This window comes from Diceros bicornis, unplaced genomic scaffold, assembly GCF_020826845.1.
Source record: "Diceros bicornis minor isolate mBicDic1 unplaced genomic scaffold, mDicBic1.mat.cur scaffold_202_ctg1, whole genome shotgun sequence".
NCBI lineage: Eukaryota > Metazoa > Chordata > Mammalia > Perissodactyla > Rhinocerotidae > Diceros > Diceros bicornis.
Window position 1 is genome coordinate 167,458 of NW_026691092.1, and position 72,089 is coordinate 239,546.

The 72,089-nt window shown below is 41.8% G+C and overlaps 1 long non-coding RNA gene across 1 annotated transcript; it reads left to right on the forward strand.

Moving 5' to 3' along the window:
- Positions 1-4,638: 4,638 nt before the first annotated feature.
- On the forward strand, positions 4,639-12,105 carry LOC131402662 (uncharacterized). Its single transcript, XR_009218877.1, has 3 exons — positions 4,639-4,692; positions 10,492-10,566; positions 11,980-12,105. It is a non-coding gene; the product is annotated as an uncharacterized LOC131402662 (long non-coding RNA).
- Positions 12,106-72,089: the final 59,984 nt, after the last annotated feature.

Here is a 72,089-nt window from a genome sequence, read left to right on the forward strand (position 1 = left end):
TTTCCGCGCCTCCATCCAGGCGGGCAGCGCCCCTGTCGCCTCCCCCTCCCGTGCCTGCTGCCGCTCGAGGGGCGCCCTCCTGGAGTCTCACCCTCCAGCGTGGCAGCTTCTCCAAGAGGCCGAGGGCACGGGGAGGGGTGGCGGCGGCGGCGGCGGCGGCGGCGGCGGCGGGCGGAACGCGCGGAGGGAGGGGCCGCCCGCTCCTTCCGCTCCAGCTCCAGGCGGGATGGCAGCGGCTCGACCCGGCGGCGCGGCCGCGAGCCGGTGCGGGGCTCGGCCCGGAGCTGGGCAGCACGAAGCGGGGGCGCCCTGCGCCCCGAAAAGCTGCAGCCCCCCACGAGGACGCGGTAGGCGCGGCCGGGCGCTCGCCAACCTACCGGCACACGGGCGCGCCCCCGGCCTCCGCCGTCTCCTGCCGGCTCCGCGAGCACACAGCTGCTGTTCAGAGCCCTCGCCCCGGCCCCGGGCAGCCCATCGGCGCCCCAGCCGGGCCCTCGCCGCTGGCGCCATCGCCGCTTCACACCTTCAGGCCACCTGGCGAGGCCAACTTGTGTGACCCTTGACCCCACGCCCCGGCGAATGCGCCTGCCACCAGGTTTCGTATTGGCTGAAGGCAGAGGCGCTGAGGGCCCCCAGTGGCGCATCCAACGGGGGTGGCTGGTTTGGGCGGAGCCGGGGACCTGTGATCCTAAGGGTGGTGGATGGGGCCCCCGATCCTGGCCCTGCCACCTGGTGCGCGACCTTCCTCCGAGCTCCAGCTCTGCCTGAGCGCAGTCCTCTCCCCGCGCAGTGCACGTTTCCGGAGCATCTGCCAGGCTCTGGCGGGCGCAGGGCACTTTCCTGTCCTGAGGCCCTTTGCTTCTTGGCATCAGCCTGGGAAACGCTGGAGGGGTGGCGCCCTCCGCGCATCTCCAGGTAAGTCCTTCCCCTGCCCTGTGTACTCCCTTTGCCACTGTCCATTGTCATCTCTTCCCTGGCCTTGTCGTGGGCGTTCCCCTCCCCCATCAGCTACTAGGCCACTCAGTCCCTGCTCCAGCCACAGTGAGCTAGAAGGTAGCTCTTCCTATTGAAATTCGCTGCCAAAACCCCTGCAGGCATTCCCCGCTGTCTTCTACAGTGCATCCTCCTCCCCAGCTCACCTCTCTCCTCAGCGCTTCATCCACTTGAGCAGAGGGCTCCACTTGTGCCATCTGATCCCACCGCTGTTTCAGGCTTCCCTACTTTGCACACACTGCCTCCAATGCCCTTCAGATGTCTGGCAAACTCTTAGTCATCTTCTAAGATCCAACTCGAGCACCTCCTTTGAATTTCTGTGAAGGCAAGGACTTCAGTTCCTTCAGGTTGTCCTCACCAATGTTGTCCTCCTACAGGTTGGCAGGCGGCCAGGAACAAGGGGTGCCCTCCTGAATGAATGACCAGGAGTCTGGGGCCCTGGGTTCTAGTCCTGGTTCTGCTACTGAGTAGTTGTCTCCCTTTTCTGGATCTCCTGTCTGAAATGAGGGGACGGGTTAAAACAAAAGTCAATACATGAAACGCATTTTTGTAAATGAATGAGGTGTTTTGACTTTATGGCTTGTAGGATGTCTTGCAGCCGGTTATGATCCCTGATGGGCATGGCCAAATACTAGCCCCAAATGCTGAGGGCCAACGCCCTCTGTCTTCCCTCCCTTGCTTCCTTCTTTCTGTTTCTCTTGATATTGCTTGATCCCTGGAAGTAATCCAGTTTTAATCTACTCCCAACACCAGTTCAGATTACTTTGTTGTCCTGGAATGTGCCTTGTATCCAGTCTGAAAGATTGAATAGAAGAAATTATCTAGAATATAGAGGTAATAAGAGAAGGAAACCATAAAAAGGAGAAAAAATCCAGGGAGTATTAACCTAAGAAAGTCCAACATATTTCTAATTGGTGTTCTAGAAGGAGAGGAAAGAGAAAAGTGGAAAATAAACAATACTGGAATAAATAATGCTTGGGGTATTTCTGGTCATAAAGACACCAATCCACAGATTCTAGGAGCAACAATTAGATGGACAGCTTACCTCTCAGTATCAACAAAAGAAACAATGCAAGACAAAGAACAGTGATATTTTCAATGTGCTGAAAGAAAATGTGTCAACCTAGAATTCTATATTTAGTGAAAGCAAATGTCTAGAATTAGAGTAAAAAGGTATACGTCCTAAAAGAGACAAAATCAGCAAAAATGTTCCCACCAGTAGATCCTCCTTAAAGGAAAATCTAAAAGATGTGGAAAGGCAGAAGTGATAACAAGGAAAATATTGGAGGTTGTGAGAAGGAATGAATAATCAAATAAGTGGTAAATGTGTAGTAAATCTAAGTGATCTTTAATCTTTTAAAAACAATATTGTTTTGTGAGGTTAAAAGGGACAAGATAGAATTAAAACAAACAAAATAATAACATATAAGTGAGGAAGAGTAGTAATTGACGTCCTTGTAAGATGAGAGAAGAGAATAAGTGTATTGATTAATTTTCAACATTGGTAAGTTATATATGTGTTACTATAACCTTAAGAGAATAGAATAGACAGCATACAGTCCAATGTAGTAAAGTTAAAAAGAGTAGAATGTGAGAAAAAATACCTACTCAAACATACACAAAATAACCACCAAAAGACAATAATGGAGAGAAGAAAAAACATAGAATGAAAGAAATAAATTAGTAGAATGAAATAAGATGGTAGTTATAGACCCAGATATATCTGTAATTAAATTGAATGTTAATGGAATAAATATTTGGTATGAAAGTTAAAAAATCAGGCTGCATAAAAACATGAATTCCAATTTTATACTATTCAAAAGATCATATCTAAAATATCAGAAATCAGAGAACTGAAAGTAAAAAGGTGAAAAACAATATGATACTATCTGGCATGACTATGTTAATAAGACACAAAATAGATTTAAAGCTAAAATCATCACTAGATGTAAAGAAGGTCATGCTATACAGATAAAATATTCAAAAATTAGAAATATACAAAAATTCTTACTTTATGAACCTTAGCCTCAAAAAGTCCTTAATTGACAGAACCAATACTTGGTAAAATACTTTGAATTAGAGTCATGACATCTAAATGAAAATGCGTTGTTTATATGTAATATTTATACCTTGAAATCCAATTATCTTCAGGGGTCATGATGTAAGATCATTAATCTTATTGCTAGAAAATAGGATGAAAATGCCTACTATTTAATTTTTGTTTTGCTGAGGAAGATTAGCCCAGAGCTAACATCTGTGCCAATCTTTCTCTGTTTTGTATGTGGGTCACCACCACCACATGGCCACCGATGAGTGGTTTAGGTCTGCACCTGGGAACTGAACCCAGGCTGCCAAAGCAGAGCGCACCGAACTTAACCACTAGGCCATGGGGCCGGCCCCATATTTAATTTTCATATCTCTGTTACTTATGCATATCAACCACAAAATTAACTGATAAAGATTAATTAGAATTATGATAATAAAGTTTGTCAGAGTGTTTTAGTTTGTAGTTTGCTTTACATTGCTGTGATGACTGGCTGAGTCTCACTCTGCTACTCTTAGGCTGAGCTAACTTTTTCTATACTGAGTTCCCTTATAATTTGCTGTGAGTATTTGTTTTCCCTTATTCGCTGGTGGTCGTCTTAATTATCGTGTGCATAGAAAAGCATTTATTTATCTAATAATTGGAGTCAATGGATTAAGTGTTGTGATAATAGATTGAAATTCAGATTTGGGATTAAAAAAAAGTAGTTTTGGAAATCTTTGTGATTTGGGGTGAGACCTCTCAGGATTGTTAAAACTTGATCTGGAAAAGGAAAGAACTAGAAGAAAAGATTGCTTAAATCAAGTCCAGGTTAAATAACCATAGTAATCATGATGCTAATGCTAATAATAATAATCATTACTATTTCTACTCTGATGTCTATGCCTATTCCCAATTTTACTATATATTCAGTTCATACCTATTTTTTAAAATTATTATTGATTTGTAAACATTTTGAATGTATTCTGGATACCATATCTTTGCTAGTTATATACATTGAAAAGCTCTGATTCCTTTGGGTAGACTGTCTTTTATGGAGTTACATGTTAAATGAATCATTAATTTCAATATAATCAGTTTTATTATTATTATGTTTTAGAGTTTTGTTGTGCCTTGTTAAAAGAAACTAGATGAACTTTCTTTTTTCATTTATTGTTTATTTTATGAAATTTCTATTTTTCAATATTTATATTCTTTAATACACTTTTACATTTTTCTATAAAATGTACATTCGATACTAGATATATTCCAAAGTTCTTATAATTTTAGCTTCTTAGTAAATGAATCTTTTAAATTATGTGTTCTTTACTTTTTTCTCCGTAATTTATTGGAACTCCCATTATTTTAAAATATTGATTTTGTTGTCTGGCAATCTTGTTGAATTCTTATATTAATTCTAATTATCATCTACACATTATCCCATGTTTGTTATATAGATGATCATACCATCTACACACAATCATGCTCTTCTTTACAATTCTTTCCAAACTTTACATGTCTTATTAATATTAAAAAAAATTTTATTACTGCTCTGGATAAGACCTCATTACAGTGTTCAAAACAAATGGTCCTAATCAATATCCTTGTCTTTTCTAATTTTACAGAAACGTTTCTAACAAATCACTGTAAAGTATGAGGTTTTCTGAGAGTTTTCGGTAAGTCCTAGACTTTTCTGTTATATCATACTGCCTTGAAAGATTGTATCTTTACATTTCTTTAAAGAAAAGAGACAATCATTTATGGGAGGGAAATCATGATGCTCTTTGGAAATATGGTGAAATATATGGATTTCTCCACAGGAATAAAATGGACTTTTGAACATTAACACAAGCACCTGGTGTACACTTTTAGGGGATCATGAGTCTATTAAATATCCTCTATTGACTCAAAGTTAAGACTCTGATCTAAAAAGAATTTTATTCATCAAAACATTCAACAAACATTTATTGAATATCCATTATATGGCAATGACTGTGAAATATATTGTGTGTACAGAAAAAAGTAAATTGAAACTCATGAACCCTAGATACTCATAGTATAAAACATAAGCTCATGCAGGTGTTAAAATAAAATATGATACAAGACACCTCTGAGGAAAGTATATGAATTCTTATCTCAGTGATTTCTTTCTTTGCTAATGAAAGTGCATGGTGTAATTTCAAATAACATTTTGTCATTAGGTAGAAGTTTCTGATATCTTGAGTAAACACTAGGCTGGGCAAATGAGAATAAATTCATGTAATAATAAATTGTTATATTCTATCTAGCCTCTTTGCTCCCTTTAGTTTTTTTCTTTTCTAAATTTCCCATTTCATCACACTACACTGGTGTGTACACTGGCATGTACTGGTACATGCTTTATTTTGGTTCAGCCAACATGTTGGTACTCAGAGTTCTTTTATCAGTAGTTTTGCAAAAATGTCTGCAGGCCATTTTGCTCAAAAGGAATACAGATCCCTTAGGCTTTCTAGAGGAAGCTTTGTCTGCCGTTGCTTCCAAAAACATCGTAGACAACTTGAAAATAAATAAATGGATAAAATACTTTGGTTGAACTGGTTGTAGTGACGGACAAGGCGCCTTCTCCGGGGAAGTATGGCCACAGGCCTGCTGCACGGAGGATGGATTGGAAGTCTGGGACTTGATCTCCCCTGCGGTGTTTGCTGCCTTTCGGCATGAAGAGCAGATGATTATTTTCGCTGGACCTCTCAGCGGTGTCTGAGGCCCCCTGCACATTTCACTGGTTTATAGACACTTAGAGGAGGCATTCTGCCTGTGGCAGGATTAACCTCACTTATTCCTGGATCTTTAAAAGGAGGATGTCAAACCTGTCAAAGCTTCCTTGGGTATATTTCTATTCCATCAATCTTTTGAAACGAAATTGCTTACACGTGTTTCTAGGGAGGTCTCAGGAGGGAGTTTTCATTTCAAATGATTAATACATGCAATGTGTGCCTCACTAACAACTAATGCTAAAAATAATACATAGGAACACCCCTTCAAACTAAGTTTGCAGCAAGTTTTGGGGCAAAGTATAGTAATTAAATTCGCACATGTATCCTTGCCTATCAGCTCATATTTAATTTTCGTATGTGTGAGAAGTTAAAAGATTTGGGGAAAGAACAGCAACTGTTACCACAATATAATAAAAATTACTCAGTGCATCTTTTACTGCTGAAACTTAGGGCAACCATCAATTGAGTAATCTTCAGTATATGGTCTTGGATATAATTGTGTTATATGTCAATCAATTTCTTACCCAGAATTGGTAAAATTAACTATCAGAGAATTAAATTAAAATGGAATCCCTTCCAAAATGTAATTCTGAGTTATTTCTCTACTAAATGTTTAATATTCATATAAACTATTGGATCATTAGTTCATGCCCAGTCTTGAACTTGGTCTAAGACTTAAAGCCTTGATCTTTTGTTTCATGAATATTTAATTGGACTGAACTCTTTTCCTGTTACTGTGGAGAGAGAGTGAAACATATTCTTTATTGCTCAAGTTATCCGTCATGCTTGGCATTTTAATTTACTTTCTTAAACTTTTTAACCAAGGACCATTTCAATTCCAATGAGCATACTGTATCACACTTTTTCAGATGACTACATTTTCTCTTTGAAGTTTTTTTTTAATTCTTCTGAAGCTTGAGAATATTTTCCATCTAGTTCTAGCTTACTAAACATTGAGGTCAGACAGAAATCATTCTTCTATGATTTGGAGATTTTGGTTGGTAGGTGACTATACTTCAAGGAACATATTGTACTTCTAAATATATCTGGAAATTATCAAACGTGAGTCATCTTCATTTCTCTAACTGATTAATGGTATATGTGAATTATCATTCAGAATTAAGTGTATTACTATAAATTACTATATCTAGGAGAGTATTTAATACAAATTACCTGTCATAACCACACCACTACCGCCACCAAATATTGTCTATCTTCATTAAGTGGTGAGGTGGAGTGATAAGCATCATGTTGGGGCTGCTGCTTATATAAGAGGGTAGGAGGAGATGAATTTTTGCTGTATACTTCTCTACATTCTATATGTACTACATATATACATTGACATGAATTACAAAGAACCACATTGAAGTTATTGATTTCAAATGAACCGTATGACTAATAAATTTAATTATAATGCTATATGCTAAATATAATGCTTATGACTTCCCAAGCATTTTCTTTTTCTCATTTTATTCCCATAAAATAGATGATGAGTTAATGATGTTCATATATATTTACTAAATAATATAATCGAATGAAAGAACAGGTTTTCTGAAACCCAATCTGGCCATCTTTCAGCTACACTGCTGTTAGATAAATTTCAGTGTTTCACACCTATGTTAAAATTATTGCCTATGTTTGGAACCTCAGTTATTTAAATCAGATATTTCTATACCATCTTGAACACAGACTTTTTTCCAAGTAGTACAGAGGTTCCAAAATTGTGGTCAGCATCCTGAACCCAGCCTAGAGTTGTCTTTTCTTTGTCTCATGCACTGTTTAATATTTAAAAATAAGAAATTAGCATAAAAGTCTGTATTGAAAAGTGAGAATATTGGGCAACAAAGATTCTATGTCTTCTTGTGGAAATGATCGAATAGTGCTAAAGAGCTGAGGCCTCCTTGCTATAAGATATTCTATTTTCAGTAATCCAATCCTTTGTGTCTTCCTAACACTGAGACAGAGTGTCAGCTGCAGAACTAAGAACAAAATGTGATGACATTACCAGAATCCTTACGTGAGGCTCACTTTCCCCCTTTGTGTTATAAGACTGACTACTATAGGTAATTGATTTTTGACTACTGGTTGCATCACTTAATCCTACTTTTGGGTTGTTTATATTGAGTTCTTACTTAAACTTCTCATCACCTGTACATCCCTTAAATGATGGTGCTCCTATCTGAAAAACAGATAGGACTACACTATGAAAGGCCTTCTTCTCATCCTATGGAATCTTTCTAGGAGGCTTCTAATCTCAACTTTACAGTGAAAAGTCATACATTTATATTTCTAGACCGTATTTCTCTTTGTTTTCTTTGATGTTTAGACTTCTAGATCTCATTTATTATTGCACATCTCCATTTGGGTATAGTGTAGATATCTCTTATTAAACTGAATTTTTCATATTGTTACCCAGATTTGGTCTTCCTTCTATATTCCTTAACTCAGAACATGGTAATATCATACTCTCATTACCAAAAAATAGAAACATTGAAGTTTTCTGTCTCTCTTACTCTTTTTCTCAATTCCTAAGACCTAAAAAGCAGCCAGGCTATGTTCATTCAACCTCTCAAATCCACCATTTTGACTGAAAAAACACTTGCCACCTATGTATATACTAGAAACATACAATAAATACGATTAAAGTAAGAAAATTCTCCCAACTTCCAAAAGTTCATAATTAGACCTATGAATAGAAAATTATAATTCAATGTGATGTGAAAAATGGTGGGATTATACAGAGGGTGTCACAAGACTCCGAAGAATGCCATTTAAGCCATACTGAGAGAGACTGATGTGGGAAGTGGTGGTGTTGCTTCTACTGAGTGATGTTTCGATTGCATTAGCCAATGATGAATTTAGGGAATGGGAATTTCATGTAAAGAGAATAAACTGAAGATATAAAAGGGAAAGGTCGATATGGGAAAATTTATAAGCAGCATAGCTTGCTTGAGGATAAAGTATAAGGTAGGAAGCGTGGTAGGTAAGTTGGAGAAACAGATAGAAATTGCATTATGAAAGGTCTTAAATGACATATAAAGAGCTTAGACCTTATCTTCTCAGGAAAGAATTTGAAAAAATTTAGGCAAAGGTGTAATAAAATCAGAGACGCAATTTAGTAAGAATATAATTGAGTATTTTTATTTGGTATAAATGTCTGCATGGAAGGAGCCTGGTTAGGGAGATAATGCAATGGTTACGAGAAGAAATTTTGAGGGAGTGAAATAAAGTGGTTATAATAAGGACATAGAAGATTTGATATAATAAATATTTAGAAATTAAAATCTGGTGATCAAACCAAACATAGAGGGAGAGGGAAAGAGACAAATAAGAATAATTTTTTCAATTTTCTTGCTTTGGTGATTGAGTAGCTGGTAGTATGATTAACAATAGCAACAAGTATGTATTGAACTAAGAAGATGTTCATGTTAACTGAAACAGGCAGGTTGTTGTGTAATGTCTAGAGAATGATTCTACTTTTTATCCAACATAAAAATAAAATTCCCGTAAGTATTTATAATTATTAATATTTTCTTAAAAAATTTGTAAGTGGAAAATCATAAGTAGAAATGTTGATTGGGGTTATTCATATAGGACCAGTTGAATATGATTTGTTTGAGAGCTCTATAGGGGACTGTAGAGCTGTATAGATGTTCCATTCTGCCATAAATACATGAGTTACTTTTCCATTGAACTATATAAACATTTCTTCATTCCTACTAATAAAATCAGCTATAATAATACTTATGATAAAACAGCCAATATGCGTACCATGTGCAGCTACTGTGTTAGACTTTTTTGTATTTTTTGTGAAATTCACAGCAACCATAGAACATTTCACAGGTAGCGAAACTAAGGCTTGGAGAGGCTAAGTGTAAAATGTAAATTTACACTTAGCGATATGCCTACATTTAAAGCCAGTTCAGTCTGAACTCTTAAATACTACTTTATATATGGCGCATATGTGTAACGCGGTTGACTGCGATTAGGAATGCAGTCTTTCTCAAGGAGGCAGATACCTGAGCAATTTCACTTTCCTTCTACCTTATTTGTAGTTGCTCAGGAAAAAACCCACCGATACAATATAAAAATACTACGATTTTTATGGGGAGGGGGTTAGGTGGCTGTTTTAATAAGCAAGGCAACTTACAAGGCTAATCTTGGCCGCAAGACAAGTAGATCTCCACATCCGCCTGCCAAGTTCTTAATTTAAGAGTTTATTTAGAGTCCTTAATGAGATTCAGTCATGAATACCATCCACATGGTCTCAACAACACATTACTCGCCCAAGGCTGTGTCCTTGAAGTGGCTCCTAGTGTGAATGGTGGGCCAAATATGCATTCCAAGGACAGGGGAGTGGATGAGGAGCCTCCAATTGCTCCGGTCTGGTTAGAGTTTCAGCTGGAGATCACGTACTCTTGATGACCTTCTCCAACTCTCCACCCCTGGTGACCATCTCTGACAAATCTTGCAGGCCCCTCCTCTTCTACAATGGCCCTCAGTGGTCAGCAAAGGGTTTCATTAGCATGGAGGTGCCTGGTTTGGTGGCTCTCTGGTGCACTGGAGGCAGATACCACAGCAACAATATAGGCATACAAGAGAAGGGCATAGAAGATATACTCAAGGATTAGGGTAAGACTTTTCCAATCATGAAATTAAAGTGTTTTTATTTTTGTACTTCATTCTTTACTCTTGTCTTCTGATGCCTCCCTGAAATCCCAGAGTTTCACCCTGATTTTCATGGTTGTAACATCAGAAAATATCACTTCTGGGGGAAAAAAGTGCCTGATACATTAGGTAAGCATAATGTCTCACAACTATGAATTGAGATACCTAGTAGATGTTTATGAGTTGAATTTATATTAAGAACTGATGTAATATCAGAGACTAGGAAAGAAAATGCTTAAAATGTGATTTTATCATCAAAGATGATTTTCTATCTATAAGTCACAGTACAGAATCTATCTAAAGAGCATGCTAACTTCTTGCTGAAGTGATAAAGTTGTCCTTTTAAAATTTGACATAAAAATTTTAAAATTATGAATATTATTAAAATATGAATATTATTAAAACTATGTTATATAATCTTATTACTCTTCTCAAGAAAACTCTATCCTGAGCCTTCTATGTGCTATTATGTAGACTATATGACAAAGACTCTCTGTGGACTAGATCTAATGAATGATCACTTATAATCATTAACACATATGTACAAAAGCATGGCATACGGGTGACGCCAGCCTGGACTCCATTCTACACAAAGGCAACAAAAATACATTTAAATCATTCACATGAAGATTCAAATTGCTAACATATCACTTCAAATTTGAAGTTAATAAAGAATGTCGGGGGCTGGCGCAGTGGTGCAAGCAGTTAAGTGGGCACGCTCTGCTTAGGCGGCCCGAGGTTCACGGCCCGGATCCTGGGCACACACCGACGCACTGCTTGTCACACCATGCTGTGGCAGCGTCCCATATAAAGTAGAGGAAGATGGGCATGGATCTCATGTCAGGGCCAATCTTCCTCTGCAAAAAAAAAAAAAAAAAAAAAAAAGAGGAGGATGGGCATCGGATGTTAGCTCGGGGCTGATCTTCCTCACAAAAAAAAAAGAATGTCATAGAAGAAGATAATGACAAGTACAATGTTATAGCCATGCCTATTTGGTCTTTTGCCTTGCATAAAATAAGCTCAAAGTGGTAAATGTATTTTCAATTGTATGATGTAATTTTAGCACGAACAGAATATTCTGTATAATATGAAAGCTGCAAAGTCTAGTGTTTAAGCCTTAGGAAAATCGAGAGTTCAAAAATGTCTTCAATGAAAATGGAATGATCAGCTATGACTATTAAATACATCACTGATTTTACTGATTGACTATTTTTGCTGGCATAGGGAAATCTGACTGAGAATGGTAAGAATCTTAATTTTACTGCCTTATTAATGTTGAATATTTTGTCAGACGAATTTGAAGTTAGTGATTAAGTTCACATGACATTGCCAAAGAAGAGGTTTTGTTTGTGGACAGATTAATGCAAACAGGGCCAGTGGTCCACTCACCCTTCACTCAACAATGGAGATTGAGTGGGACGTTTAACCTGTTCCAACTGAGTTCACCCCTTCGTGTTGTCCAAAACTGTATGGTTTCCCCTTATGGCTGAGGCTGTTATATAAAAAAAGAAACTATTTATTGTTATTATTATTTTGTTTCAGCTCAACCTCTAAGAGATGACTTTCCTAGACTCCAGCGGAATGAGAATGAACCTCAAGAATCTGAGTACTTTAACTGCAAATTACAAATCACGTAATAATTATGACAACAAAAGAGAAATAACACATTCCAAGAGTCATGCTTTTTAGATAATAATCAATTTTAATATTAAAAAAATCCTTTGAGGGGGGCTGGCCTGGTGGCATAGTGGTTAAGTTCACGCACTCTGCTCCAGTGGCCCAGGGTTAGCAGATTTGGATCCTGGGTGTGGACCTACACACCACTCATCAAGCCACGATGTGGCAGCATCCCAAATACAAAATAGAGGAAGATTGGCACGGCTGTTAGCTCAGGGCCGATCTTCCTCAACAACAACAACAAAAAACTCTTTTTATTGTAATGATTGATTACTTTGAGTTGTTTTTTGACTTTGTGTTCAATTTTTTAATTGTTACCTCTTTTAATAAATAACTTGTGTTTGTTTCGGTATTTATCTCATTTACTTATGCTGTGCAAATACTTACACAGTTTTGTTTTCCAAAGGGGTTAGTAAGACCTCAGTGTTTGATATCCTTCTTGGATTTATTGCATATATTTTAACTCTATGTTATGTTCCAGAACTCATCTTCTGACTGCTCAAATACCACCATTAACTGCTCATTGAAAGTTGGCTCTAAGATCACTTGTTCTAATATTACTTATGACTAAACAGAAAAAAATGCTGAAAGAGACTTCAAACAATTCTTGTCTGTCCTCCACTTTTGATGATTAACTGTGCCCAAAACAACACACAGAGGTCATTAGCAAACTGGGCCTGAAAAATGGTAATAGATATATATTTTTCTACTTGTCCATATTAATTAATGTAGACATTTCCTCCAAGTAATATTCCTTTAAAGAATCTTTTTGTGACTCAAAAGTAGCTTTACATAATATTATTAAATTGCTGATTATCTATTTGGTAACAGGCAATCTACGTTCACAATTTCTTAACAACAGTACTTCTCTGAATTTAAAATTCTCCATATAGTTGTAAATGACTAGCTTGTATCAAACCAACTTTCACCAAGAATAACTATAAAAATCACATTTAAGAAAAGAAAAAGAAAACACCTTACTTATTGGAGGCATTGGAGAGTATCTAGGGCATCCAGCAATTGTTAGGACAATATCCTAATAAAAGGAATACACAGTATGAGCCCAACTTTCCACAAAATTTCCCCTTGAGGTATTTTCCATCGCTAAGTGGCTGAAGGCAGAGAGACTAAGCAGAAAGCAAAAACTCAGGACTCTTGACAGTCTTACAGGGCTAAAGAGACAAGATAATATGAAGCACAGGTATAACCAACCAGTCAGAATTGGAGGGACCAAGATCCTCAAGAAATAGGAAACACAGAGAAGTGTGTCTGATTTTCTAAGTTGATATTCACTGTAAGGCGTTTGTCCGTTTCTAAGCTGTTGTGGACTGAGAGACCAAGACGACAAGAAGACAGCTGACGCTCAGAAGGTAAAAACTGAAGCAGATGTTTTGTCAGGTTCAATGTGCTGGGAAAAAAAAATTGGGAATTTAGGGTCTGTCAAGAAGAAAGGGGCCCGGTAATTGCTCTAGTATTTCATTTGAGACCTTTGAAAAGTTATGCTCTATGAAAAAAAAGAACAAGTCAGAACTAGACCATACCTCAAAGAGACTAAAACTCACCTTCCTATCATCTTAAAACCCTGATTGGATCAAAATGATTTGTTTATGCTCTGACTGTCATTTAGGGGAAAAAAAAGTAAAATCTCTCTGAAAGAAGATAAAATTATCAGAGAAGAGTTTTTGTAATTTTTTATTCAAAATGACTGGAATCCAATAAAAAAATTTCAAGGCATATTAGGGTCAAGGAAGAAACGACCACAAACCAAAGAATAAAGAAATAATAGATACAGACCCACAGCCAAGTATTTCACCAGCCTACTCAGTCTAAAATATCTCTGATTATTATGTTCATGAAAACATTTGATATGATAGAAAATTTTGTCAGAGAAGTGAAATCTTTAAAAATAATTGAATGGAAAATACAGTAATTGACATTAAGAACTCAATATATAAGTTTAAATATAGATTAGACACAACGAAAGAAAGGATAAGTGAACTTGAAGAAAAGAAAGTAGAAAATATCTTTACTGAGACATGGAGAGAAATAAAAGGAAGGAAAATACAGAAATGATTGTAAGAGGTCATGGTGAAAAGCATTAATATACACTTAATTTGAATCCCAGAAGAAGAGAGGCAGAGTAGACAAAAGCAATATTTAAAATGGTTCTAGTTGACAGTCTTCCGAAACTGACGAGAGATATAGAATCTACAGGATCAAGAAGATCTAGGAACCAAAAATAGCTAGGTATATCCTAATGAAACTGCTAAATAACAAAGATAAATTATACTAAAGACAGTCAAAGACAAAAAAGATTCATTATCATCAAATGGTTAACATTGGAACTGAGAACCAACCTTCGAGAATAGTAAGTTTGCAAGTCAGAAAACAATAGTATGACAACTTTATTGTGCTCACAGGAGACAACTGCCAACATAGAATTCTGTAACCAGTAGAATATTCTTTAAAAACGAAGGGGAAATAAAAATATTTCAGGCAAACAAAAATAAGATTTCATAGCCAGCAGATGTGCACTATGTGAAATACTAAAGGAGTTTTACAGAGTTTTTCAGAGATAAGGAAAGTAATCCCAGATAAAAATATAAGAATTGAAGAAGAAATGAAGAACAATGAAAAAGATAAACAGATGGGTAAATGTAAATGAATATTGATGGTAAAAACCATAATAATATCATCTGTCAATTTAAAATATATGTAGAATTAAAAACACAATAATAATGACAATAATAATGTGAAAGACAGGAGGGGGGTAAAATAAAATGCTGAAGACCCTTGTGTATTCTATTTCATTTATTTATGCTCTGATTGTTATCATCTTCTTCCTTTTCCGTATGTGAGTTCAATTAGCTTTTTTTTTTCTAATGTGTTGAGGTGAGCTCTGTGGTCATTGATTTGAGACCTTTCTTCTTTCTAATAAAAGCATTTGGTGCTATAAATTTCCCTTTAAATTTGTTTTGGGTGTATCCCAGAGATTTGTATATATTGTGTTTTCATTTTCATGTAGTGCAAAATACATTCTAATTTCTGCTTTGATTTCTTTTTTTACCCATTAGTTATTTAAAAGTCTCCTATTTTGTTTCTAAATTTTTTTGGAAACTGTGGGATTTATCAAAGTTAAGCATTTGGACATCCTAGTTTCTGAATAAGAATGCTGTAGACTTGTTTGGCTTAGATGTATGCATTCAACGCATGATACATGATAGATAGATAGATAGATAGATAGATAGGGAGTTGATTCTCATTATTTGCAATAGTTATGGTCTATAAAGTTGCCTCAAACAATGAATTAGTGAATACTGAATCATTGCTCCAAGGGGAAATACAGGGTTAAGATTTTGTGAGCCTTTGGTCACAACCTTTTTGTCAAACAATCAATGCAAACATGGTTTTATGTGTGTTTCTGTTTAAAGTCACCTTACTTAATATATATTTTTGATTCATTAACATTAAACTCACAGCCAACAATACTATAAGTCCCTTACAAAGCTTATCTAACATTCACATCTTTTCCATAAGACACATCACAGCTTTCTTGGGCTTAGAAACACTAGACAGAACTACCATACTATGTTTGGGAGCATTTTAAATAGTGAAATAACCAACAAAAAGCACAAAAATGTGAAAAACATACTAAACAGACTTTGAAAAGGACACTTGTTTACAGCCTGAGAGCTGAAATAAGAAGGGATGTCATAGTCTTATTGCACCTTAGCATGTCCACGGTGACTGGGAAAGTGCTGCAGGTATTAATTGGGGATTATGAATAAATTTTAGCGAGTAGGCAAATTTGCAAATACTGAATCTGAATAATAAGGATCAGCTGTATATACCTTGGCAGTGTCATTAAATTGAGCCTTGAGAAACACGTATGGTTCAAACTTGGAGGCGGAGAATATAGGTCCCCTGTGAATTCTGAACAGTCTATTCCATCATCAGATACATTGACTGGGCTCTTCCAGGATAGCAGGCACTTTTTCTTGGATGATTTTCTTTGGTTTAGGTTCCAGAATTCTGTATATCTTTGGGGAACTCACCCAGCTAGCTCCTTTCTAGATGTTCTGGCCAACCTCTAACAATTTTTTACTCCTAAAAACAAAAAATGCATTCCTCTCTTATTCTTTCATAATATGCTTTCATGTCCATTACTCATAAATCATAGCAAAATAGAAATGATTTTTCTTTTCCAGGAGGAAAAGGACGACTTAATCCTCCAACTCTCAGAGGAACTGAGTGACAATACTTCTATTTTCAATGCAAAGAAAAAAAAAATGAAAAAAAACCACAGCTGAGTTTCTGTATTTAAACAGGATGAATATTCATATCTTGGAACACAGTTTCCTTAAGTGAAAATTCTGAAAGCATATCTGAGAACAATGCGTATATACATAAAACATATAACATTTTCAATTAAGATTTTTGAGTAAGTGGGATATAACTTATATCCCACTTATATCAGATAATAAAATGGCAAAATCCATGAAAATCTGCCTGAATGACTGTACTATACTGGTAATATCATATACAAAAGTTTAGATTCATATCTGGAAAAATAGTTTGTTTCAAGAGCCTTAAACATGGATTTCGTGTTACAAAATCTTTAATTTGAATTTGCATTGATTTTTTTTTTTTATAATTCCAAATATTACTTCCATTATTTTACTGATGAGGATTGTTTTTGGAAATATCATTTGATCATTTGTAAATCATTTGTATTCCCATATAGTTGCCCAAAATGATTTGACTGGCAAAACATCCTTCAAGTCACATGGTTAGATAACCAAAATTTTCCAGTTTTCTTAAAAGAAAATAGGAACTAATTAGATTAAAATACCAATAAATAGTATATCTCCTGTTGTATAGGTTTAAATGAAAAAGCTGAGTACAGTTTAAGAAAAATGTTAATGATATGAATAATTACTTTTCCTTGGATCTTATACTGTTTATTTTTTTTAATTATTCAACCTTAGGACGACTCTAGTTTACTTTCAGATTTGACCTATGGAAGTATTACAATGTGCAGGACTAGCTCAACATATATTCTTTCCCTTTTAAATTGAGTGACATTAAATTCATAATGTATAGACAAATTCCAGGCTTAGCAGACATTGATTGATCTGTCAATACTTATTTTTCTTTTTTGGAGCATCCAACAAAATTAAGTCAGTAAAGCTTGCTGACAGGATGCTAAAATGCATATTGAAGAGGAGGAGCCGTATCCTCTTAAAGCAGGTTTCAGCATGGGCATTAGTAGATTATAAAGTATAAACTGCACATCCCTGCATATCATATATTATTCTTCAAGATATCTTTGAGAATTTATAACTATAATTTTTTTGATCTCTTGACGTGCAAAAATACTATCTGTGTTCCCAATTGTTTTCTCCATATATCCAATGTTTTGTTAATAAAGAAAATGCGTGAATATAAAAGGAAATCAAGCATTTCACCAAGAAGTAAAATCCTGCATTTTACATTTAAGAAATATACATTGTCCTTTATTATTTAGTATATCATAAGGAAGAATCATTTTACTCTCACAGTTTACAAATAACACTCATAAGAGAGTGACTGATAAATCAGAAACATTCCCGGCAATGACTGTTGCAATTCTTCAGCAAACAACAGACAGGCATATAGATTTGTCAAATGAAATGCTAAACCACCGTTTTCAACTGTGAGGTAGTGCTCTTAGAAAGCCATTGTGACCAAGTGGCTTTTTTTATTTGTTTTTAAATGAGTTTTAGGCCATTTAATTAGTTTAATTCTCCCTCTCTAATGTATGAGAGAAAGCTCTCTTAGATTTGCTTTTATAACTTTTATATTTTACATATTGTAAAATAAATCCACATTTACTGCAGAACACTTTTGAAAATATGAATAAGAAAATGAAGCAAACTAAAGTCTTCTAAAACGCCACTACCCGAAAATAAATAATCCTTCTTAAAATTAGGAGTATACAATTCCATTTTATATATATATACACACACATAAAAAATATATATATACACACACACACGCAGAGAAAGAGGCAGAGAGAGAGAGACAGAGAGAAACAGGGAGAGAAGGACACATTTATTACCCACAGTTTTCTTTTTTGTAACTACATCGAGGGACTATGTTATAGTTTATTAATAAAATCCCACAATTTTATAAATTTGTAAAATTTATTTAAAAATTTATAAGATTTAGAAAATCCCAACAATTTATTGTTGAATAGCTGTTTTCAATATTTTGCTATTGTCAATAGTGCACCAATGTAAATTCCCGTGGCTAACACTTTGGTTACTACAGTCTGTGATTACTTCTCTAGGATTAATTTCTGGTAGTAAAGTGTAGATCATAAAGCAAAACATCTTTTAACCTTTTTTGATATGTTGATACATATTGTCAAATACATCAACTGATACATATTTCCAAGTTGCTGTCACAGCAAATTGCACTGTCACCAGCAGTAAATGAGACTTTCCTTTTCCACAAAACTTCTAGATGTTTGATATTAGCATTAAAATATTTTCAAAAATATTTTAATTAGCTTTGATTTAAGCGAACAAGAGGTTAAACATTTGTTTATTATATTAAATTTTTTTAAATGGTCTAATAATATTCTTATACATCATTATACATTTTCTACTGGAGTTTTCATCTATTTCCTATAGATTTGTACTCTTATTAAAAAGATATTGGCTTTTTATCCATTATGTTTCTGCAATTTTTCCTAGTCAAAAATTCGCCTTTCATATTATGTAAACTATTTTATAATCTAGGAAAAAATACATACATATACACACCCAATAATCATTTCTCTCTCTCACATTTTTTTTTTTTTTTTGGTGAGGAAGATCAGCCCAGAGCTAACATCCATGCCTATCTTCCTTTACTTTATATGGGACGCTGTGACAGCGTGGCTTGACAGGCGCTGTGTTGGTCCAGGCCGGGGATCCGAACCTGCGAACCCCAGGTTGCCAAAATGGAGCATGCGCACTTAATTGCTCCACCACGAGGCGAGCCCCTATATTCGAATTTTTAAATTTAGCTTCATAGGTTTATATACCAGGCTGCATATTCCTTTTCATATCCTCTTTCTTGGCACTGTACTTTCTTTTATATTTAACCACTTAAATACTAAGGAGAAGATAAAAACATTATTTGTGCTCCTATGTTCGTTGTAGCATTATTCACAATAGACAAAACATGGAAGCAACGTTAATGTTTATTGAAGGAAATTCTGCCATTTGCAGCAACATGGACGAACCTGGAGGTCATTATATTAAGTGAAATAAACCAGTCCAGAAGGACAAATACGCATGATACCACTTACAGGAGAAATCTGAAATAGCCGAACTCATAGAACCAGCGAGTAGAAGGGTGGTTACCAGGGAATGGGGGGAAGAGGATATGGGAAGATATTAATAGGAGAGCACAAAGTTTCAAGTATACAAGATGAATAAGACCTAGAGATCTAGTGTACAGGATAGTATCTATAGTTAATAATATATGGTATACTTAAAAACTTGCTGAAGGGGTAGATCTAATGTCAAGTGTTCTTATCACAAAAAATAATAGTAATGAATTATTAAAGAGGGCAGTAGGAAACTTTTGGAGCTGATGGATATGTTTACCACATAGATTGTGGCGATGATTTCACAGGTGTATACTTACCTGCAAACTCATCGATTCGTATGTATTAAATATATATAGCTTTTTGTATGTCAATCACGTTTCAATAAAGTGGTTGTAAGAAAGAGAGTTTTTCAACCTCATTTTATTACTGGATAAGGTCACTGCTGTGTCAGATAATTAAGATTAGTAGAGAACAAGTCTAAAAAGTTAGACTAATTGGCTCTGTGTTTCCACTACGTCTCATATCACAGACACATTATTTACTTTAAAAAATTCAAGTCAGTCCTACAATTTCCCCCACCTCGTGAGTATCCCTCCGCGTCTCTCTCTGACTTTCTTTGCTCTCAGGAGATGTTTCTCGCTTGAGGGCTCCAAAGACACGCCCTGATAAGCTGTGTTGCCCTGGTATCTTCTTGGCACTTCTGACCCTGATTGACCCTGTCTAGCTCAGGGAAGTGGCAGCACACTGCTTTAGTCTCACTCTTCTCATTGCTTCCTTTGTGAAAAAAGAAAAAACAGATTATGGCCCTCTTGATAAAAGCTGAGCTAGTGTCTGTGTGGGCAAAATACAAACACTAGAGGGAAATGTCTCTTCACACATTTTCAGGTTTTTCTTCTTCCTCCAGTGTCATGTGCTTAAATGCATCAATTTTTCTCTCCAGCACGTAGCAGCATCCTGCTCTTTGCGTTCATTGCATCCTCATAGATATTTATATATGAATTTCCAGGAAATTTTATTTGGGGCATGAAGAAAGGAATCTGATAAAAAATGGGCTGCTGCTTCATAACATTAATAAACTCAAATGAGTGCAAATTGCATGCTAAATAACACACATTTTAGTTATTTTATCTACTTTTGAAATTGTTAGTTCCCTGATCTGACAGTTCTTATTGAACAACTTTGCTTATTGCAAAATACACTAGGAGAATTGTGTGGTTTAAAAATGACTCATCTTTTAAATACTTGATTTACATGTCTTCACAATTCTTTTTATTGATCAATTGCCAAATTTAAGAGAAGTTTCAAAGTGAAATAAGCTTAGGGAGTCTGAGTTGGTCAAGGGAGAGGCACAACAGACAGCCAGCATCACGGGAGTTGCGGGAATATTCGGTCTGTCTTCCTGTCTTTCCTGGTTCTTCCTTTTCCCCATCTGGGACATTCTCTCACCATCCTTCTAATCCTGACCCCCGAATCCACCTTGCTCCGGGTCTCAGCGCACTCCAGGCGGCAGGATTCTATGGATTCTGCTGTTCAGCTGATGCTCATCTTTGTTTTCTTTGCCTTGGGGTGACTCGATTGCCCTTTCAGACTCGAGCTCATTGGCGACTAAGTGCTTTCCTGAAATTCAGGTCCTGATTAACCAGCTTCCTAATGCCTGAGTGGCCGCTCGTGGCTACCTGGCAACGACAGTGTCAGGGTTTCTGGTTTGGCGTCCTCATCCTCATAGACTGAGTTATGTCACTTTCACTGTGTGATATTCCAAAGATTCCAAAGCTTCACTTACACACGCACATACACACACACACACACACACATGCACAATGACTCCTATTTAACTCAAACTCTTATTCGGTACTTTCCCTTCACTGATATCTGTGAATTAATATCTGTTTCTTTATTTGTCTTAAAGGATAGAGCCAAACTCTCTCTTTCAGAATTATTCTGTTTGTAACTTAAATTCCTTTGATATTCTTTAATTAAGTTAATTTGAAAAGTGTGAGAAATGGAAGAAATGTAAACTCATCCCATTCATATGTAAATTAAATTTCAGGAAAAAATTATCACTATACCTAAGACCTGGCAATAATAATTGAAAAGAGAATCACCCTTAGTTTGCCTGAAAAAAGAGGGGAAAAAAATCACCGCAAGCCTCAGGTTATTCCTGTCATCTAAATTAAAGACTGTATGATGTTTTAAAACCTGAAAATATTAATAATATTCAATTCTTATCAAAATAAACGTAGAATAGTCCTTAATTCAATTGACATTTTTCTTCTAGAACTTGGTTCTTCAATGATTTGGGACACTTCCATCTGCATATTCAATTCATTTCTAAGATGTCTTCGTTTTATCAAAAAGAGTATATAATTAATTGTATTGACTTAATAGCATATCTCATTAGTTATACATTTTGACTTTTCCTCTCTTAAAGGCAATATTAGCTACATTTTGACTACATATTTCTTCTCTTTTAATGTGTATAATGCAAAGGCTTTTTACTAATAAATAATTAACATTATGGAATCCTAGCTTATAATAATTGTCTTCATCTACAATGTGAGCTACTGTGCATTCTTCAACAGGGCACATGGGGCAAGGGGGGACATGTCAGTAGTTGCTCCATTGCCAAAAATGTTCTTAACATACAATGGGTGAATCATTCTCTCTCCCTGTCTCTCACGATATCTTACCCTGATTTACTTTGTTTTTGGCTTTTTTTTTACATAGTACTTAAAACCCTTTATCCTAGTATGTGCTTTATTTATTTGTATTTATTTCTATTTACTACTTTTCCGGCTATAATTTTCTGGGAGCCAAGGCAAAATTAAGGAAATTGTTTAAACAGTTTAAGTCACCGTTTAACCCAAATTATATTAATTTTATCATCAATAAAATTATAGAAATATCAACAATTTTATAACATCAGAACAGCTAAGAATGAGAGAATAGATGGGAGAGTAAACTTTGAGTAAATTGATACAAAAGGCCACTCAACATCAGCAAAACAAATTAGACTAGGAAAATTTAATAGATGAATCAATTTAGAAAAATATTAACGGAAGGCAGATAGACAGAGATTAGCTTGTATTATAAAATATGTATTTTAGAAAAAAAGATTATGATGAGCACAATGTATTAGACATATCCCACTTGACTGCCCCACAATATTCATGATGATCTCAAATGATCTCTCTCTCTCTTTTTTCCCCCTGCATAGCAAATGTTTGCAACCCAGAGGAAACCATTCTTTTGCTGAGGCCCATTATAGAGATGAACAGATGAGTGTCTGATTCCAATATAAGAATTATATTCAAGGAAGTTTTATTTATTTCCTGGTGTTCAGAGTTGCAGCAAATGAGCATGCCTGGGTCTGAGTGCTCAAAAACAGTAAAAATCTTGATAGAATTCTGTATCACAGAATATTAACAATGTAGAAAACTACATTATTTATGGTGGAAGTTTAAGGTACTGATATGTGTCTTATTTGTTAGACATCAACATTCTGTTTGCTGTCTCTAAATAATTTGGAAATCTTAAAAATAGTCAACACAAAGACTGTATCCAAGGAACTTGTTTATCTAGTGTTCACAGTTGGATGTCAGGAATAATTCTGGACATACCTGCTTCAAGTGGACAGAAACAAGCAAATATCTGATAGAAATATGTAACCTACTACTTTGTCAAGTAGGTAAATCTTTCTGTTTATCTATATATGTATAGACCTACCTATGTATACAATTATATACTGTTTATCATAAAATAAGTATATACATATGATATTATATATAATCTTTTCTTGTATATAGTCATATTGTTTAAGGAGGAAGATATATATTTTTTAATATTTTTTGCTTCATCCAAATAACTTGGAAATATATTAATGTATAATTAAAAATCAATATAAATACCTACTATTAAAATGCTACGATTATGATTACTACTTAATTTACTATTAAAATTATGATTTGAATTAAAAGTTTGCTTCATTATAATGGAGACACATGCATATCATATTTCATACTTTGCTTTTGTTGCTGAGAAGTTCAGAGTTAGACTTGATGTTTAATCATTACTCTTAGAGGTTGATCTATTCGCTTGTTCTGCATCATTGATTCTAAACAGTCAGGGAAAGAGAAGCCTCCCATAGGAAGGTGTATTAGAGTCTCTGAGTTCATAAAATTTTTCATCATATTATTCCATCGGGTTATAAAAATGTTGAGAAAACTACACATTTTATTTTATTATCTGCAAATTTAATAGCCTTACTATGTACATGGGTTTTATTGACTTATCTCAAATTCTTTTCAGAAGAACATTTTATATTATATACTCTTTACTCCAATAAGTATACATTTTCCCCTTGAAAAGCTCTATGTAATTGAAAAATAACATAATTTAAAAAATAGAGCATGGTTAGCCTCAACAAATATTTATCGAACGCTATAACATATGATATGCTGTAGATAGAAACATGAATGACCTGATTTTTTTCTCCTGGTAAATCTTGGTGGGGAGATGACTATTTGAAGGGGTCATTTCAGTATAGTGTTGTACGTGAAAAATAGTGTCTGCAGAGATGTTAAAGCTGATGGATTCGGGAGCTAAACTAACGGAATTTGGATTCTCAGCTTTGCAACTGAGTAGCTGTGTGGTCTTTGCCAAGTTGATTAACTTTTCTGTGTTTTTATTTCATTATACACAAAGGGATAATAATATTAACTACTCATATGGTTATTGTCTGGATTACATAATTAATGTATGTGCCATGCTTAGCCCAGAGCTAGAATTAAATTGTTAACCAAATATAATTTATCATTGTGACTAGTGGAGCCTAGATTGGTGAGGAAGGTTAGGGATGACTTCCTGGAAAGTTCTCTTGCAGAGATTCTGGCTCTTGAAGGCTGAATAAAAACTCTCTAAAGGATGAAAGGGGTTGTAGAGAAGCCCAGGAATAAAGAAGGGTGAGCAGTTGACAAAGACAGATGGATGTGACGTCATAATCTTGAAATGCCATCGGTTTGATATGACTGAATCGTAAAGTGCAAGTGGGGAGTGGTAGAAGAGCGCTAAAGAGAGAAGCAGGAACTTGATCATGAAAAGAATCATACGTCCCTCAAAGGAGATTTGACTTTACCTTGCAAGCAATGGATATAAATTAAAAGTATTTTTAAAAAATGAGTGAATTGGTGAGATTGGATTTTGCATAGGTCTTTCTGATGCAATAGGTTGAGAGATATAAGAAGGGAGGCAGAAAACAGCTTATGAGGTTCTTGAACATAGCCTTGGATAATATAGATTACATTGTTCTACAGTCATAAGGATTAATTTACAGGACCACTGTTTTTGAAATAATCTACTTATTTTCCATTTTAAATTTCAGTGAAAACAAAACACACTAACCACAGGGGAACTAATTCTCATGGGAATAACATAAATGGGAGAGAAAAGTCAACCTTGTTGCTAATAATATTTCCCAGAAAAAAAGTTGACTGCATATTGTATAACCATTACAATGATTTCTATATGTTTCTTGTAGAAAGTTTGTAAACATCTTACGTGATTATTATACATAAAGAGGCAAAATTAGTAACATAATTTCTTCCCTTTTCTACCTTATAATAAGAGTAGTAGTAATAGTAGCGGCAGTTGTAGTCGTCTTATAACTTATTGAATTAAAATAATAAAAAGCATTTAGGTTCATGCTTGTTCATTTGAGTAAGCTCCTGCATCAAGAATTATTTTCCTTTCTACTGTTTACATCATCCTTTGCATATTGATTGCTATAATATTATTAATGTTTGAATTTTTCAATATAAGCCCACTGTTGTTTAATAGGAAATACCGGTGTTCTTTCTCTCACGCATAATCTATGATCCTTATTAAAGTCACTATGCGTATGTACATTGGGGAATCTAGAATGAGACACGCAAGAAGTGCCGGCACTTCTGCAGAGCGTGCACTAAGTTCCCCACACTGTGGTGTGATCCACACGACTCCTTGCTGAGGCAGAAAGAGGGTGCTCTCTGTTTTGCATTTCAGGGAATTGTGACTCAGGCTGTGTATTGACTTGCCCAAGCAACAGCCTGAAATTTATATCCAGGCTTTTTGACTTTCTATCCAATGTTTATTTTCTTTTGTAGTATTTCTCTATGTCCTGAAAATAGTAGAAAAAACAATTTGAACTGTAGCCCAAATTCGTACATAGCTTAATTTTAACCCCGTTGCTGCGAATGATAAAATGGTATTTTGGGCATTTAAGAATTTACTCTGAGCCAAGAGAGTTAGTGAACCTGTGCCCTGAGTCAGAGAAAAGCAGGTATGAACAGTTACCAAAAAAGCAAAACCCCAGGTATGACCTATGCTTGATTTCTTAGGCACATTATCTAATCTCTCCAATTCTCCCTGAAAACAATTTATCTAGTGAGTTATAATAACAGTTATCTCACAAGGAAGTTAAGAAGATTAAATCATGAATATGCACAAAAGTCCAAGCGTGGTGGCTGGGAATTTAAGTTCTCAATATGTATTAGGCTTTTTCTCTTTATTAGTCAACTTTATAGATGTTTGATTGAGTTCTGGAAAGAAAAGCTCCTTTAGAAATGCTTGGCTTTTGAAGAGGTTGTTCTTCAATGTCAAGTATGGCCTAGGGCCAGGAGGGGGCAGCAGAGCACCAGTCCCAAATCCAAAAATCTGGGCGCCACCTCCCTCAGGTTTTGCAGTGAAGGTGAGACAAGCCCTTGGACTTTCCCGGAGATCCAGACTGGTGAGGAAAGAAGAGAAGAGCTAAAGCTGCGGGGCGTGTGCTCGCACAACTGCAAGCTAAGGTTTGACAAAGCCAAGATCCAAACCGAAGACTGGAAAACCAACTGAAACAGACACCAGCGTCGGCTAAGCCACATCCAGTTGCACAGCAAGGTCACAAAAATAGTTAATACGGGCAGGAATGCAATTGAAATTAATGTGATCAGATTCTCAGTTCTGGGGCAGAAGATTCTCGTGATATTGGAAGAGGTTATCCGTGCTTCTAAAATTGGGCTCCACTTTGCCCTGTTGGGGCATGGCCATTGCATTGTCCACCGTGTCAGGGTCCCTCAAGCCAGCCTGCCTTGTACAGGTTTGGAGTGGAGATTGCTTTTACTAAAGCATTATCAGTAAAATTGTGAGAGAGGTTGAGAAATCTTCAGGATAAGCATAGACTCCCAGGTTGGTATTTAAGACTTTGCCTTCCCAATACATGAGACACTAGAGATTTTACTGCTGGACGGGAGAATATAATGTTACAACAATTTTAATTTACTCTGTGTCCTTCGTGAGTTCCCAGAATATATGGTCGTTTATTGACATGATAGAGACCTGAATAGTAATACATGCAATGATTCTGAATAGGGCAAGGCCACAGATGTCAACTTAAGCTAAGATAAGGATGTACAAAACATATTTGGGGGACAATGGGTAGAGCAGGGGGCTCTGGTACTTAGGCTGAGCGTGGAATCAGATGTTCTGACTTCATTGAATCAAAGTGCAATATGTCTTTCAGTTCTCTTGATTTAGCAGGACAAAATAGATCATAGAATAAAAATAAGGTAAAAATATAATGACAGAACTCAGCTTTTGCCAAATCATGGTGTTTACACTTTGGAGACACCTTCTTCTAGAAATCAGAGGGATCTTAATTTAATTTCTATAATTTAGTAATCTGTTTTATTAGATCCAATGGTAGGTAATTATAGTGCTTTTTCTTAGTGTGACCACATTTACCTACTTCTAGAAATATCTAAGCTAAATGGATAGATGAATTTCTCTCTTTTAAGGGTCCTAAGCTGTGTTGAAACAGGGCTAAGAATTGCAAATAGTAAGGTTATCTTCAGAAAAATTTTCTATCTCCTTAAACTCTTTCTAAAATATGAAAACATGTTCTTCATTTATGGAAAAATATTTTGCATTACTGCTTTCTTAAATATCCCCTCATGTCCAAGTCAGTGACTTGTTACTCAAGAGCATCTCCCGTACCCCTGCATTAGATGTTTCACCTCCAGGAAAGATGTTTAAATCTCAGGTCTCAAGCCATTCCACTCCCAGAGTGATGATGACTTGCCGCTTGCTCCCGTCAGTCTCAAATAACTCTGAGGTCCTTCTGCTCTTAGACAGCACTGGAGAGGGGTTATGGGTTGAATTGTGTCCCCCTAAAGTTCATATGTTGAAGTCCTAACTCCCAGTACTTCAGAATGTGACCTTATTTGGGAATAAGTTTGTTGCAGATGTGATTAATGAAGATGAGGTCATTTGGCTAGGCTCTAATCCCATATGACTGGTGTTCTTATACAAGGGGAGAGTTTGGACACAGAGACAAACAAGCACACAGGGAGAATTCCATGTGAAGATTGGAGTTATGTTGCCACAGCCAAAGAACTACCAGAAGCTAGGAGACAGGCCTGGAATAGATCCTTCCCCAGAGCCTTCAGAGGGAGCATGACCCTGCCGACACCTTGATCTCAGACTTCCAGTTTTCAGAAGTGTTAGAAAATAAATTTCTGTTGTTTGTCACTCAGTCTGTGGTTCTCCGTCATGGCAGCCTTAACAAACTAATACGAGAGGGAAGCACACAGCTCTGCTGAGCACTCTCTTGGTAGTTAAAGTGGCCTATTTCTCAGGACAACATTCTCACGAGGACTATCCCTTTTAAGAAATTGTTCTTTGTCACTGAAATGGCACTAGAAGTATAACCTTTCTAGTGTATATAATTTAATTCCCATTTTTTTCTTTGTGCCTCTGAGACAGTATTCAACTCCATTAAGATTCCTTTTAATGTTAAATTCACAAGTTTAATTAATACTTTTGTTTATTATAATTATAAAACATTTAAATAAGGAAATATATACTATCCAGTCAAAAGGAATGGTGTGAAGAATGGATGAAACAATGCATCATCACTCTGACAGATCCTATGGTGGCAAAGTGTCTTATAAGCATCCATAGGTGGCCAACTCTGCTCAACTATTCTAGGAGGAGAGACCCAACGACAGTATTAAATCTACTGAAAGTCCTACAGTTGTGTGTGTAGGGCTTTCAGTAGATTTGTCCTGCTGTATTGATATTTTATAAACCTCTCTTCCACATTTCATTTGGTGACATTAGAGTTGTGCATCACCAAAGTTATGAGACACATGGAAAATATAATCGAGTGTCGTTAAGGTAACTGTAAAGAATTGTGAATATGAAAAATGAAGAGAAAGAAAAAATAAGAAGTTCAGTAAAGACTTCAGTTATTTGCAATTTTAGCTGTATTTACATATTCATATAGTGAAATAAAGTATTGAATTATAGAATTTTAACTCTTAACTTGTGAAAGTTAGCATCCTATCTGAAAAGTATGGGCTTTGACTCCTCAGTTTGCAAAGTGAATATGGAAAATGGCTCAGTGCATGCCTCTTTGGTGGGGGAGGAATCACTCTGGATGTGCAGCCCCTCCGGCCCAGACCTGAGCACTTCTTTTGGCTGATCAGTGACCCCATAGCTTATTGAGATGGCAACCAACACACCTGAGATGATCAAAATATTTCCTTATTAGATAAGTATCTTTCCAGTATGCAAACGGTTAAAGCTGAAAATAAAATGACAAAATAAACCAAACCTAAAGAATTCTTACTTTGGCGCTAGGGTTAAGAATAGTATATGTAATTGGCATTTTAAATGTTTATCACATTTAAGAGAATTTGACATAGACTATCGAGATTTTATTAGATTAAAATTTACAATTTAAAACGCACAATTGATTTTGGACTTCTGATTTCAGCAGGAAAAATATAAAGGAATTTGGCCACTACTCTAAACTATGTTGGGATAATCAAAATAATTTGAGTAACTATTTTCATAAGTTTAATTTGCTACATTCTTAAAAACTATTTTTAAGCACTTGGAAAGGTGTTGCTTGTTAAGTCATACATTTGAAGACTATAAAAATAAAGTAGAATTATTAAATTTTGAAGTGGTTTTAAATGTGAATTATAACTGAGTTGTAGATAAAACTTTTCTGAGGGGAGGTTTAGTTTGTTTGAGTTAATCAAAGAAAAAGTGAAGATTGTTGTCTTTTTCATTAGATTAATAAATAGAATAACACTATTTGTACACTGAAATTATGAGGAAAGTAATATTTCCGTATTTGTTTCTGTGACATATTGAATATTAATTTTAAACCTGAGAACTGTAAATAGTACTCTCTAAGAATAAAACAATCAAGAAGATCACTGAATTCATTTGACACTATGCTATAGCCTAAAGTTGTATTACGAAAGAAAAATGTGAAACCTGGCTACTCCAGGCTCGGAGCTCTACCTTCCCAGCAATATCAAATCGTGAAAAACTCTGACGTATGCTGTTGTCAGACTGTCAATTTCTCCCTCTGGAAAAGTTTTGAATATCAAAGCACACCCAGTTCCAGCACCTCATTTCTAGGAGCCTTACAGATCTTGTTTATTTGACTCTAAACGTGGGAACAACTGCTGTTTGAAAAGTCGTACTCTAGGGTCTGATTGCCCTGTGGCAACATCTCTGTTCTTGATGCTCTCTAAAGTGTAGTTTTGAGGGAGTATTATACAGCTTTCTGACGTGACATTGTCAAATCCACAAGATTATCTCTTCTTGTGGCATAAGAAAGAAATTGTTTTGCTCTTTGGTATAATGTGTATCAAATAGACATTTGACACTCCCACTAAGGGAACAGCGAGAAGTTTATGTCATCAACCTAAATTAGAATTTACAGAGCAGTGAGTTCAGCCACATTTCTGTTACTGTGTTTCTTATTTATTTTATTTTATTTTTTGGTGAGGAAGACTAGCCCTGAGCTAACATCTCTTGCCAATCCTCCTCTTTTTGCTGAGGAAGATTGGCCCTGGGCTAACATCCATGCCCGTCTTCCTCTACTTTATATGTGGGACGCTGCCACAGCATGGCTTGGTAAGCAGTGCAGAGGTCTGCGCCTGGGATCTGAACCCGCAAACCCTGGGCCGCTGAAGTGGAGTGCATGAACTTAACCACTATGCCCCGGCCCCTGTTATTGTGATTCTTAAACTGCCAAAGAAGCCACTTAGGGAGTTTGCAAAATCATCTGCATTGGACTTCTGTGTTATATCTCTGCTTCTTGAATTAACTAATTCTGTGACTGATGGTAAGCTACTTTATCTGTAACTTTTGCTACGTCTGTAAAATGCATCATTTGGATCAGTGATCAACATGGTGTCTTTGTGCACAACTCCTTGTAATTCTTGAAACTCAGGTAAGTTTATGTAACAATTTTAACTTGCTATAGATAGTTTCAAAATTTCATAAGGCGCACATCATATATATAATGATGGGTTTATTTGCTCACTGTGTTGGTTTGCTTGCATTTAATTTTCCTATTTCTGCTGATTGTGACACCTTCTCTTGGCCTGTCTTCTGAGGAAGAGGGAAGCCAAGTTAAGGAGCTTTGGTGTTGGCCATGGAATGGAAAACTCTCTGGCCAAGGATTGGGCATTTGACTCTGGTTCATGAGACATGCTTTTGATCAAATTAATTAGTTAGCCTGGACACATTTTGAAAGAAAATGAAAGTAGTAATAATCACAGTGCATTTATCCAGGTTGCTGAGGGAAATTTCTTTCCTTCTACTTTGTGTTTGCCCAAGGATTATATAAATGCTACTTAATCATAGATTAAAGAATTACAGCAATGGTGCTTTTACAATCAAAGTCAAGTGTGCCAAGTAAAACATTTTTTAGTTTTTTTTTTCACATTTTTCTTTCTCAGTGAATTGAGTGCTTGTTTATCTTTGTATCCAACCTTCCGTTACAGTGTCTGGTACAACATGCTCTACACACATTGAATGAATGAATGAATGAACCACCATTTCCTATTTGTTAACTATAGTCACATAACAAATTGCCCCCAAATTTATTGGCTCATGTCAACAATAGAGATTTATTATTTTGGACAGTTTGTGTGGGTCACGGATTTGGAATTGGCTTAGCCGGGCAGTTTTAGCTCAGAGTTTCTCATGAGATTATGATCGTGATGTCTGGGTCTCTCCTTAGGACTGCTTGTGTGTGCTCATGTCGTAGATGCTGGCTTTCCCTAGACCAAGTGATCTGAAAGAGATCAGGGTGTAAACTGTGATATCTTTTATGACCTAACCTTGGAAATCACACACCATCATTTCCATGATATCCTGTAGGTTCAACAGGCCAGTCCTATTTAATATGGGAGGGCACCACACAGGCATGTGAATACAAGAGACAGAGATTACTGGAACCATCTTGGAGGCTGGCTAATACATATTTACAGACACTTTAGATTTGACAAAAGTTTTCACATTTATTAAGTCATTGTCTCATCTAGTTTAAATCTTTCATGTTAGAATGAGGCAACTGTGACACAAAGAAAATTAGTCACTTCATCATCATTCTTGGGGGTCAAGAAGTATGTTCTCAACAAACTGTAAATACACAGCGAAGTGAAGAATGATGTTAACAAATGTGTATCTATTTAACTTTTCCTAACTGTTCTCCAAACCCCTTGCTGTAAAATCCTATGCATATCCTGATGCAGTGTAGAATGTGAAGCATCTTTATCCATCTGAGATTTGCCTAGTTAAAGCCTGAGCTTTTACAGGAATGAAACAACCTCAGTTAACATCAGTAAGTCCCTTTAGCTTAAGTGCAAGAAGTCAATCACAGGAAAATCACAAAGCATAAAGTAACCCATAAAATAACACTGCCAGGCTGATCTCTTAGAAAACACAAGCAGTGAAAGGGAAACATGCTTTCTGAAAGATGCACAACCTCTCCTGGCAAAACAGAGCCCAAAACAAATGACAGTGCATGTTTATGCTCGAATGGCTATCACCTTAAGAAAATTCAAAGCAATTTTCCATAAACGTAAGGTTATCGCATCCCAGAGTAAGAACGATCACTAAATTGAGGTCAACCTTACAGACAAATATAGCTGGGAGAGAAGAGGAGACCAAACTCTGAACATTTAAGAAAACTATTTAAATTTTCTGTAATTTTGACTTTTGTTTCTTTTAAATTTTGTTTTATTTGGATTTCCTTTTTTTGACTTTTTTTGTTTTTTAATGTGAGCACACATATACCCTTGTTTGGGAATAGTTAGCTAGATGGTCATAGTGACACACTCAATAATTCGTAGTAGTAAATTATTCAAAATGGAGGAAATTATTGTTTTCCCATAAATCACTTCGTTTAGCCACTTCTGGGTGATTTGTGTTTGAAGAAATCTTCCATCACAGATGGAGGGAAGGGAGAAAAGAGCTTTTAGATTTTTTCTCATTTTGTATGCCAGGCACTGTGCAGAACAATCTACTTTTATCATCTCATTTAGTCTCCACAGCAAGCTGGTGAAGGATGATCTGAGATGCAAAGATGAGGAGGCTGACAGCTAGACGTGGTTATTGCTTGTGGCTAGTAGCTGAGAAGGGCAGAGCCAGAGTTTTGCCTGCCTGCCGAGATCTCCCTACTGCCCCGTGCTGTCTCTCAGGGAAAAGAAAGGCTCAGCAAATCTTTCATTCCAACGTCAAAGACTGAAGCAAGTCTCTCAGATTATTTTACCAGGATCCATACCAGAACTTGGAGAGAGTTAGAAAACTAGCAAACTGTGACCCAGTCATACCACATTACCTTAAAAACAAGCAAAACTTCATCAAAATTTCTAAACAATCCTTGCTTAAAAAAATAATAAGGGCCCAGCCGGGTGGTATAGTGGTTAAGTGCACACGCTCTGCTTTGGCGGCCCAGGGTTCACAGGTTCAGATCCTGGGTGAGGACCTATGCACCGCTTGTCAAGCCATGCTGTGGCAGGTGATCCCCCATACAAAGTAGAGGGAGATGGGCATGGATGTTAGCCCAGGGACAATCTTCCTCAGAAAAAAGAGGAGGATTGGCATTGGATGTTAGCTCAGGGCTAGTCCTCCTCAAAAATAAATAAATAAATAAATAAATAAATAAATAAATAAATAAATAAATAAATAAAATAAACATTGCTCTTGTATAAATACAATTATATTTTCAGTGACAAACAGGTATGATGGCAGATCCTAACTCAACTGAGTGTTTTGCTGTTTAGTATCCTTTTCCTGTTGCTGTCACGTTACTTAATTTGGCAAGCTTACGCTAACACTATTTGACCAGAATTCCCTCCAGGCGTTGCACTCAGATTTGTGTTTAATTCTGTACCAATTTCTGTTGGCCTGATGACCAAGCCTGACTCCTCTCTCTCATCAGCCATCCCCTCAACTGTAACCTGAACAGCTTCTTGAGCCTTGTAGGAAATTAATTAATGCCCACCACACCCTGTGTGTTCCAAATATTGAAATGACAGTTGTCTTAATTTCTTGGGGGTAGCATGCCTGAAGGAAAAAAGAAATAGTGTTTGAAGAACATGGTTAAAAAAATATGGTAGAATTCTCCTAGCCCAGTGCCCTACTTCCGCGAAAGAATTGAACAAAAGCACAAACACCTGTTGCCGTCAAGCCATGCACTGGGACCCCACAAGCTCTGCCAGTTTCTCTCTCCAGTGTTTGCTAGTCCTGCTGTCATGACGTTCTTTATTTAGCGGCTTTAAGTTTCAAGGTACTCAAGTCCTCCTAAGCTCTTTTCAATCTTGTTTGCTTTCTAGTGATCAATCCAGGTGCATTTTATCCTTCAGTCTAAGTGATTCATTGTTCAATTAACATTTCTTGGCTTCTATAAATTATTCGTCAATTAAGTTTAGTGTGGGGTAACCGGTTTAACCCGTGGCAGCTCCCTCCCGTCTGAATTCTCTCAAAGGCTCTCTGTCCGAGAAGCTCTGCGTTCTCGACACCATGTGCTTTCCACATGCGCTTTTTCTTTAAATAAAGAGAGTGCTATTGAGGTCAGGGGAAAGGTTATACACCCCTTTAAGGGCAGTATGTGGCCACTAGCACAGCGTTTTCAGTTCTTCTCAAACTCATTAACGTATGAATCTTGATGAATCTATGTGACTCCTTTTCTGTCATGCAGAGTACAGACTTTTTTTTTTACCATCATCATCATCACAGATCACTGCTGTCCCTAGTGCCGATTCTTTTAGCATATGGTAACTTTTCTCGAGTTGCAGAATATCAACATGGTCCTTGTATAAAATGACCAACCCGAGATTGAAGGAAATAGGCAAAACCTGGCAGAAGTCTCTTGCTGCCTCTCCAGTATTTGCATATGTCTGCACAAACATAACCTAGATGAGGAAAATACAAATAGAATGAGGAAAGGCTATATTCCTGTTATGATTAACAAAAGGAAGTTCATCCACTCCCTAGGGAGTGTGGTATAATGAGATGGGGGAATCAGAGAAAGAGTTAGGGGACCTGATTTCTAGCCCAAATTTGTTACTGCCTGGTTGGGTGCTTCTCAGTTTTTGAAGCGCATGTATATCACTAGGGGTCTTGTTTAACTAGAGATTCCCTTCCAGTTGTTCCGGGGTAGGGACCAGCTCCTAGGAGATGTTGGGGCTGGTCCACACTTTGAGTAGCAAGAACTTAGTTAACTAACTTGGAAGAAATCCCTGCTCTTTTTTAAGTTTTGTTTTTTTTCATTCACAAAATAAAATAGTTGGACTCAATAGTATGCAAAGGACCTCATCAATCTTACAGGGTTTTGAAATATACAAGCCCTTAATACCTCTATTAAGATAATATTAAACTATAACCTCTGGTGCTTTTATTTGTCATACATTTACTTAAGAAGAAAATTTGGTCCCTTCTTTTTGTTCCCAGATGAGATTTGAATCATAGTTAAGGAAATATTTGAGATTAATGAAAAATATTCTTTTCATAATTAAACTACAAACTATAACTTCCTGATACAGAGAAATACTAAGAAAATAATGGACTGTCTATACAGCAAATGCTTTGTCTTTATTTTTGAGAATATTTATATGGTCTTTATTTTTGAGAATATACTACTTATCTATGAATACATATAATTATTAATAAAAAATGTAAATATATATACACACATGCATATATGAGTATATATCAGTGAATATATATATGTATACGCATATTGACTTTTTTCTTAGTTATTTTTAACATGTTTTTATGGAAATCTTCACAAATATAAAAATGGAAAATGAACTTATATATTAATCACCCAACTTTAAAAATATTAATATTTTTTACCAGTTTCTTTTATCTATTTCCTATCACCATACCAACTCATTTTTTTAGGTGAGATGGATTATTTTAAGGTAAACGCCAAATATATAATTTGTCAATATTATTTTAATGTAACGTTATTTTGGTACAACATTTACAACATTGGAAATCTTTCAAAAGGATTGTTGCTCTTTCAAGATTGCATTTTATTTGTGTGCGTGATTCTCTAAACAATATTGCATGAATCCAGCGGTGCACTGGTAAATGTTTAACAACTGGCCCTCTGAAAACAACAAAACAAAACAAAAACCACTGGTTTGCTGCATTTACAATTTCGCTGGTGTAAATACTTACTATGGCCAATTTCAAGTCAGTAACTTGACAGTAGTGAACGTGGATTTGAAAGAGATTCTTACAACAGTTCTCTTGAGCCAGAATAAGCTGACTCCAGCACACACACCACTGTATAAATCTTCCTACTTAATTACATGGTTTGGGCACATAAACATATTTCCCTCTGCAACTTAAATGTTAAAGTCCCGGGCCATTTTGAATGTGGAATGGATATCTTATCTCTGTAAATATTTTAATTTATACCAGCAAGTTATCAAAGTATTTCTTTCAAGTGCCAGCATGGGAGGTATGGAATATGCTAGGAGTTAATGATTTTTTAATTAAATTAAACAATATCCTATATCCCTATCATGACATCTGTACCAACGGGCATTCAATAAAAATTTGTTCAATGAACAAAAGAAATATTGCAATATGTAAATGAAGTTATAATTAATCAAAAATACATATTCTCTTTCACATGTAATAGAGGGCAGACAATTGAGTATTTTATTTAAAATAACATTCTTAGACTATATAGGTGATTTATATTCAAAATCTAAAATGCCTAGGGCTGTTCTGTTTTTGGGCATGTGAGTCACCTAAAATCAAGAGATGGAAATCTGGGGGGTGTGATGTTAAATAATGCATGAGTGATATAATTTTATTGTGTATCACATTAGCAAAATGCTGCAGGAGACAGTAATGTTAAAAAAAAGAAATCTTTTTTTTTAGACACCATTTTTCACCATCATCACGTTTAAAGAGTCAATTTTACAACAACCTGAGGGGACATTATATGAAGTTATAATGAACTACAGACAGCTGCTCTTCTGTGGATCAAAAGGAAAATCATGAATCTCATTTCTAATTTAGGCTTCAGTCTCTTTCTCTTTATTTTCTTTCTTTTTAATCTTCTGCAACAAACAATTTCAAATCTCTTCCACCTAATAAAATGTAAATTACCTCTTGGGTTCAAAGTTATTAGAGCCGTTTTATTAGCTCTTGCACTGTACAGCACTCTGGAACCAGGTTGTATAAATAATCATCTTTTTCCTTATCTCCTGGCTTCATCTATAATTAATGGTCTACATCACCTTATCTTACTGACAACCATTTCTTCATAAATAAATATGTGATCTGGGCCAGATGTGGTTGAATGTCCTAAAAAGCCAATATATCAATTTTGCTGCATTTTAAAGCCTACAATTTCATGCCTAACACTTGACATTGTAACCATGGTATCTGCAGTTAGATGCCAGATCTAAAAACGTCAAATAGAAGGATTATTTCTTGAGTCTGTTGTATCCAGTCAAGAACGCTAACAGGGACAAATTATGAGAGCATGTAAGAAGACTGTGTATAATAAAGATATTTACCATATTTTTAAAAAATATTCACTTTAGAGAATTTGCAATTTGAAGCTCTTACCAGAAAAATTGTTACAAGCAAGTTAATATACCTTATATATGATCCTTGATTTTAGAGTTTCTCTTCAAATAAAAATGTATTCGCTGGATTTTCCCATGTTTCTTTATTAAGAGAGAGGTACTTGAAGAATAACTGAGTTGTATCTTCCCAGTTGTAAATTTTGATATAAACACACACATACGTAAAAATATAAATGTAGAATATTTGAAATAATATTAACCTTATTCAGATACCAATGCATATTTTAAAAATCCCAGTGTGTCAATTAGACTCTGTAGTGGACGTATATTTTTATTTTTACCTTTTGCTGCTCAGCGTCTATTTTCCCTTTCTAACAATTTTCCAATCTACCTTGAGGAATGTTTCCCACTTGTTATGTGGAGTTTGGGTGTGACATTAATGTAGGTGCTCTGCCTACAGTCAACAGAAGCTAGAGGGTTCCTGCAAACTCCTTCAGTCAAGTATCTCATATCAAATGTCCTCCCTTCCCCATAATTAAACTGGGGTAGGGGGCAGTGCTATGATCTAACATTGAGCAATGAGACTTTCCCTCTCAGGAATTATGAATATCACATCATGCAAGAGATAAAACAGAGACCAATTTGTTGCTATTGTTGATGTTCATTCGCTTGTTTCCTGTCTTTTCCTGGTTAAGGCTTGAGTCTTAACTTGAACAATAATCCAAAGATCCATCAATGGACTTAACTAAACCAAATGCAGTTTACTCGAGAGGGAATTTAACTACTTCCTTAAGAATCAGAAAAAGCTGCCTTGGGATTTAGAACAATTCCCATCGGTTCTTTTTATTGTCTCTGTCCATTTTGTATTGTGGATAGGCGTTATAATAGAAAAGAAAAGATGGAGCGTTTATGTCCAGGATCGCAGTTCTCCGCTACTGCCCTCTGGAGACAACACCTGTCTGGAGGCCAGTTATGAGGTAAGATATCCTGAAGCTGTTCCAGGATGCTGTGGAACTGTATAGGGTCAGAGGCTGGGACTGGGATAGTGTGCCTACCTGGGTTTAATGTCAATAGGAGGTTATCAGATATCCTCATTGACTATGTTCTCTGAAACCCTATAGGAACCAGGTGATTCTGGGAAAGAAGAGTACATATTCTTTAAGAGTTATCATATAAGAGAGAAAAACTTTTTGTTTTTCTTTGGTTTGGTTTTGTGAAAAAATGGCTAAAAGTTCTGCATTCTAACCTATTCTTAATTCAGACCAAGGGCAAGGAATATTCTTGTTTCACCTTGGATAAGTCACCCAACCTGGACCTTAATTTCTTTACCTGTAATAAAATCCTGGCTAATTAGCCATATAACAATGTGGTTAGCCCATGAGTTAAAGCACTTTGCATTTTCTAGTTAAAATGAAATGTGTAGTATAATTAAACAATAATACAATGATGATTAATCATTTTTCACAATTCAATTATGCAATGTGTATGATTAATCATTGTAATTTAAAGGGTATAATAAGCAAGCAGAATAATTATGTATAATGGAACATGAGGTATAGGTTAAAAGATATATATTAAAATTACTCGTAAGTATCCTGGAAAAAATTATTAAATGATATTACTGAATATGCCTTTAATGTAATTAGTCTCAGGGTTTTATATATAAAAGGCAGGCATTTCCCTCCCTTTGCACCAGGCAAGGAAGCTTTCTCTTGTTTCTCTATCTGCTTTCTCCAGCTGAGCGTATGTTTTTAAGTACTCTGCATTTTTTATTCAAGTCTTCTAAAAAGGGAACAGAAAGACATCTGAGATTTTTGGAGGGACAGACATGGTCAACTCTCCTGGTAGAGTCTTTAATGCTAGTCTTCATTTGAACAAACTATGTAAATATAGCCAGCTTCCATCATACCAACACCTTGTCTTTAATTGCCTGATTTTGGGGTGAGTTTATCCACACAATGTCAAGGAAAGGTTAGATTTTTTATTTTAGCAAAAGGGAATTGTTCAATGAGAGGATGTGATCCAACATTCCCTGTGATTCTTGCTGCTTGATACCAAAAGAGGTATTTTTAACGTTTTTCCTCTGTCATGGTACATAGCAGATAGGATATCTGCTTATTCATAAATATATTTTTTCATTCAGAAAATACATGGGTTGTGGCCACGCTTCATATAAACATCCAGTGGATGAAATCTACAAGTACAAATATCCATCCACATCTCTATCCAGCGCCTTTCTGGCAGGAAGATAAGCTCCCACTGTCACAAAGTGAAACTTGTGCTATAAATAATGGCTGCATTTTCAATACAGTTTACTGGGGAAAAAAATCCAAAATATTGATAATATACTGAGCCTAGTTTGCGGAATTAAGTCTATCTTGAGATTTTTTAGCCTATTTCAGGAAATTGACCAATAGTAATAACATCTTTCAATGGGAAAAGACATTCCAAGTTCCAGACAAATGACTCAGGGTTTAATTTTGTAGTACAACTTAGGTGTAAGATAGGGTTTAATTATTCCAAGAAATAGACCACAAGGATCATCATGTAATGGCAGGGAAAAGAAGAAGATGTAATGTGGCATTTTCCTGCTTTCATATCCTACAATCTGTGATACTTAACTTGAGCACAGTGTTTGATTAAATCACTAGACAAAAAGATTTGAAAAGCAAGTATCATTTGTAATGCCTTTAGGGGATTATTCCTCGATCCCACACTTGTAAATAAGCTCCCAGCAACACCAGCAGGAATTAAGCGTGTCTCTACAGAGGCACGGAAGCACTCTGAGGTGACGGGACCCTAGCTGGGTCTTGCTATTGTGAGTCATGCTAACGCACAGGGTCTGTGTGGCGGAGCTGAGGAGGCAGGGTAAGACCTGCAGCCCATGCATTTGTCAAGAGATATTAGTATGGCTTCTTAGAGGCATGGGCATGTGCAGTGAGAAGGGGAGGAAAGGGAAAAGGAAATGCAAGAGGAGAAAAAACAAAAGCAGATGCAGCCAAAACAGATTCGGCTGCACACCAACAGGCACATACTGCGCTGCAGAGAATGTAGTGATCTCTTTACATATTTCTGCTCACTTTGCCATCAGGATGGTCTTTTAATAAAAGTAGACTAGCTTACGAAGCCATTCTCTTTGTCTGACAGGGACCTGAGTGGTCATAATCGTTTTTGACCTATTATGCATCTAGGGAACACAAAATTGCATATGGACTCATTACCATGGTCTAGCTGGGGGATTAGTTCTAATGATGAATAATGATAAAAGCTGTGGATGGAATTGCTAAATAAGTACTGTAAACCTTACCTGCAATGGAAGTCCAGAGCAAATTGCCCTCTAAGCAAGCTTCACTCCGTAAGCAGTGCTTAGCTGAACCTTGAAGGAAGGCTGTTACTTGGACTGCAGGGTAGGATACGGTATTCCAATAGACATGTAATACTGAGCAAAGATTGGAAAGCACAATATGTGGGCTAAGTCAGGGAGATAATGAACTTTTCATTTTGGTGTAGCAGAGGAATTCCTCTGCACAAGAAACTGGTATTTCTTGTGTTGGGATAGAGTTGGTCATTTTTAGCTTCTCCAAATTCCATTCTCTTCCCAGTTATAATGGCTTATCCTCTGCAATTATAAAGCTGGGATAACAAGTGAATGGGTTTTCATTCATTCATTTGTTCAATTCAGAATGTGTGATGATTAGTTTTATGTGTCAACTTGGCTAGGTTATAGTTGCCTCTGCCATTTGCGACAACATGGATGGATCTAGAGGGTATTATGCTAAGTGAAATGTCAGACGGAGAAAGACAAATACCATATGATTTCACTCGTATGTGAAAGACAAAAAACCAAACAAACACATAGATAAGAACAGCTTGGAGGTTACCAGAGGGGAAGTGGGGCCGGGGGGGGAGAAGGCGAAAGGGGTAAAGGGGCACATATATATGGTGATGGATGGAAACTAGACTCTTGGTAGTAAACATGATGCAATCTATACAGAAGCCAAAATATAAGGATGTACACATGAAATTTACATGTTATAAACCAATGTAACCTCAATAAAAAGAAAATTAAGAAGCTTAGTTTATGATTTTCTTAATTTCATAGCCAATTAAAATTAGTTCCGAAAACAAACAAAAAATTAATTATTGGAAAGAATATTAAAATTGCAAGGCATTAGTTGATGCTATTGAGGAAGAAAGGGGCATTTAAGAAAAGGTTATAAACTTATTTTTCTGGGATGGTGGAAATCAAATTCAGTTCAGAGACAGGGTATTTAACTGCCACCATCTTGAAGTATTTGGTTAAATATTTATAGAGTGCTTGGTACTTAGAGTCACATAGACTAGCATTCCAGTGCTAGGCCCACAACGTAATAGCAGTGTGACAATAACAAATTATTTAACCTCTTAAACTTCCATTACCTCATCTCTAAAATGGGGAGGGTGGTGTTAGCAGAGTCTACTTGTTTGGTTCTTGTGAATAATAAATGCAACTAAAGTGTTTAGCACTGTGCTAAGCGCTGCTGCCTCTATTCTTTTGTTATTGTTACTGACTGGGTCAATTATGCTAGTTTACCAGGCACACTTGGTTTAGTAGACAGTTATTATGAGCTAGAGTTTGGAAGAAAGAAGCGTGACTTGGATTTTTAGTTCCATATATTAAAATCAGAACATAGCCATGCTATCACTGGGAAATCGTTGTGGTTCTCGTTTTACAGCAGTTCTCACATCTCTTCACACGGATATGTTGGCAGCAGGCAAATGAGTCCAGTGTGGCACAGGTATAAGAGTGGGTGCTGCCTTATAAATCGAGAATTCTTACAAAATTACCCTTAACCCTAGTGGTCCTAGGAAGCTGCCTCCCTAAGTGGATTATTGCACAGTAATTGACCAATCTAGCTATGATTTCCTGAAACCCTCGAGCTTAGTTTAATGGCACAAGTTTCAGGCCAGTCCAAGTGAGTAGGAGTTACACTTTAGACCATTGGCAATCTCAGGCAACTGAAGTTATTCAGAAGGAACTGCATCTAAATGAATGAATTCCCTTGGTAGCATTTCAGAACAGCTGTCATAGAGGCCCTGCATTGAAACGAATAAACACTATAGATTTAAAATAAGAGTATAATTTACCAGGAAGGGCTGCATAAGAGCTGTATCCAGGAAAGAAGGAAGAAGAAAACATTTATTGTGGCCTCATTGATGTTATATCAATTGCAGTGCATATAAAAATTAAGGAGTAATATAGGCCAAGGAGAGAGAGAACATCAGCGATACTCATTATAGAGATGAAACAGCGTATCTAAAATCCTTTCTCAGAAAAATCTCCTTGTTTTAATTTGATGAGCAAAATATATAATCTAATTTGTTATCAGCATTAACAAAGCATTTGCAATATACCAAACTGTATAATTATGTGGATTTATAAAAATTAATAGAAAAACATATCATACAGAATTACTTATGAACACTATATGAAAATAATGAAGAAACAGATCAATGGAATAAAATTAAAATTTACAAATATAAGTACTATGCCTTATACTAGGCATTGTTTGGTATATGTTAGATTTGATATTTCAAATTAATGGAAAATGTGATTATTTAATAGATGATATTGGAAAGTTGATTTTTCAAAGAATAAATTACATAACTTTCTCATGATATGTCAAAAAACTCACATAAGTTATAGCTAATTTTAATGGTGCCATAAAAATAAAAGTGATTTGGTCTTGGTTGTAGGAAATTCTCTCAAAATGTGGATGATAATGTTTTAGGATATGATCCATTTTTTTTCCTTTTCTAGGTTTCATCCTTTTCCATCAAGCACACTGAACAGGTAGCTGGCTCTCTATTTCATTATTTTGAGAAGGATTGTGGCACACGAAAACGTGCCGCTCAAAGAGTGTTACAAACGATGGCGAGGACCGAGGAGCTTCACGTCATTTCAACAGTCCAAGTACACCACCTTCTGAAAGAAATGGCGCTTCATCAACTTGTCAAGGTAGGTTATATTTTTGCCTGGGTCTGCTGGTATGTGTAATAGGAACCTTCATTACTGTTGTTATGAGACCTAATTTGATAAATTTGATGAGCATAATTCATTAGGTACCGCCATCTAATTTCTCTGGAATTATTTTTAGATAACACAAGAGTGGTCAGAAATCCTTGGACTACTTTATTCTTGGCTTGGCTTTTAATTGATTTGGACATTTTGCTAGCTTAAATCATTTTTTGAAGCAGGCAAGGCAAAATAAATGATATTCAGAAATTGATGTTATTTGTAGGCAGGATTGTTAATTATAAGTTAGAATTTTAGAAAACACTGATTTGTATTGTAAGACAAAATCTAGTTAGCCTCATTCATTCTTGATAAGTTTGCATGAACTTCTGAAGCCAGTATCCTGCATGAGGATGAGATATGTTTTAGGTATGATCCTTGAATAGTTCTAATTAGATTTATTTAAGTGAAATATATTAAGAATAACATAAGACTCTTAATTTTTAAAAAATATTTCTCTGGCTTTGACTATATGGAAAAGATTGGTCGTTATTTGCCTAAGCCAGAAACCTAGGAGACATCCTGTACACGTTGCTCTACCTTATTTCTCCGTGCAAATCTCTATCTCCATTGACAACTCCCTGGTCCAAACTACCATCTCTTGTTTAGAGCATGCAATAACTTCTTTTCCTGCTTTCACTCATGCCATTCTTTAACTAATCACTGGCAGGGAGAAAAGAGGTGGCCATGACTGACTTAAGTCTCAACGTATCCACTTCCTAAAATCAAGAATGGAGTCATCTTCCTCTAAAGCACATGACTATGTGTGGAGGAGGGTGGCTGCTGGAACCCAAGTGTGATTCTGTTAGGAGTGAGGAAGAGGAGATGGAATAGTTACTGGAGAGGTGACCAATAGTGTTGTCTACACTGTTTTGACCCTTTTGACTTTCTTTCCATTCCTTCAAAGGGTCATGCTTTCTTCTGCCTCAGAGCCTTTGCTTGTGTTAGTGTCTCTTCTGAGGAAAGTTACATCTTCAACTTGTTATCCTCCTCTTCCATTAGGTATCGCTTAAATTTCACTTCCTTGAGGGAGCCATGCTGACCTTTCCGTTAGATCAGATTTGGTTTCCCTGTTATTTTGTGTCATCTCACTGTGTTTGTCTCCTTCACAGCACTTGTCTGTGAAGTTTTTATTATCCATGTGTCTGTGTGCATCTTTTGTTGATCTCTGTTTCCCCTAGCAGACTGTGTTCTCCATGAGGTCAGGAGCCATGTCAGTTTGCTTACCATTGTAACCCTGGAACCTAGCAGAGTGCTTGGCGTATAGTAGGTGTTAGATAACTATTTGTTGTGTGAATGAATGGAGTTGATTTTGAGCAAATTATAGAAACTCTGGTTTATAATATTTATATACAACCTGAATTTTTTTTAGAAAAGCTTTATTGAAACATACTTGACAAAACAAACTGCATTTATTTAAATGGTACGCTTTGGGGTCCTCGCGTCAGGGTCTGCGCAGGGCCCTCCTGGCGAATCGCGGCACCCGCTGCCTCGCCGCCCCCTCGCGCGGGGAGGGGGGGGGGGCGAGCGCGCCTGCGCCCCGGGTGCCTTGTCCCAAGTTCACGTGTCTCGAGGGTGGGACTGCGGGTCTCTGCTTGCAACGGCGGCGCTAGAGCGGAGCGTGGGCTGCGGCGGCCGGAGTCATGGCAGGACAGGCATTTAGAAAGTCTCTTGCCCTCTTTGACCGAGTTTTGGTTGAAAGGAGTGCAGCTGAAACTGTAACCAAAGGAGGCATTATGCTTCCAGAAAAATCTCAAGGAAAAGTATTGCAAGCAACAGTAGTAGCTGTTGGATCGGGCTCTAAAGGAAAGAGTGGAGAGATTCAACCAGTTAGGGTGAAAGTGGGAGATAAAGTTCTTCTCCTAGAGTTCGGAGGCACCAAAGTAGCTCTAGACGACAAGGATTATTTCTTATTTAGAGATGGTGACATTCTTGGAAAGTATGTAGACTGAAATGAATTACTATTGAAATGGCATCACGTGAAGCTGCCCATTCCACTGAAGTACTGAAATCTTTCATCATGTAAATAATTTCTATGTCTCTCTTTTATAATAAACTAATGATATCCAAACTAATGACATCCCGTGTCTCTAAAATTTAGTTTCACTGTACTGATATAAACATTTCCAAATAAAAATATATAAATGAAAAAATATAAAATAAAATAAATGGTACGCTTTGATAAGTTATGGCCTCCACCATAAGGTGTACCTCCATGAAATTTTCAGTCAGCGTCAAGATAGTGAACATATCCATCACCTTCAAAAGTTTACTCATGCACCTTTGTTATCCCTCCTTCCTACCCCTCTGTGACTTTCTCTCCCCAAACAACCACTGATTTGCTTTCCATCGCTATAGATTAGTTTGCATTTTCTAGAGTTTATATAAATGGAATCAGACAATTTGTACACCAATTTTGTCTAGCTTCTGTCACTTAACATAATTCTTTTGAAATTCATCCATGTTGTGTGTGTCAACAGTTTGTTCCTTTGTGTTGCTGAGTAAGGTTCTGTTCTATGGATATACTACAAATTGTTTATCCAGTCACGTGTTGATGTATATGTGAGTTGTTTCTAGTTTTGGGCTATTACAAATAAAGCTGCTATGAACATTTGTATGTAAGTCTTTGTTATGGACATGTGCTTTCCTTTTTATGGGCAAATACATAAGAGTAGAATGAGTGGATCACTTATGTTTAACTCTTTAAGAAACTTCCAAACTGTTACCCAAAGTGTTTATACATTATACCATTTTACATTCCCACCAGCAGTGTCGGAGAGTTCCCATTTCTCTACATCTTTGCTTACACTTGGTATGGTCAGTCTTGTCTGCCATTCTAATAGGCATGTAGTGTGGTATCTCATTGTGGTTTTAATTTGCATTTCCCTGATGACTTATGATGTTGAGCGTCTTTTCATGTGCTTATGAGCCATCTGTATATCTTCTCTGATAAAATGTCTTTTTGAAACTTTTGCCTGTTTTTTTTTCTTATTGTTAAGTTTCGAGAGTTCTTTATATATTTTGAATACAAGTGTTTTTCTATCAAATATAGTTTTAGGTTTTACTGTTAGGTCTAAAATCCATTTCGAGTTATTTTTGGTATATGGTGTGAGGTATGGATCCAAGTTCATTTATTTTGCCTATGGATAGCTCATTGTTCAGCACCATTTATTGAAAAGGCTATCCTTTATCCACTGCATTGCCTTTGTTCCTTGGTAAAAAATCCGTTGTCAATATATACGCAACTTGCATTTTAGCATCATTGTGAGTTTGGGCTGTTTAGAATAGTCTCTTGAAGCATCAGATGCGATAAATCAGGGTTGGATTCTTTCTATTTTTAAGCAAATTCTTTAGTAAGATATAAGCTAAATACAGAAAAGCATACAAATCCTAAGTATATAGCTTGATGAATTTTCACAAAGTAAACACACTCGTGTATCTACCACCTAGATAAAAATAGGACATTACCAACACCCTACAGCCCCTTCTTATGCTCTTTTCTAGTCACTATCCTTTCTCTCCACAGGTATTGGCTATCCTCCCTTCTGTCACCATTGATGAGTTTTGCCTCTTTATAGAAATGGAGTGATATCTGTACTCTTGAGTCTGCGTACTTTTGCTTACCATTGTATTTTGGGGATTCATTTGTGTTGTTGCATATAGTAGTAGTTCTTGTTGTGGTATATTATTTACTTCTATGAACATATCACAGTTTATTAATCTTCTCTGCAGTTATTAGACATTTGGATGGTTTCTACATTAGGCTTTTAATGCTTTTATGAACATTCTTGTTCATTCTTTTGCAAATAGGTAAGTATTTTCTGTTGGATATATACCTAGGAATGGCATTGCTGGTCATAGTGTATGGATATGTTCAGCTATAGTAGAGACTGCCAACATTTTCCAAAGTGGTTGAACCAGTTTATGCAACCCCTTCCCTACATCCAGTAGTATATGGGAATTACGTTGTTCAGCATTCTTGTTAACACTTGCTATGTCCAGTCTTCTAAAATTTTAGCCATTCTGGTGCGTGGATGGTGTTCTCGTGAGTTTGAATTGGTATTTCTCTGGTGACTAATGAGGTTGAGCATCTTTTTATATGTTTATTGGTCATTTGAATATTCCTTTTAGTGAATTGCCTATTTAGATTGCCCATATTTCTATTGGGTTGTTTCTTACTGATTTCTATGAGTTTCTTTTTTTTTTTTAAATATCTTCTGGATACGTCTTGTTTCTTTATAACTTTGTATTTTAAAGACTTAACCCCTCCAATAAGCTTCCTGTAAATGTCCCTGCTATAGAGAAGAGGAAGATAGCCTTTTGGTCTATGCAAATAATATGATTTTTTTTTTAATGAATTGGGGTAAATCTCATTTGGCACACTGCAGTTCAGTTTTTCTAAAACTAAATTATTGTTTTTGGTAGACGTTGCCTGGCCTTTAATGGGCCCATGCAAATTTGCCCCTTGATTTATTTGGGACAGGGTTTCTCAAAAGTGGCACTATTAAAATTTGAATCGGATAATTCTTTGTTGTGGCAGCTGTCCTGTGCACTGTGGGATGCTTAGCAGCATCTCCCAGGCCTCAACCCACTAGAGGCCAGTAGTACCTATCCCCCACTTTGTGACAACCAAAGATGTTTCCAGACGTTGCTGAATGTCCCTGGGGTGGGAGGTGGGAGTGTTAAAATTGCCCCGGTCGAGAAACACTGATCTAGATTTGTTTTGTGGGTATTTTACCAGTTTGCCAGGAAATTACAGAGCTCAAAATTACGTGTCTTTTCTAAAATACATATGGAAATACAAAGGACTAAGAATAGCCAAGATATTTTTTAAGCAGCAGGTCAAGGTGAGAAGACTTGATCTATGAGATATCCTGATTTATTATATATAAAGCTATAGTAACTAAAGCACTTTGGTATTAGCACAGTGTTAGACCAGTGGAAAACAGTAGAGAACCCAAATCCAGTTCCACGTGTATCCAGAAACTTGATTTCTTTTAATAGAAGTGCTCTTACAGAGCAGAGGGCAAAGGAGGGGCGTTTCTTTAAGTGGTCCTGGGACTATTAGATATCAGTATGGAAAAAATTCAAATTGGAACCCTACTTTACTCCGTACACAAAAATCCATTCCAGGTAGATTAAAGACCTAGGCATGAAAGGCAAAACTATTAAGATGTTAGAATATAGTGGTTTTCAAACGATGTTCTTAAGAGTCTTAGAAAAAACATGGCTTGTAGTGGGAAGGGGACAGTGGATCAGGGAAGTTCTAGGTCTTGCGTGCTCTTTTGGAAATTTTAAACGCTATTTCTTAAAAAACTGTAGTCCTCCTCAGAAAAGGCTTGAAAACCCGTGCTGTGTGGCATAGATGGCCTTCTGTGTTTGTGCAGACTCAAACTTGTTTTTTTTTTTTTTGAAAATAGTATTGGACTTGCTTATAGGGCTTTCTCCCCTAGTAGTCTGTAAATCCTTCAAGGCCAGGGACTGTTTTTTTTTCATTGTTTTTCCATGGGGTCTGGAATTGTATGGACTCAATAAAATAAATGCTTGTTAAATGAATTCAAGAACTGGGAGTGGAGGGAATGTATAGAGAAGAGCAGAGAGGAAGGAAGGTACTTTGAAGAACACTCTCATTTACAGAAAGGGAGAAACCAATGTATTGGAATAGTTAAGAACCGTGTTACAGATATTAAAGAAAAAGCAAATGCATTTATTCTGTTGCAAGAATACAGAGTGTTATGTTTGGCTGTATACCTAGAGGTTATGCTTATGGATTTTAGAATCAGACAGCAGGAGTCAGTCATATCTAGGCTCTGCCTCTTACTAGCTAAACAATATTGGGCATGAACTTGACTTCTTTCAAACCTAGTATTCGCACTTATAAAATGGGAATAATATTATTCGGTGATTTAAGAGGTCGTTGATGACCTTGAGATAGAGCTTTCCAGATTGTGGGATTAAAAGCTAGATTATAGGAGCTTGATTCTACTATATTGTAAAGCCTAAAGAACATTGAGAAGCTTAGTAGGAAACAAACATTGAGACACTGTAAAGAACGATTTTTATAGAAATGAAATACATTTTCTTGAGAGAATCTTACAGTTATATTTTTTAAGCCACGTTATTGGGAGTGGTCTACAAAAGCATAAAGCTACAATTGGACTTTCCTGTTGAAAGTATATTTCTCAAAATGTTTGCTATATCTTTGTTAAGGTAAACTGAGTGGTAAAGTGCTTTTAAACATGTTGAGCATTTCATGTTTTAAAGTATGTTATGAAATTTTTAGAAATAAATCATACATCTTGATTCCAATATTTTTCTAGAAAAATTTCCTGGAGCAACCCCTGATGGCCTAGCGGTTAAAGTTTGGCACGCTCCGCTTCGGAGTCCCAGGTTCAGTTCCCAGGCGCGAACCACACCACTCGTCTCTCATTGACTATGCTGTGGCAGTGACTCATGTAGAAGAACTAGAAGGATTTACACGTAGAATATAGAACTATGTAGTGGGGCTTTGGGAAGGGAGAAAGAAGAGAGGCAGATTGGCAACAGATGTTAGCTCAGGGCAAATCTTTCCAAGCAGGGAAAAAAAAAGAAAAAGAAAAATTGCCTAAGTGTAAGTTATTTATACTCATATTTCATGACTTCTTATATAAGACTCTCCTGAAAAAAACTATACTGGCTGCAAAGCTATCTACCAATAAACAGGTATCCATATGGAGAGATGAAAATGGTGATTTTCAAGTAGAGAAGAATTCAACCCTTATAAACTACACAGTAGGTAAACAGAATTTGTTGGCAGTGAAATATTCCCGTTAGTTCTAGTAGAACAAGGTAGCCAAGCATCAATCAAGATTTCAGTGGTGCTTGTAGAGAGTAGTTGGGTCATGTCACAGACGTAAATTGTAAATTATTCTAACTTCATTTTATATAGTTACTCATTACAAAGGAGTTTATTATTATACTAGATTATTGAGGCTAACATCATTAAAATGAAACTGCATGGTGCTTTCTTATATAAGAGGAATTTGACAGTAAACTATTTACTTAAGGCATATACTGATAGTATAGCTACTTTGTACTTTTAATTCTTCTGTTGTTTTGATCTAATAATGGCATTTTGGGGGGTCAAAATACCTTTTTTTAGAAACCTTGATACAAGCATATGCTGTCTTCAAAATCTTACTTCAAATAAAGCAATAGAGGCAAGTTGGAAGTAAAAGCATGGAATACATAAACAAAATAATAAGGGAATTATGGTGCCAGTTATCAATGGATTGCCCCTGTGTAACAACATCAGAGTGTTGCCCTCTGTTGTCTGTTCTGCAATAATGGAGCTGCACCCAGTAGACATTTCTCTTTTGCACCTGGCAGGGGTTAAGCTTTTGTCAGAGAAGGTTTAGGACAAAGGGCCTTCCATCCTAATTCCACGGTGCTTCCATTCTTTTCTTTTTCTTTCTCCTGCAGTACAACCAGCAGTGGCACAATTCAGGGGTGTCTACGTGGACTCACCCACAGTGGGTGATCCACAGTGGATTCAGTGGATCCCCTTGGATGGCTTAATAAGGAGAATGAGTGGCACCGCTGCAAGTGGAATCCCAGTGAATCCAGTAGGCATCCCAGCCTCAGCCTACCTGCCCCTGGGAGGGGACAGGGCTTTCCTGTTTGCCAGTCTCAGCCTGCTGTTCCCTACCTGCTGAGCTCTGCCCTGACCAGGGACTGGTACTGGCCTTGGGAAACATGACAATCTTCTCCACCATCCCTGTGCTGCAATCATTCCTTCTCCAACAAGGCCTGAAGGCAGCCTTGGCGAGGGGGTCCTCTCCCAAATTTGTTTCTTTCTTAACTACTCTACTGTAATTCTGGGCTATTCTCTATAGTTCCCTTTAAAGGTTTATGGTTAATTGTTCATTATATAAACTGTCCCTGCTCAATCTATTGGTTGGTTTCCGTGTCCTGATTGAACACTGATTCTTATCATTATATATTATTTTATAGGGTGTTAGTGCTAAGGGGAAAAATGAAAGGGGAACAAGTTGGATAGGGAGTGTCAGGACAAGAGGATAGTTTATATTTTAAATGACATGGTCAATACAGCCTCACCAAGATGACATTTGAACACAGAATTAAAGATAGTGAAGAAGATGAGGCATGAAATCATCATGTGGAAGAGGATTCCAAGTGGAAGGAACATAGAGTACAAGTCTACAGGTGGGAGAGTGCCTGGCATGTACCAGGAGCATAATGGAGGCAGAGGGACTGGAGCAAATGGTACAGGGGATGACTGGCCAAAGATGATGTCAGAGAGAGTGTGGGGCCAACTGTATTGGGCTTGAGGTCCATCATAAGGACTTGAACTTTCCCCCTGAGAGAAATGGAGAGCCCCTTGAGAGATTTCACAATGTCAGGGTGTGACATCTGGTTTTAAAGGGTCACTCCAATTGGTGCATTGAGGATAGATGGCGGGTCAAATATAGAGGCAGAGAAACCAGTTAGAAGGATACAGCGATAATCCAGGCCAGAACAATGGTTCAATGTGGTCCACCCAGCCATCAGGGAGTAACAGGGTGTGGACTTACATACCCACCGCAAGCAAAGAAAAAACTAGTCCAAATACCTGATATGATTATTTCGCTAATGATCTGTCTACATATGCAGTGGGTGAAAGTCCACAAGGCCAGAGAAAAGCAACCTTCATGTAAAGAAAAATTCTAAGGAACTGTAAGTCACACCACCTGCAACAACCACAGATTCTAGAATTATTTGAGATGCCAAGACAATGAGGATGGAATAATCTTTTCAACAAGTAGTGCTGGGACAGGTGGATATCCACATGTGAAAGAATAAAGGTGAACCCCTACCTCACACCATATACAAAAATGTTACATCTTCTTACCATCAAAGATGTAAATGTAAGACTTAAAACTATAAAACTCTTGGAAGAAAACATGGCCCTGGATTAGGCAATGTTTTTGTAATTGTGGCACCCAACACATAAGCAACCAAAGGGAAGACAGATCAATTAAACTTCATGAAAAGTAAAACTTGAGTGCGTTGAAAGACCCGATCAAGAAAGCGAAAAGACGACTCACAGAAGGGGAGAATATGTTTACAGATCTTTACATATCTGATAAAGGTCTACTATTGAGAATATATAATACATTCTCCCCTCTCAACAATAAAATACAAATAGCACAATGAAAAATGGGCAATGCGTTTGGATAGGCATTTCTCCACAAGAGATACATGCCTGCCTGGTGCTGTGCTGTCCCTGCCTGAGGCTGCAGTTCCTGTGTTGGCCATCAGGTGGCAGCCTCCTGTGTCAGTGGTGCCCACTGAGCTTTGCTGGAGCAATTTGGGGAGAGGAGGATTCATGCAGAAGTCATGCTGACCCTCCGCCTGCCTCAGGACCCACTTGCACTTCCTATTACTAGTGTTCCTCTTCACCGACTGAGTGGAGCAAAAGCAGGAAGGAGGGATCCAAGATGCCCCTATTTGTTCATTCGGCAGCTATGTGCCAAGCCATCACCCTGGGCCGGGAGCCCTGGTGGGCCCAAGGGTGGTGCTGAAATCTACCCAGTGGTCCCAGCCCACCAGGAGCTCAGTCTGGAGGCAGATGGACAAAAGCACAAAATCAGAGACACGTGAAAGAGAAGAGCATGAACTGGAATGAAAATAAAGAGTGTCCTGCAGGGAGGGCTGGAGTCTCACTGGGTAGGAGGGTCTGAAAGGCCTGACTGAGGTGACATTTGCTGTGACCAGAATGACATGAGGACCCAGCGCTGCACTCACCTGTGATCAGCGTGCCAGGGAGAAGGCACTGCTGGTGTGGAGACACCCAGGCAGAAGTGAATTTGGCCAGAGGAGGTTAGAGAGGTGGGCACTGTGGCTGCAGAGAACCTGGAGGGGAGAGGAGGGAGAAGGGCAGGCCAGACCTGGGAACTGGGAGATGGTGTGAGGTGTCTCCTCCTCTCTGACAACACTGCTCCCCACCCTGCATCTGTAAACCGCAAATATTCACTCTTTCTCCATCTCTGTGGACCAGGAATCCTGCACAACTGAGCTGGAGCCTCTGCTCATGACAACTTCCAGGTTGGGGCTGTGGCCTCCACCGAGGCTGGACCAGGGTGAGATGTGCTGTCAAGCTTACTCCTGTGGGCTCGGTCAGGATCAGCTTCACTGAGACCCTGGCTGCTTTCTGTCTGTTGGCCAGGGCACTCCCTTGGTTTTCTTCTGCGTGGGCCTCTGCATAGGGGAGCTCAGGACGTCCATGTATGTCCCCAGGTCCAGGGGTTAGACAGACTGAGAGAGGGGAGCAAGGGGAGAGGGAAGAGGGAACACAAGAGAGCGAGTGAGAGAGAATGACAGCCTCGGTGATGGAATCTGGGAAGGGTCGTCCTGTCACTTGTGCTGGGTCTGCTGGTCAGAAGCCAGTCCCTAAGCAGTCAGTGGTCCGCAGGAACGTATAGAACAGGCAGGGAGATCATCCCTGCAGGGGCACGCTGACCTTGACTCGAGTGTCCTGGTGGCGAAAGGCTCCCTTCCTACCTGGGCTGATCCTGCGTTGAGCTCAGATCCTCCTCCTTGGGAGTGTTGCTCATCGCGGCCCGGGTGTGCTCTCCCGGGTTCCCTGGGCTCCTGTCGCCTCCAGGAGGGAGATGTACACTGAGGGGGCTGAGGCCAGAGCAAGCAGGGACCACTCCACCCTCCCAGCTCATTTGCTTCCTTCCCCAGGAGGGCCGACTCCTCAGGAGCCTCTCCTCACTGCTCACCATCTTCTCTGCTCTGAGAGCACCTCGTTTCAGCCTCTGAAGAAGACCTGGGGAGAAGTTTCCAGGTGGGAAGGCCTCTCTCCATGGGAGCCCCAGAGTGGACAGGGACCTTCGACAGGGCTGGGCATTGTCCCCTCAGTCAACTTGGACTTCCTGGGAGGCAGCAACCCCTGGGGGCAGGGCCTAGGCTGGTGGCAGGTCTCTAAGCATCCCCACAATGCCCATCTTCCTGGTCTCACCTGATTGAGCACAGGCCTGCACAAGCACACCACCTTCCAGACCCCCTGGGGTTATGTGCAGCCCATCAAGGCCGCTGTGTCTGTCTCATTGTGTGGTTGTCCGTCTCACCTTCCTGGCTGATTCGCTGCTCTGTTCTAGATTCAACCTCAGGCGGCTGCAAAGTTGACCTTCAACGTCAGCTTGCCACTGAGATGGCTACTGTTTCCAGGAATGCTTAGGGGCCGGGCTTTGCCCACGCATGGCGACATCAAGTGGGCAACCTCTGACAGTGAAGCCACCCCCATTCAGGCTTGCGCCACTCACAGGGCCGTCACACTGAGGGGGTGGGGACGGGACCTGCCCTGGGCAAAAACACCACGACTCTCACTGTTCTTCCCTCAGCTTCACATGCTCCTCAGTTGGTTGTATGTCTTTGGTCTCTTCCCAGAGGTTGTTTTCTGACAGCACGTCCGGTGTGATCATGGCTTTCCGGGAAGAGGATTGGCTGAACTCCTCACTCAACCATTCGGTGCGTCCTGCCGACCCACGCCGATCACTTTCTGAAGGCGCATCCTTTCAGCAATCTGAGGACCCAAGATTGTGAGTCTGTGTCCTGGAGGGATTTTGAGAAGAGCTGGTGGGATGGCAGTATTGCAAAGCATCAAGTCTTGCTTCCAGAAAGCTCTCTGGGATCCTCATCATCTTGCTGTTTTGGAGTCAAAGCCCTGAGATCTTTAAAAAGCCAGCAATGTTAGAACATGGGCAGGACAAACAAAAGTCTCTGGGCTCCAACACCAACTAAAATATTCTGAATTTCTAGTAACCTGAGACGAGTGGAAAGGAGTTGGGAGTGTGGAGTGGAGGGGCGGTTTGGGGCAACTACGCATCTGGGAGGAGAAATGCCATGCAGAGCAGCCTTTCTGGGGGCATACGTGTGGGACATGTGTGCAGACCCCCGCTGCAGACGTTGCTGCTGCTGCCCTTCAGTTCCCTCAGCCCACTTGAGTCCCTGCAGTCCCCGAGAGCCAGTCCCTGGCAGGCCCACAGTGTCCCCCTGGAGCACCTGCATCCACTCTCTGCCTGAGGGCTCTCTCCTGCAGCGGGAGCTTCCTCTGCTGCGAGCCTGTGCCAGCCTGTAGCACAGAAGCCTTCACGACCCGGGGTAAACCCTCCACCCACGGGCACACAGCCAGTCCGGGTGGGATCTCGTCTCCCAGCAGGACTGGGCTGGATGCTCACCTCAGTGCTCCCGCGTCAGGCCCCGCACTGGCGCTCCTCCTCCAGGCTCCCTTCCCCATGGCCTCCCTCGGGCCTCCTCCCTCACCTGCAGACAAACCACTCGCCCTACGTCCTGGTCTGCTCTGGGCCCAGACTCTGCGGAGGCTGCACGCTGGCTGTGACGTGGAGCAGGTTGTCCAGCTTTCTGGACTTGAGCTTCCTCACCTGTGAGATGGGGACACAGGCCTGCCTCCCGGAGTCGCCAGAGGAGACGCAGCGTGCGGAGAGGCACACCGCTGCAAAGAAGGACGCCCGCTGATCACCCAGGGAAAACCCCAACCTTGCCAAAGAAACAGCAGCTTGCGAGGCTGCGGGAGGAACGCGGGCAGCCTGTCCACACAACGTGGAGAGTCGCTGACTAGTGTGGCCGTGCAGGGTAGGCCCCCGGACAGTGGAAGAGCCATTCGACAAGGAGGGTGACAGGACAGAGACTTCCAAGGAGAAAGATTTAAGTGTTGGAGGATCACAGAGGCCTTAGGAAAATCATGAGGCCCTGGAACATGTTTACTGAAATGCTATTATTGGCCGGAAGAATGTGTTACAAACACCCAGTCCACTCTGGATTACTTCTCATTGGCTGTAGGAATGAGTGCACACTTGTGATTAGAACCCACATTTTCTTAAGTGTAGGATATCTTTATTTTTCTTAACTTTTAATTATTTTTTTTTGTCGATGAAGTGCCAAGCATGGGTTTTCTCCGTTCTTTTCTTTGCATGGGTGGCCTCTACTTTCAGAAGCGGATTCCTGGTGCTCATCACCCCTGCTAACCCGAGGGACAGCCCTCTTTCAGGTCACACAGTGGATGTGAGCTCCAGGTGGGCAGGGACCACGTGGGGTCATACTTACTGGTGAAGTTACAGTGCTCGGCCCATGGCAGGGACCAGAACGTATTGGCTGAATGAGTGAGTGAAACAATGAACGAATGCATGAATGAGTACATGAGTGCAGGAGTGAGTGAGTGAAGGAATGAGTGAAGGAATGACTAGGTGAATGAAGCAGTAAGTGAGTAAACCACAGAAGCTGGATCCACACAGGAGGAACCTTTATCTGTGGGGGGCTCACAGGGGGTCACAGCACAAGCCCTGGACGGTGGCATGGAGCATGTCCAGCTGTCCTCCCAGCGCTGAGCCTCCGTCACCTGCAGCACAGTGTGGTCCTGGATCTTCTTCAGCTCCTCCTCAAACAATGCTGAATGTTCCAGGGAGCAGGGCAGCAGGAAGGGAACCTGAGGAGGGACTTCCCAGACCCTGCACCCTGGAGGACCACTGTGACAGCCTGGCAGGGGGCTCTTAACACGCTCCGGGCACCAGGCTAGAGATGCTCAAGCAATTCCTCAGGGAAGTCTCCCAACAGCCCATCAGGAGGCCAAGTTATTTCCTCATTGTACAGATGGGGAAACCGAGGCTGAGAGCCTCACCTGCATCACCAGCTAGAAAGAGGCTGAGCAGGGACTAGGACCCCTGTTTCTCTGACTTTGGATCATTCCAAACCACTGTCCTGCACTGTGGCCTCCTCGGGCTCAGGGGTCCTGGCCTCCCTGGGGCCTGCACCCTTCTGGCCTCCAGCCATCACTGAACTAAAGGGACAGGGCCACTCCGTCTGCCTGGGGCTGGGTATGGTGGCCGGGGAATGGCCAGCTGTGGGCGCTGTGGGCTCTCCCAGTACCAAGGACCAGCCTATCCCCCCGCAGAGTGAGGTCTCTCTGGGCATCAGGACCAAAAGTTCTCAGAACTTTAGGGAAAAGAGGTCCTCTCTCAGCATGAGGGAGCCCTTCTCAGGCAGGCCCAAGGGGTCTAAGAGGCACTGGGTTCAAATCCCGGCTCTGCCACTCTGCAGGGCACAGAGGGGGCAAGTCTCTTTGAGCCTCAGTTTCCGCATCAGTGAAATGAAGACAATAATTTCTCCTCCCCCAAGGAGTTGTGGGGAGGATTCAAGGAGATAGCTCAAGAGGAGAACAGAGGCCCCGGTAAGTGCTCATCACAGTGAGCTGTTCCTGCTGATGTCACCCCACTCAGAGCCCCCTGGGGCCCTTCGCCTCTGCCCACTCTGATCTCCCACCAGGCATAGCCCTACTCGCTCTGACTCCGCTGTTCCTCGGGAATGCCTTTCTCCAGCCCATCTCGTCCCACGGCAGTCAGCCAGCCAGGTGGGGATCCAGGACCCAGCCCCATCTCTCCTCTCTTGATTCCTCTTCATTAGAGCTAGGAGCTGTTGAGATCTGAGAAGGTGCAGGGCACTCCAGGTGCAGCCTCAGCGAACTTGTCTGACACCACCATGAAAGGTCGGCTGCCACCCCACTTCACAGGTGAGGAAACCGAGGCTCCAATGGCAGTGCCTCTCCGTGGTCACCAGGGCTCTCTCCCTCATCCCCACTGAGCAGGGCCCCTCCATCGCAGAGGCTGAATGTGCTGGATATGTGGGCTGGGGCTGGCACAGTGCCTGAGGCAGCCATCACTCCTGGAAAACCCTGAGGTGTGCTTTGGGCATGATGACCTTCTCCAAAGCCTCTAGCCCCGTGCTCTGACCTTCTGGCACCTTCTATGACACCTCCACTCTGTCTTGTCAAAGTCACTTCTGCTCACACAAGCTCAAGTGGGTCCTGCTGTTGCAACTAAGAACTCCCCCTGGAGGGAGCATGTTCAAGGAGGTCCCTGTGACTCACTGCACTGACCTAGATGTACTTTCCTGACTGAGGATGGGGCTCTCTGCTTGGAGGGAGAGGGAGCAGGCAGGAGTGTCCAGACCCTCATCATCATCTGTCCTGGATGGCAGGCCAGGCTGCTCAGCTCAGGTGAGTTAGGGAGCAGGAGGGGCATGGGCAAGGCCAAAGCAGGGTCAGGTGTGTTAGGGGCGGGGCCAGGGGTGAGGGGAGTGGTAGGGACAGAAGCAACAGGAGCGAGGCCTTCCAGCTGGGCAGGTCACCCCAGGTACCTTCATCCCCTGCATCCTAGCTGCTCCTCCTTCTCCCTCCCTCCCTCAGGTCTCTGCTTCAGGGTCTCTGGACTCCCTGTTCCCAAACAAGATCACAGGGTAGAAGGAGACCTTGGGTGTCAGAGACTGTGACCAACACCTTAACATCACGTTTACATTATGAGCCAGAATCTCCGCCTCTAGGGATCGGTCCTAAAGAAGTAGAGATTTATGGATGCAGGTGTTCCTTTCAGCACGATGACGGGAGTGAGAAATCAGAAATGATCCGTGTTGCCCAGCAGAGGCTCTTAGGCAATTCTGAGGCCGACGCAGAGGAGGAAGAGGATTGACTGGCCAGGGTCCAGCCCTGGGGAAATCAGGTTCCAGAAGAGCACACTCCCTGCAGTCCTTCCCACACGATAGCCGCAAGTGCACACCCACACACACTTGCACATAGACATACCCATGTGCATACAGATGCACACAGCTGAATGGGCACATGCACACACGTGCACACACACGTGCATACAAAGGCAAAGGACTGAAACGGTGAACGCTGCCTGTTAAGGGCACTCCTCAGTTTCCACTTAATTCTTAATTCCCTTAGAATTCATTCTTTTACTGTAATTAACGTACATTGTCTTTGTAATAAAAACCTTTACAAAGAAAAACTAAATAATGTACTTCAGTCCAAAGATGAGTGATAAATGGATAACATTAACATGTGATTTTAATCTTGTTAGAATTATAAGAGGAATAGAGGCACATTCTGTCAAGTTGAAACATCACGCAGGCCTCTAAAGGAGAAGAGAAGTGAGTGGCAATTCCCATCCCCAGAGGTGAGCCCCATGGATGATTTGGTACGTATCTCTCTGGCTCTGTCTCTCTCTTTCTCTGTCTGTCTCTGTCTCTCTCTCACACACAGATTCATGTTCCTAGATGCATGTCTCCCGGCTGATATCACATATTAGTGGTCTTACAGATGGGACGGATGGATCCCATCGCCTCGCCATGGACAGTAGCGTTCCTTCCAATTGCTTGCTATTGCAACCAGTGCTGTGATGAATAGTCTGGAAAATACATCTTTGAAAAGTTGGGCAGGAATTTCTGTGGGATGAAGTCCTGGGATCAGTACCGCCAGCACAGGCGTGCCCCTGGGGACTGCGATGGGTCCTGCAGGTTGGTCTCCAGAGAGGAGTGTCCTTTCACACTTGTCTCTAGGGGTCTACTGGGGCCTCTGCTTCCTCACATTGTCATCAGGTCTGGTCGTCACCACACTGGAACCCAGCCCGTCTGATGGGGCCCAGTGCCCTCTCCACAGTGTCTCCATGTGCGCGTCTCCTCCTCGGGGAGCTCGCGCATCTCTGACACATGCTGCCCCTGTGTATCACCTCTCGTTGGCGTTGAATGTGTTTGCTCTTTATCTCTTTTTAAAATTCTGACTTTTGAGCGTTTTTTTGGACCACAAGGATGCGTAGCCTTTCCCTGGCCTTGTGTCATGAGGAATACATTCCGGTTTGTGGTTTGTCTTTGCAGCTTTCTACCCTTTCTTGTTTTTGTTTTGGCCGCAGGAAGAGCAACGCGTTTCGTGTGTGGCTTCTGGCTCTGGTGTCCCACTTAGAACAGCAGTCTGTACCCCAAGATTATGCACATATTTACCAGAAGGGCTTTCTTTGATACATCAAATCTAGACTCCATCTGGGATTTTCCTATCAAATTAGAGAAATTCTATTTCAAATAAAAACAGAAAAGGAAAACCTATCAGGCCGTTTGAAAAGAAATGGGCAGACACACATGGCCACCTACGGCATGATTTCACTTATAAGAAACATGCAGAACAGATTAAAAAAAAAACAAAACAGTGACAGAAAACAGATTAGGGGTTGCCAGGGCCTGAGGGAGAAAGTGGGAGTGAGTGCTTTTAGAACAGGGTGTTCTTTTGGAGAATGAAATATTCTAAACGCATACAGCGGTGATGGCTGCCCAGCATTGTGAATGTACTTAATGCTCAGGAAGTGTACAATTTAAAATGAAAAACAGTAAAGTGTTCAAAGACGAAAGTGAAATTTATTTTAAATAATCAAGATATAAACAATAAAAAAAAAGCAATGAAAGGAACCATGAAATAGAGAAACACAATTAAGAGGGTGGGGAAGGAAATTTGTGGTAAGGGAGTAGGTGGAACAGGTGGGACTGGAGGTGCTAATGAGGGAGGTTCCCGAGCCAGCTCTCACAGGCCTCGGAATTTGGCCTCAGCTGCCTCTCTGTCTCATGCAGGTGCCTGTGCAGGGCTTGACTCTCCCTGCACAGAGGCTGGGCCCTCAGCTGCCTCCTGATCTCCTGTAGGAGCCTGTGCAGGGGATGGCTCTCCCTGCACAGAGGCTGTAGCCTCAGCTGCCTCCCTGCCTCCTGCAGGAGCCTGTGCAGGAGATGGCTCTCCCTGCACAGAGGCTGGGGCCTCAGCTGCCTCCTGTTCTCCTGCAGGAGCCTGTGCAGGGGATGGCTCTCCCTGAACAGAGGCTGGGGCCTCAGCTGCCTCCTGGTCTCCTGCAGGAGCCTATGCAGGGGATGGCTCTCCCTGCACGGAGGTTGGGGCCTCAGCTGCCTCCTGTTCTCCTGCAGGAGCCAGTACAGGGGATGGCTCTCCTTGCTTGGAGGCTGAGGCCTCAGCTGCCTCTTGGTTGTCTTTCCAGCTTTCTACCCTTTCTTGTTTTTGTTTAGGCCCCAGGAAGAGCAACGCGTTTCGTGTGTGGCTTCTGGCTCTGGTGTCCCACTTAGAACAGCAGTCTGTACCCCAAGATTATGCACATATTTACCAGAAGGGCTTTCTTTGATACATCAAATCTAGACTCCATCTGAGATTTTCCTATCAAATTAGAGAAATTCTATTTCAAATAAAAACAGAAAAGGAAAACCTATCAGGCCGTTTGAAAAGAAATGGGCAGACACACATGGCCACCTACGGCATGATTTCACTTATAAGAAACATGCAGAACAGATTAAAAAAAAAACAAAACAGTGACAGAAAACAGATTAGGGGTTGCCAGGGCCTGAGGGAGAAAGTGGGAGTGAGTGCTTTTAGAACAGGGTGTTCTTTTGGAGAATGAAATATTCTAAACGCATACAGCGGTGATGGCTGCCCAGCATTGTGAATGTACTTAATGCTCAGGAAGTGTACAATTTAAAATGAAAAACAGTAAAGTGTTCAAAGACGAAAGTGAAATTTATTTTAAATAATCAAGATATAAACAATAAAAAAAAAGCAATGAAAGGAACCATGAAATAGAGAAACACAATTAGGAGGGTGGGGAAGGAAATTTGTGGTAAGGGAGTAGGTGGAACAGGTGGGACTGGAGGTGCTAATGAGGGAGGTTCCCGAGCCAGCTCTCACAGGCCTCGGAATTTGGCCTCAGCTGCCTCTCTGTCTCATGCAGGTGCCTGTGCAGGGCTTGACTCTCCCTGCACAGAGGCTGGGCCCTCAGCTGCCTCCTGATCTCCTGTAGGAGCCTGTGCAGGGGATGGCTCTCCCTGCACAGAGGCTGTAGCCTCAGCTGCCTCCCTGCCTCCTGCAGGAGCCTGTGCAGGAGATGGCTCTCCCTGCACAGAGGCTGGGGCCTCAGCTGCCTCCTGTTCTCCTGCAGGAGCCTGTGCAGGGGATGGCTCTCCCTGAACAGAGGCTGGGGCCTCAGCTGCCTCCTGGTCTCCTGCAGGAGCCTATGCAGGGGATGGCTCTCCCTGCACGGAGGTTGGGGCCTCAGCTGCCTCCTGTTCTCCTGCAGGAGCCAGTACAGGGGATGGCTCTCCTTGCTTGGAGGCTGAGGCCTCAGCTGCCTCTTGGTTGTCTTTCCAGCTTTCTACCCTTTCTTGTTTTTGTTTAGGCCCCAGGAAGAGCAACGCGTTTCGTGTGTGGCTTCTGGCTCTGGTGTCCCACTTAGAACAGCAGTCTGTACCCCAAGATTATGCACATATTTACCAAAAGGGCTTTCTTTGATACATCAAATCTAGACTCCATCTCTGATTTTCCTATCAAATTAGAGAAATTCTATTTCAAATAAAAACAGAAAAGGAAAACCTATCAGGCCGTGGGAAAATAAATGTGCAGAAAACACATGGCCACCTATGGCATGATTTCACTTATAGGAAACATCCTGAATAGATTTAAAAAAAAAAAGGAAACAGTGACAGAAAACAGATTAGGGGTTGCCAGGGCCTGAGGGAGAAAGTGGGAGTGAGTGCTTTCAGAACAGGGTGTTCTTTTGGAGAATGAAATATTCTAAACCCATGCAGTGGTGATGGCTACACAGCATTGTGAATGTACTTAATGCTCAGGAAGCGTACAATTTAAAATGAAAAACATTAAACTGTTAAAAGATGAAAGTGAAATTTATTTTAAATAATCAAGATATAAACAATAAAAAAAAATCAATGAAAGAAACCAAGAAATAGAGAAACACAATTAGGAGGATGGGGAAGGAAATTTGTGGTAAGGGAGTAGGTGGAACAGGTGGGACTGGAGGTGCTAATGAGGGAGGTTCCCGAGCCAGCTCTCCCAGGCCGCAGAGATTGGCCTCAGCTGCCTCCCTGTCTCCTGCAGGCGCCTGTGCAAGGGATGGCTCTCCCTGCACAGAGGCTGGGCCCTCAGCTGCCTCCTGTTCTCCTGCTGGAGGCTGTGCAGTGGATGGCTCTCCCTGCACAGAGGCTGGGGCCTCAGCTGCCTCCTTGTCTCCTGCCAGAGACAGTGCAGGGGATGGCTCTCCCTGCACGGAGGTTGGGGCCTCAGCTGCCTCCTGTTCTCCTGCAGGAGACTGTGCAAGGGATGGCTCTCCCTGCACGGAGGTTGGGGCCTCAGCTGCCTCCTGTTCTCCTACAGGAGCCTGTGCAGGGGATGGCTCTCCCTGCACAGAGGCTGGGGCCTCAGCTGCCTCCTATTCTCCTGCAGGAGCCTGTGCAGGGGATGGCTCTCCCTGCACAGAGGCTGGGGCCTCAGCTGCCTCCTGGTCTCCTGCCGGAGACAGTGCAGGGGATGGCTCTCCCTGCACAGAGGCTGGGCCCTCAGCTGCCTCCTGTTCTCCTGCCAGAGAGAGTGCAGTGGATGGCTCTCCCTGCAAGGAGGCTGGGCCCTCAGCTGCCTCCTGTTCTCCTGCAGGAGCCTGTGCAGGGGCTGGCTCTCCCTGCACAGAGGCTGGGCCCTCAGCTGCCTCCTGTTCTCCTGCCAGAGAGAGTGCAGGGGATGGCTCTCCCTGCACAGAGGCTGGGCCCTCAGCTGCCTCCTGTTCTCCTGCAGGAGCCTGTGCAGGGGATGGCTCTCCCTGCACAGAGGCTGGGCCCTCAGCTGCCTCCTGTTCTCCTGCTGGGGGCTGTGCAGGGGATGGCTCTCCCTGCACAGAGGCTGGGGCCTCAGCTGCCTCCTGGTCTCCTGCAGGAGCCTGTGCAGGGGATGGCTCTCCCTGCACAGAGGCTGGGGCCTCAGCTGCCTCCTGGTCTCCTGCCAGAGATAGTGCAGGGGATGGCTCTCCCTGCACAGAGGCTGGGCCCTCAGCTGCCTCCTGTTCTCCTGCAGGAGCCTGTGCAGGGGATGGCTCTCCCTGCACAGAGGCTGGGGCCTCAGCTTCCTCCTGTTCTCCTGCAGGAGACTGTGCAGGGGATGGCTCTCCCTGCATGGAGGCTGAGGCCTCAGCTGCCTCTTGGAGTCCTGCAGGAGTCTGTGCAGGAGATGTCTGTCCCAGCACGGAGGCAGGGATCTCAGCTGCCTCCTCGTCTCCTGCAGGAGGCTGTGCAGGGGATGGCCCTCCCTGCACAGAGGTTTGGGCCTCTTCTGCCTCCTGGTCTCCTACAGGAGACTGTGCAGGGGATGGCGCTCCCTGCACGGAGGCTGGGGCCTCAGCTGCCTCCTGCACTGCTGCAGGACATGGTGGGTATGATGGTTCTCCCGGGATTGAAGCTGGGTCTTCGGGTGGCTCTGAGGGTTTTATCACTGTCACTGCAGTCCCTCTCCCGGTAGCTGCTGGTCCAGGCCTGTGGGACACCAGCGCCTCCATCGGGGAGATGGATGGAATATCCCCTTCCGCCAGCTCCACACTGATCTTCTTCGTGGAGCTCTGCAAAGACAGTGACTGGCTCCGTCCCAGAGGCCTGCCCAGCTGTCCTTGCTGCTGCTTCTTCAGAGCCCTGCCCAGCTGTCCTTGCTGCTGCTTCTGCCTTCTGGTCCTAATTCTCCCAGATCAGGCACACACCTGTGTCTGCACATTATTCCACCCCTGAGGAAAGACCTACACCTCAGGGACTTGGGATAAACCTCAGGCAGAAGGGCACCACCCCGCACTCCACATCTCACCCAGCCGGCCTTGACCTGGGCTTTGAACCTGACCGACCCCCCAAGGCTTCTAATACCTCACCGACTGCTCCTGCTCACGGTGGTCTACCCACATGAACCTGCCCTTCCAGGCACACATGGGGAGGGGATGTAGGGCTGCCCAGATGGGACCACAGTGGTAGCCTGGTTTGGAATGGCCTTCCCTGGGCCTCCCGGTGTTACCTTTCCGTCCCTCCGGGTAAACGACCAGAGCCGTCGGCCGTGAGAGGGGCACCAGCATCTGCATCGGTCTTTGGGGGCTTTCCTGGGGCTCCGGCCCCTGGTCATTGGGAAGCAGCAACTAAACATGTTGCTCCTTCTAGACAAGTGCTAGAGAAGTGAGCTCGCTTGGGGGCTGTGTTTAGGATGTGGGTGCCTAGTTACCAGGGTTCCAAGTTCTATTGGGCTCTGTGAGGTCACTTCCTGGGATCTCCTTACCTAAGCTTCCTCCTCACACAAGACCTTCCTAAGGGCCCCCCGGGCTGCTGACTGCTCACTCTCCATCTCCATACCCTGTCCAGACACAGTCACACTGACACAGTCCACCCCACAGCCTCTGGGGAGGTCTGGAAGCAACCAGGGCCCCAGCTTTGAGGACACAGAGTTGAATTCAGTCCCGCTCCTGCTTCTTGCCAGTGATGTCACCCTGGACAACCCTGCGCCTCTCAGGGCCTCCCCTCTCAGGGTCTCTCCTGTGTTCATGTCCCTCTCTGTGTAGTGGGGGTCATTCTAGCATCTACTTCCTAGGGATGTCATCAGGTGTATAGACCTAGAGATCCCTTCAGAGTCTGTGAATCCCGTGGGCTGCTCCCACACGTAGCTCCTGCACAGACTTGGCAGTGCAAGGATTACAGAAAGGGCTGGCTGTGGCAGAGAATACAACGGAAAGAGGCTTGGGTCTGCTGGGCGTCTGGGAGAGGCACTTCCCCTCTTGCCTGTTTCCCAGTGTTCCTAGGGAGGATTGAAATGAAATGACGTTCAGACATCATCTCCTTCTGGCTCGCAACCCTCCAGGGCCTCCTGTTATGTTTAGACTCAGGTCCAAGTGCCTGAGTGGTGGTCATCTCAGCCTATGTGGTGGGCAGCCCCCACAACGGCTCCCAGCGTTCCCACTTCCTAGGCACACATCCTATGTAATCCCCGCTCCTCTATGAGAATGGACTTTGCGGCTGGCTTCTAACCAATAGAATAGGGCCGAGTGATGGGATGTCACTTCCACGGTCAGCTTAATGAAAAGTCTGTGACTTCTGTGTGGTTCTGTCTCTCCTGTGTTCGTTCTATCTCTCTGTCTCTGTCTCTCTCTCTCTGTCTTTGTCTCTCTCTGTCTCTGTGTCTCTGGCTGTCTGTATCTCTCTTGGTCTCTCCCTGTCTCTCTGTCTCTCTCTTTGTCTCCCTGTCTCTGTCTGTGTCTACTCTCTTTGTCTCTCCTCCCCATCTTTCTATCTCTGTGTGTCACTGTCTCTCTTTCTCTCCCTCTTTCTGTCTCTCTGATCCACTATTCAGGAGAAGCCATATCAGATATTATGAGCTTCCTTCCCTATGACACCCCCTAATGCAAAGAACTGGCAGAGGGTCCCGGCCCACAGACAGAAAAGGCCTGAAACCCCCCATCCAAACTGAATCCTACCACTGCCCCGATACTTGTGAATGATCTCCAAGATGGCTCCTGCCTCTATCGAGCTTCAGTTGAGAACACAGCCCCAGCCTCCTGCTAGACCGTGACGAGGAGCCTCCCAGGTGACCTGAGCCTGGACCCTGGTAGAGACACTGTCAGATGCTCAATGATAGGTCTCGTAAGTGCTAAGTGAGGCTAATGCTGTCACCCAGCATAGACAGCTAGTACCTCCTTCCAGGCCTGGGTCTGGCCCTGCCATCCTCTCTCCCTCACTTCTCTCCTCCCCAGCTCACTCTAGCCACACTGGCTCTTGTCTCACCTCCTCTCTCGTCAAATCCTCTTCTGCCTCCAAGTCTCTGTGCCTTTGAGCTTCCCCCCAGCACGCTGTTTGCAGACAGATGCAGGGCTGGTTCCTCTTGTCCTTCTGCTCAGGGCACAAATGTCCCCAGGGAGGCCCTTTACACCCACCTAGGGGCTCCAGGCCCTCCCTCCTCCAGCACCCTGCTTCATTGCTCTGTAGCACCTTCTCTTCTTTTTCACGTGGATTTGTTCATGATTTTGTCCTTTCCACCTCCAGGCTGTGAGCTCCTGGAGGACAGGGACCATGTGGGTGCTTTCAGCACTGCCCTCAGGACTAACATGGGCCCTGCTCAGGGTGAGTGCTGGGGCCACAGTAGCTGAAAGAATCATGAAAGGATCTCAGAGTCCCCTCCCGCCTCTGAGCAGCTCCCATTGTGGACGTGGATGCCAGTAATCAAAGGTGCCTGTTGCTTTGGACAGGGGAACACCCAGAACGAGCCCTGGGCGTCCCTTCCCTGCTCCACTTGCTGCATTGAGCATGAGTGGACACAGGACACCCCTGGTGGTCAGCCCCAGCCTTGCAGCCCCAGGCAGGAAAGCAGAAAGCAAAACACACACCTTTCTTTGTTTGGGGTCTTCAAGGCAGTGGTTCCACCAGGGCTGAGGACGCAAAGGAGCAGGACCTGTGGGCTCCAGGAGGGACGTGAGGGACCTCAGAAGCCTCTCTTGCTCCCCGCTTTCCCTCCACTGGCCCTGGCGTGTCCCGTTGACTCACAAGGCCTCCTCGCCCCAGCCAGGGCAATGACTCCACCTCACTTCCAAAGGAGGCCCCCGAGGCTCCGACAAGGATGGCCTTGTCCCTGGTCCCCAGACAAGTCGACCAGTGCTCTGCCATGTTCTGCACTGCCCGGGGCCCCAGTCCCCAAGCTCTCAGGCTGCCTTCTGCTCAGCAAGACCTCGAGGGAATGGAATGCATTTTACAAGGCCTCAGAGAACAGTGGGTCATGGATGGAGAACGAAGGTCAATAGACTCTTCTACAAGCCTGTGGGACCCTTAGAGTCACCCCATCTATGCACCCCAATTTACAGAGGCGTAAGATCTAGCCTTCTCTGCTGTATCCCCTCCCCCCTAGGGGGTCACATCCTAGTTCCCGGTGCCCAGAGTGGTGGCCACAGGACGCCAGACCTGGTTCTCTACAGGCTGCTCTAGGGATGGCCCCAACCCCTGCATCCCCCTGTGTACCTTGGGGACCCCCTGCCCACCAGTCTGGCATCTCTCCCCTTCATGCTATGGGCCTGGGCATGTTGTTAGGGGACTGGATGCCCATGCCCCATGGCAGAGCTGCCTCCAACCTCTTTCTTCCTCCTGTCACCTCCTCAGTGAGCACTTCCCTTCTGAGACCGGGCTGGGCATTCAGAGTGTGTGTGTATGCTTGTGTGTGTGAGTGTGTCCACGTGGGGATGCGTATAGCAAAGGGCCCTACATGGGAGGGCGTTGGCAGGGGTCCCCCAGGGGATTAGGGGCTCTCATTCCCAAAGCAAACCCCTTGGAAGTGCTGAGGCTGGCCTAAGAGCTTGGAATGCTCTCTTCCCCTCTGGACTCTGCCCACCTTGTGGCCCCAAGGCCTGTCCCTGCTTCTCCTGGCCTCAGTTTCCCAACTGTCCTGTGAGGGTTGGACACGGAGCAACATCAGCCCCGATGAGCATGGACATGGCCCGGGATCTCTGCCCACATGAGTGTGGCAGGGATACCCTCACGGTCTCACAGGCCTCTCTCCTGTGCGGCAACCAGGCCTCCTGTCCATGGTCAGGCACACAGAGGGGCCCTGCAGACAGCACTTCTGGGTGACACAGCTTGCAGCACACACGTGTAACACAACGGTCCCTTGACATGGCTGCTTTCGTCTGTCCCCTCCCCAGCCAACTGCTCGGTGACCCTCACATCCCCTACGTCGCAGGAACACGCCACAGAAGCCAGGTGGGCCACACAGTGCACAGTTGGGTAGGTTGGACATCTGGGGACGTGAGGGTCACTGAATATACACCGACCTCACTGTCCTGGTCCACAGACTCCATCCCAGGTTCCAGCTCCATGCATGGCTGGTCCTGCGGACACGAAGACAGTGGTGGACACAGACCCTGGGCAGGGAGAAGGCCAGGCTGCCCTTTTCCCTCCTCCTCTACACCCCCTCCCCGCCACATGAGGTCCAGCCAGTCCCTGCCTGCAGCCCTGGCAGGTGTAGGAGGAGCTGAAGGGAGCCCAGCTGGGCAACTAGTGGAGGGAGTTACTGTTATTAGGGAGCCCACTGGGTGCTGAGTGATTGCACCCCATTTTACAGATGACCAGTGGTCCCAGCATTCAAGGTCACTCTGCTCTAAGTGACCAAGTCCAGACGTGAACAGGGGACTAGAAATCCTTGATTTTCACCAGCATTGAGCCCAGCATTGACCATCGAGGCCTTGTTCTGCTTTGGGGCTCCCCCAGCCAGGCGACCTCCTGAGTCCAAGCACTTTGGGCAGCTTCGTCTCCCTGCTTGAATCCCAACACACCCTTCTGAGGTCAGAGTCACTGACCCCATTTTTCATGGAGGAAACTGAGGCTCCGAGAAGACACCACATGACCTTGCCTGTCACAGGGCTGTGAGGTGACCCAGCTGTGGGTTTGACCCCAGGTCAATCTGACCCTAAAGGCTCTGCTAACACAGGAGCCTGAGGATGTGGCCTGTGAGCCCAGCACAGAGGTGAGTCCATCCTGGATGGGGGCTCCGGGGAGGGGCACTGCAGGCTAGGAGCTCTGAAGGGGGCAGGGGCTTGGCAGGGTCCTTGGGGAGGAAGGCTTTAGGGAGGGTGGGGTGCGGTGAGGGGTGCACTCTGGGGATGGTGTCTGGACCAGATCACACAGGGCCGTGACTCAGGCAAGGAGTCGGGCTTCACTACAGGTTGGTTGGACTTGAACGAGCAGTCTCATCAGAGCCTCAGGCAGTTAGATCCTAGATTTGGAGGGAGCTTGGTGGGCACCTTATCCACCTCCACTCAAGCCCAGATCCCCAAGAACCAACAGGATGAGAAGGCTGCCTCCATTTCCTCCCATGTACAGTGGGCACTGTGGCGGTCGCCTACCTCCTGCCTGGGCTGGGCATGCTGCCTGGAGGGCCCAGAGAGGGCTTCTTGTCAAAGTAGCCATTCAGGACAGGTCTGTGCTCAGAGAGCTCTGAGTGATGGGACCAAGGGCATGTCCCACCAGTGAGCTAAACAAGACGCTCCTGTCCACGTTGCTGTTGTTTACTCCAGGTGGACAGGGATGATGCAGCATCGCCCACCGTGTGGATGGAGAGGGCCAGCGAGGAGCTATGGTTGAAGAGCCTGAGACACGACACTTGTGTGTGACCAAAGCTGCCATGGGTGTGGTGGAGGCTGAGGAGGAGGAAGTGCTGCTGGAGGCCAAGATGAAACCAGAGACCATCGGGGCCCAGGGGGCGGTTGATTTCCATAACTGTGGGGGTGGCATGATCAGCAGAGTCTCTGGACCCGGCAGGACACCCCAGGCCGGCATCCAGCTCCTGGGGTTCTTGGCCCCTTTGTAGGTGTCGCTGGGGAACACTGATCCCGGGCAAGAAGGGACTGGGAGTGGGCTGTCAGGGAGAATGGGGAGGGCAGCCACCTTCTTTTCCTTGCCATCAGGGGACTCTGGGTCAAAACTCATGTTGCTCTCCTCCACCTTGGAGCTGGAGGAACCAGCCAAGTGCTCGCTGAGCATTGGACAATGTCCCTGCCACTGAGGTCCTGGCCCCACCTGAGGTGTCCCAGCACTTGGAGTGGGAGCCGTGCCTGGTCCTGAAGCCTGTGTTGGGGCCTGTTGGCTTGGAGGCTGGATGGAAGGGCTGCATTTGCAGAGGTCACGCCCCCTGGGTGAGTGGGGACTCTGGGGCCCCTGAAGTCACAGATGCAAGTGACCCGCACCTGGGAAGGTGTGAGGGAGGTGCACAGAGGGCAGTGCCTCAGTGGCAGGCAGGGCTTCATGCCCATGGGCAGCACTCCTTGGCAAAGGTCAGCTAGTCCTTTGGACCCTAGAGGGCAGAAGGCACCTAAGGCTCCCAGTGGTCCACGGGAGGCCAGGACAGCCTGCTGACTGGCAGGCATCAGGCCTGCAGCACGAGAGGTTCAGGGTGAAACTGCTCCTGGGTAGCCTGGGCCAGCTGGTTGGACAGAAAAGATGGCCACCTGGTTTTTGTCACTCTAGTCTGTACGTGCTCATCTCCCCAGCTAGCCAGACCCTGGGGAGGGTGGCCCTGTGGCTAAACAGCACTAGGGACTGAGGAGAAGGTGCCCTTGGCAATATCGAGTCCCTCTTCTTCATGTGAAGCAGGGTTGAGCTGGCTCCATGCCTGACCTCACCCCCTTGGTGACGGTGGGCTTCCTCAGGTCAAAGTCATACTAGGCATCGGGTTCATGGCACTGAACACATTGGCATCCTCAGGGGTCTTCAGCATGGGGGGGAGGGGCCAAAGGAAGGTTAGCTGTGCTCAGGACAGCCACACCAGGGCCAGGGAAATGCACAGAGACAGGAAGCAGATCAGTGCTTGCCAGGGGGTGGGGGAGTGGATATGGGGGCATGGCTGCTTCATGGGTACAGGGGTTCTGGTGGGGTGAAGCAATGATCTGGAACTAGATAACGGTGACGGTACACAGCATAGAGGATGTAGTTAATGGCCGGCCCTGAATTGTACAACTTTAAGTGATGAAAACATTAAACTTTATTGAATCTGAATTGGAACACATAAAACATAAGAAATCATAAAACATAGAAAAGGGAAAAGACATCTCTGGGTGGGGGCTGGAGCCGGCCGGGCCTTAGTTGCCGGCGATGTGGGTGGTGCTGCAGCTGCCCTAGTGCCGGAGCCACTGCTGTGGCTGATGCTGGAGATCCCACCAGCTCTGGCTGTGCAACTGGCTCAGGAGCTGGACCTGAGCTGGGGCTAGAGCTGGGTCTGTCTCAGGCGGTGGTGCCTGACCTGCTTCTAGAATTGGCTCCGGTCCTGAGACTGACTCTAGCTCTGCCTTATTGACAGATGTGGTGCGGGAGCTAGTGATGGGAATGGCTGCGGCTCTGGAGCTGGTCGAGTGTGGGAGCTGGAGGAGCTCTAGTTCTGGAGCTGGCTGCAACTGAGCTCTGGAGCTGCTGCCAGAGCTCTCACTAGTCCACAGCTGGAGCAGGATCTGCTTCTATG